This window comes from Clytia hemisphaerica, unplaced genomic scaffold, assembly GCF_902728285.1.
Source record: "Clytia hemisphaerica strain Z4C2 unplaced genomic scaffold, Clytia hemisphaerica genome assembly, whole genome shotgun sequence".
Classification (NCBI taxonomy): domain Eukaryota; kingdom Metazoa; phylum Cnidaria; class Hydrozoa; order Leptothecata; family Clytiidae; genus Clytia; species Clytia hemisphaerica.
The window spans coordinates 602,206-674,294 of NW_027103564.1; the positions used below are offsets into that span (position 1 = coordinate 602,206).

Here is a 72,089-nt window from a genome sequence, read left to right on the forward strand (position 1 = left end):
GAGTCAAGAAAATCTCCTCCTGTTCTCCATGTTTTGGGCCCGACTACTTGAATGAAGGGATAATCGATCAGTATCGGTATTTGAGCGAAACAGGGTGATCGGGTGAAGAATGATGGTATATCGATGTGTGAATAGCAAAATATGGACTAAAGAGGCCCCCCAGCGGACCCAAAATTCACGCCATTGCGCCATTTCTTTTCGATTTCGCCATCACGCCTGAAAAATTTGATTTTCACGATCACGCCAATTTTTTTCGATTTCATGCTAATATTTATTCTCTGGATAAATTCAGTTTTAGACCACGTTTAGACCCATTGGTATGGATAAAATGCTGTTAAAAACTTAATTTTTGCCCTCAAATAGTTGTGTGTTTGGTCGTCAATCAGTTTTTCGGCATTATTTTTCCTATCGGAAACACCCGAAAAATCTGGAAGGAATTTGACCTCTGTTTTTCTATTTTTCGTAATAAACAGGGGTCAAATTCCAGTTTTTTCGGGTGTTTCCGAAAGGAAAAATGACGTAGCTTTGACTTATGCATATCATTATGCATAGCATAATTGTTTGACAACTGGTGGGTCAAATCAAAGGACCCCGGTTTGAGGGCTGAGGTATATTTGTAAATTGATAAAGCCCACTATGGTTAGGCAACGGAGAAAATTTTTGAATTTTGAAGGGTTCAAAGTGCTATTTTAGGCCCCATTTCAATTCAATTTGAAAAATAATTTGTGTAAAAATAATGGAAATTTTTTTGGTAAAATCATGAGGGGCCATGCCCCGGGCCGGGCATTAAATGTGAATTAGCGTGAATAGTTTTCAAAAGGGGGACGAGGAGGTGCAACCATGGTTTTCGCCGACGGGAGAAAATTTCAATTTAGTATGGCTAAAATCGCCTTCATTTACTCTCTTTTTTCCAAAATATGGTTTAAACATCACAGGATTCCTTTGATCAATGTCAATCTGCTCAAAATGACACCTCGTAATAAACCTGTTGCTTCTTTCTGTTTAAGGCTTTGCTACAAATATATATTTTCCTGAAATAAGGGACCTGATGTCTTTGGTGCATCTAAAAATAAGCATCTAAGAAAGGGAGGAAAATGTTAGTCACGGAGGAAGCGCAACCATGCGCAGACGAGAGAAATTTCCAATTTTTGACCCTCTCATAGCATTTGAATTTATGTTGAAGACTAGCTACTGCTAAGACTAGCAACTGCTAAAGACAATTGGAAGCTACAATATAAATGACAGATGAATAAAACTGTTTGCACCGTTTCTTTTATGTTTTAAAATGAGATCTATAGGAAGCCCCACCATAGTTGGGGCCGACCAGGAAACTTTTGAAATTTAAACCCTCTAAATTGGCTAAAATGGACATAAAATTACTATTCAAGTAATAACGCCATCACGCCATCTTTTTCAAAATTTCACGCCATCACGCCAACTCACTAAAGTCCGTCCAGTTGAGGTAAAAATATACTTCCACCTTGCAAGTAAGGAGATCAGGGAAAATGTTCCATTTACCTTAGAATTCCCGTCCATGTTCACTTGTTTATTTCCAACATTTAGGGAAAACTAAAAACTTGCGGTCCTCTTTCTTCTCGGTATCAGTATTTAAATCGCCGATGAAAAAAGGTATAGTCTTCTGCTAGATTTTGATAACAGACTGTAAAAGAAAGCAATCTTCTTGTACTTTATTCCTAAGGAGATCTCCATGTACAGAAGCTTTTTGACTTAGGTAGTTTAAATGGTTCTAAAGATGATGTTGGTACACCGTAGGTTGACTAACTTTCTCATAGTACTCCGCATTACATACGTCATAATTATTTTGACTCAAATTTGTGCGACTCTCAATCGTAATCCCACAGTTCATTTGGAAAGGATTTGAAAACCGTGAAAGTTATCACCTTTCTTTTGATATTGTTTTTAACCTGATATAAGTTTTTAACCTGCATAATATTTTTAACCTATGTAAGATAATTGACTAAGGGACTTCTCGCTTGTCGGCCAACAACTCTGATAACCGTTATGCGAATGCATTCCACGCCCATTGCACCGTTAGCCGCGATTGTTTTGAATATTTTCCATCTTTAAAACCCTTACGTCAAAGAATGCTCGTTGACCATAACATTCGTCCAAAATGTGAGTGCACTGACATCCTTGCTTCCCTGCTTTTTTTTAGCTTGATTCGGGAGATCTTCATTGACGATTGGGAGCAAAATAAATTCTTTTCACACGTTAATGCAAACTTCGTCCAGCAGCTTCGCTGGGATGTCGCGAACCTCGTTGTGACGTAAAGTTACGGAGCTATCCTTCTTACACGAAAGGGCATGGGTAACATCGAATTTCGCTCCACACGATCAATGTGTCGGGATTCTATCTAGGGGCAAATCGTATCGAATCCGTATAGCGTCTCAGAACTCTTGTTTCGATAGTTCGTAACTTTGATCGAAGCAACGTCAGCCAGTTTGAAACCCCCTTTTTGGTTGAGAGTTTCTGCGTAGAATTTCTGCGTCGAAAAACATTTGTAAGGCTTTTTAGTGTCAAAAACCTAGAGGCAAAATATAACTCAACATAGAAAAACAGAATAAAAATCCCGGTTTTTGGTGAGATGATCGTTATATTAATATTATGCATACGTGTAAGGGTCCAAGAATTGCGGGTGTCTTACGGGTATCTGTCGCCCAGCTTTGACCCTCGGACCCTCAGCGGGGCTAGAATAAGGAGGAAAAGTAGTAAAATGTTGTGCTAAAAAGGCCTTTTTTTCATTGAGACTGATTTAACCAAATTTTGCACTGCTAATCCTGGCATCCATTTTGCCTAAATACCCCCCCCCCGGGCGCCGCAAATTTTTTTCCGTACATGGACAGGAGTATCATCGACGGTCGGGAGGATCTCAGCTTTGTTGTTTAGTTTTGTTGTTTGGAATTGCTTAGGTCAGGGTTGCTAGTAATGGCTTGTCACTATGCCGGGTGCATACTCCTACTCGGCACCTTGGGCCCCGCAGGGTTGCTAGTAACGGCTCGAATTTCAGTCAGGTTAAAAAAGGGGCAATTTTATAATAACATTACCCCCGTCTTTTTTGTTATTCTATAAGTATTTCCAAATTTTATGTTTTGGCTTGCGAGTGTGGCTCAACGGATAGCGCTGGGTTTCTGATCAGAAATTCTTTCATTTGGTGGGTTCGAACCCCGGTCGGGTCGACATTTCAAGGTTTAAGATAAGTTTAAGATACTCTCGTCCGTCGATGATACTCCCGACCGTCAAGATGAGATACTCTCGACCGTCGATGATACTCCCGACCGTAGATGAGATACTCCCGACCGTCGATGATACTCCCGTCCGCCATGTACAGAAAAAAATTTGCCCGGGCGCCATCATACTTACCCTAGTGAGCACCTCACTAAAGCCGAGATTTTTGATCTCGTTTCTTTTTAAGGCCGGTCGCGCAAGTGGAGACCGGCCATTAGAGATATATTTTACGTGGATAGCCCAGTAATCTAGGACTTTTAGGCACTCGGGTGAAACAATGCATGTCCCAAATATATTTTTCGTGACGCACACCGCTTCCCATTATTCATTAACTTTCATATATAGCTCAAAAGATTCGTATCAACGAGAGGATTTCGAAAAGTGCTGGGTCAAAAATTTACATCAAGCCAATCTCAAGATATTAGCCAAAAACTGATTTTGACGTTATAAAATAACTCGAAAAAACACGTCAAAAAGACAATTTAAATGACCTCATTATTGAACTAGCCATAGCTTTCACTAACTGCCACCCGCTAATTAATACAAATGCTTGTAAAAACTAATTAATGCTAATTAAGGCTTTTTAATGCTTTATAGCAAAAGTTTGGAAGTGATTTGGAATAGTTAGAATGATTCTTCTCAGCATTTTCTTTGAGATATCAATGAATAAGCTAACATAAATGAAACATTTTTTTTCTAAAAATATGAATTACTTTTTACAAAGAATAAAATACGAATCTTAAAACATTTATAGGAAAAGTGTCCAGGTAGAATCAATTACAGACAGTTACAGATTTGTTTTTTGTTTTTGTGTTTTTGTGTATACTAAACCAGACAAAAGACATGCAACTATATTTATTTCAACCAATTTGAAATAGGTATAAATGAAACATAGTAGAACCAAACAGCATAAGAAATGCTATGAGCCAGAAACATAACGAGCAGGAACCAAAAATTGATAGGTAATCAACGTACTTAGGAGTTTTTCCAACTGTTTAACAAAGGATATCGTGATCCAAAATTTTATAACATTAAATGGATTTACCAGTAATCTAGAAGCTATAACAGCGTTGTGTAAAGGATGGAAGATGATAGGACGTAACGTGGTAATAGTATCAGTAACGAGGCAATATTGATGAGCAGGAAGCAGGTATTAACAGGAAATAGCGTACATTCAGGATTTTTTCCAAGGGCATGATAAGGGATCTCACGGACAAAATTGTTTACATTAAAAAGATATGCCAGTTATCTTGCAGTTGTAACAGCAATATCGTGTAGAAGGATGGAAAATCATGACGTAACGTGGTAATAGTAGCAGTAACGAGGTAATATTGCGTTGTCAAGGTAAACGAATCCTCATTCATATAAAGCTTAAAGGGAAAATAAGAAACATGAAATTAGATGATATGGTGAGTGTACTGAAATTTCCTCAAAAATAGTTCACCAAAAGTTTCTTTCAATCTTTGATAATAATTTCCCAAATAGTGCCTGGTAAGTATCAACAAGAACACAGACCTGTGTTAAACATAAAAGATTAATAAAACCAAGTCTTATAAAAGTACAGAAAGAAAAAAATATTTATACTTACTGTCGAGAAGTAAAGTATACCATAACACAGGATTTTTAAGCATTCTTGTTGAGAGTAGAGTATGTTGAATGACGATTGTCGAATAAATTTAGTTACAGTGGAATTTCGTTGCCAATTCAACCACCAACAATAATCACTTTTGTCCATATTCAATCATTGTTCTACTATTATCATTTTAATCATTGTTCATTATTATTGGGGACAAACTGTTTGGATCGAAAAATGAATCAATCTCCTGAATGTCTAAGACAGGAGACAGATTGTAATTTGATTGTCAGCAAATTCACTGATTGGTATATGTATATATCTTGTTTAATCCGAAAGTCAAAAGTAAATACATACAAGTATTTTGACTACAGGAAGAGAGAGCTTGAATTTAAAAAAACTTCCAGAAACTTCTCCATTCCATTTCCTGCATGTTGACCAATCGGGCAAAATTTTACAAGCGGAATAGAATCTACTGTCGAACGCTGAGTAAAATGCCCGCGGCGCCTGCCAAAATAAAGATAAAGTTTTTAGGCTAGCAACTGCCGTCCCTGAAAAAAAACCGAACATTTACGGAAGAGACTAACTACGGGTAGGCTTGCGCGACAAAACAAAACAAAACAAAACAAAACAAAAAACGCAAAAATTCGAGATTCCAGTCCAATATCTATGCGTGAAACTATAAGTGCCTCCTCGTCGCTGCGCTCCTGCGGGGGCAAAAAAGGCGATAATTCCGATTAAATTACTACAATCAAAGCAAAATTTTGACTATGGAGATGTAAATTGAAAGTTCATGATGACGTCAGCATTTTTTGACGTATTTTAATTTTTCCCGACAACAAATGACGTCATTCAAATTTTCTGAAAAATGTTGAACAAATATTTCAGAATCATTAATTTACAACTCCAGTCAAAAATTGGTGTTGATTGCATTAAATAAAATTGAAGTTATCGCTGTTTTTCCACCCTCGACCCCATGGCTTATCTAACCCCCTTACGCTATTGATGATTCTGATGGACGCGTTGACGGGGGATATAAGTCGATAAGTCGATAAACGATTCCTCCAATTATACGGTACTGGCCTCTTTAAGTCGCAGAATCGTTTATCGGCCCTGGCTCGCGAGGGTGCTGTTTTTCAATAATGAAGTCATTTGAATCTTTACTTATGATATGACGTGTTTTTGCAATGTATTTTATAACGTCGAAATCAATTTTTGACCGCTATCTTGAGATTGGCTTAATGCAAATTTTTGACCCAGCACTTTTCTAAATCCGCTCGTTGATATGTTTCTTTTGAGCTATATATGAACGTTAAGGAATAATTGGAAGCGGTGCGCGTCACGCAAAATATATTTGGGACATGCCTTGTTTCACCCGGGCAGTCTTTCGATTGTTTTCACAGGGTTCACGGCCAGCCGGCTCGGCTATCTATGAAACGAACGAAATATTGGGACCCCTGGTTTTAGACGCCAAAGACGCCGACGCTGCTGACACCTGTGGTTTTATATGACCGTACACTATGAAGTTATGTAACCGACTGAATATACTATCTTTAAACATAATAGATACGTAACATAATAATACGCACCGTGTTAGCTATAATACAATAATATAAGAATATAAATATACGACACTCCCCACCACCGAATGAGTCTAAAAATACCAAAGAAATATAGTAACAAAACTACGTTTCTCATGTAAAATATATATACCGTAAAAACCGAAATATAAAGGACTGTATAATAAACTACTCAAAATTTTTAATTTCTTCTTTGGCGTTTTGTACGAATTTGACGCCTTGCAAGTCTATCTCTTGTTTCTCGTCTTTGGTACTTTCAATAATTACAAGTTTGTTTATGGGCCGACGCAAAGGGCCATTAATTGTCTTTACGACTGCTGCACGAATTTGATTGTCTTTACCACTAATAGTTTCTTCGACACGACCCATTTTCCAAGTATTTCTAGAGCCTGTGTCTTCGATCAAACAAACGTCACCAACTTTGATAGTGGTATCAATACCACGCTTGCTTTTAACATAGTCCCGTTCTCGCAAGCTGGTTATATATTCGACTTTCCATTGTTGCCAGAAGAAAGCCAAAATACGTTTCAAATTGTCACATGTTAATACGTCAGCGTTGTCGTTGCTGTCCGTATTTACGTTTGTTGTTTCGATCTTACGCCCGTAGATGAGATGGTTTGGCGTTAATGGTGGATCTCCAACTTCAGAATCGTAAACGTAAGTCAATGGTCTGTTGTTTAGAATGTTTTCGATTCTCTTCAATAACGTTAACAGTTCGTTATAAGTTAGTATCTCTTTACGTAGAGACTTCTTTAAGATGCGTTTTGTGGATTGGATCATCCTTTCAAACATACCACCCTGCCAGGGGGCGGCCTCGATGTTGTACGACCAACGAATCATTCTCGATTTTGCGAATTCTTTCGTTGCGTTTGACGTGAAGTTTGAGCCATTATCACTTACGACTTTGCTTGGAGCACCATAACGATTAAAGAAGCGCTCAAGCATTTGAATAAAGGCGTCTGAGCCATAATCTTCAGCAATGTCTAAATAAACAGCTCGTGTCGTGGAGCATGTGATCAACGCGATCCATGCTTTGTATGTAGATTCATCGGTACCAAACGTGTTTCGAATATGGACGGGACCAGCGTAGTCCACGCCAATATTTGTAAAAGCAAAGTTTTTATCAAGACGTTCTTTTGGAAGAATAGGGACATCAGGGTACCGACACTTTTGTCCTTCAAAGATTTTACAAAGTTGACATTTGTTAATAACAGTTCTTACGAGTGAACGTCCTTTTGGAATCCAGTACGATTGACGTAGGTGATTCAAAGTTTCTTTCGTCTTGTTGTGACCAACGCTAACGTGGCTGTCACGAACGACCAGTAGTGTGAACGGATGACGTCTTGGAAGTAGGATTGGATACTTTGTATCGAACGGAACAGGAGCGTTGCCAATACGACCATGACAACGAAGGATGCCGTTGGAATCTGTGAATACGTTGAGTGATTTCTTCGTTTGATCAAATTGTTTGTCATCAAAGTCTTCTTGTACGTCCTTGAGCAAAACAAGTTTTGCTTGGACCATATCATCAATTTCATTGTTATTATTAGTTTCAATAATTGTATTGGTTGACTGTTTTCTTCTTTCTTCTTTCTTCTTTTTAACTCTATCTCTTAACTTACGTATGAAGCCAATCACCATGGCCATCACACGAAGCAATTTTGTTAATGAACTAAATCTCTTATATTCGATTATTGCCTGTAAAGTCGGCTCATCGAATTGTGTGTTTAAACTAAAAACCCCTTCCGTTTCTTCTTGTTCCATGTCGCCCTTATACTCACGAACGACATGAAACTTTGTAATGGGGATCAAATCAATACTCTCATCACAAGTTAAACAAGTAATTTTCTCATCAATTGTCAAATCAGTAAATTGACAACTCCCAGAATAAAAGCTAACAGTGTTCTCAGTAAGTTTTTCAGTAAATTTATCACCAGGCTTCAAGTCAGGCCAGGAAGATTCTGGACCAGACAAGAAGGATGGACCATGGAACCATTTTTCGTTGTTCTTCAATTGTGAGAAGAGAAGTCCTCTCGAATTGTCATCAGATGGATTGTTCGAAGTGTCTACAAGTTTCCAAACTTTTATCGTATCATTTTCACGAATTTCATTAACGCGATTTTGTACAAATTGTTTGTAGAGTTTCTACACCCCTGTCTCAGTGACCCGGTGGCTTTTAAAATTTCACCGGGGATAAAAAATTTTCTTTGGAAATCCAGTGGGGATTTTTCAAAGACAGAAAATACCAGTGGGGACACAGAATTAGAATAAAAATTTCAGTGGGGATTTCGAAATTTTCTTTTTTTTCCAAGTTTGTTGAAGCAGTACAGTAAGTGAGATCTTTATGCAATTATATGGATATGCATAATGCATAATAACATTTTTCTTTCCTCCCACCCAGTCTTGATTGGGTCAATGAGAATCATTAAGTTGAATTACTTATATATTAAATATTTGTCTTTTGACTTATTAGTATTTTAGCAGGCTAAAAAGTGCCATAAAAATTACATTTTATTCAAAGTTTGAAGTTTTACAGATTTTCTATTTTGTCAAGTATTTTTCGCGAGCATAAACTTTTGCGAATGGCCCTTCCTAGAATTTTTAAAGACATTTACTTTCGCGAAAAGGGCCAAAATTCGCGAAAATCGCGAAAGTTTCTGCCCGCGAAAGTTTCTACGCCTAAAGTATGACGTAACGGCTACATAAGTGTCTAAGGAGGCGCCACCATGGTTGGGGCCGACGGGCCAGAAAATTTTTGAAAATAGGACCCTCTAGATTGGCTAAATATGGCCTCAAATTTCAAATTTTTGACAGTAAAAACGCAGTTTTTTGGTCGTAATATAGCAAGATTTCAGGGTCTTTTCAGAGTGGAAAAGGAAAATAATGGGTTTCCTAGTAGTTTAAAAATTTTTCATACTCAGGTCTAGAGTTCCTAAGCCAAGTTGCTTTTATGCCATTTTGAGGCCTGAACCATTTAGCACTGCGTTGCTAATAAAATTAAAAACCGTATAGCTAAAAAAGTTATGATAGAAAAAGAAAAGATCTCACAGTTTCTTTTAAAATCCATTCACTTTTTGAATAAATAGGTATCTCAACAATAATAATGTACACATTTTCTATTAAAAAACATGAAAATATCACAAGCCTCACAAAGGGAGAGAGCCATAAAAATATACAAAAGAGATGAACAAGAAAATTGTTAGAAATTTTGTGTATAATCTATTATATCAAAACCTCTGTGAGAGAAAAAAAAAGTTATGTTGAAGCTTTTTTGAGTCAAAGTTGTTCATTTGTTTTGAAAAATAAAAATCTATCATCAAGCTTTAATGAAGCTTATGGACATTTTTAAAAAAAATTAAATATGAAATAAAATGTAAAAACTAGAAAAACAGCAATATAATGCCTCTACATTCATTTCTCCTTATATCACTTTCATTTAAAATTCCAAGAGACACCAGCCAAAACATAAAATAATTCACAATAATTCCAAAAAAAATGAAAAACATTTCTGAGTCAAGCAAATGAATTCTTGGTACTTATTTTAGATCATAGCTTGGGTTTCTTTACTTTGTGTATATGCATGTCAGGATGATAGCGGAACAGGAATGTAATCCATCAAAAATGAATTTAATTTAAAACATATTCCCAAGTTAGTTCAAGAAATGTCGTTTGATGTTTGAGCTCTGAATTTGGGAAGAAGCACGTCAAACTATCAATATCATTGACCAATTGATAACAAAAATCACATTCATGGTCTTGAGAAGTCTGTTTACAATCTCTTTGATATCGGAACTATTTGACAGGCAGTTAGTCACACTAGGAAATTAAGCTTTCAGAAAAAACAACATCAGTCATCTACAGGATGTATTTTAACAACAAGGATGAGAGTTACCTGAATCAAGTTCAAGATCCCAAGACAATCAATTAAAACTTGAAAACTTAAAATGAGACAAAATGACAGATTGCGAACGTGCAGCAGCCAAAATATCAACCAACCAAATTTTGTCATTCAATTCCCGAGACAGCGCTTCGATTTTTAAGGCCTTGTTTATACGCTAAATTAAAAATAATTCCGCACATGTAAATGGGACATTGTTTGTGGTCCGGCAAAATTTCCGGGAAACAGCCTACCCGGCGGTGCGCGGATCTAGGTGGGTTCCGCCTCCCCCGTAGATCTTTTTCTTGGGAAGTTGATCTTCAAATTAGTTTTCAAGGTTGGCTTGGCTCAATTTTTTTCATCTATGGCTCAAATTTTAGGCAATTTCTCAAAGTGTTTGAAAATGTTAATTTCATTAAAAAGCGCCGGGTTATTTTTTCATGAATCCCTTTAAAAGTTTTGCGGCGCATTTTTTTGCTTGAGAGTCAAGTAAACGATATAGCACTTTCGCAGCATTAATCTTTGATATGCATTTTGGCGGGACGCTAGTGTGACTAACTGACAGGTGCACTATCATATGCAATCAATGGTCACTAGATAGCCCTATCATATGCTTCTGCTGCTGTTGTATTTTGCAGGCCATGGGTCATCATGCTGTATCATGATGGACAAAATAAAATCCTCCAAAAATTCCTCAAAACAAGATTCAAAGCAAATCATTCCCATAATTTTTGAGTTTCAATGACAATATCCATTCTCTCGCTTGTATAAATTTCGTCTTTTGACTGTTCTTTTTTCTTGAGGTAGAAATAAATCCAGACAAACATGTCCCTCTCAGGACTCAGCTTCTTGCAAAGTTTTCCAAGTTTGTTTTCTCTCTGTCTTCCTTTTCATCATAATCACAACAGTTTACAAAACATCAAACTGATACTGATAAAAATCCATTAAAGTATTCTCAGGGTCAACAGAAGTCTATTTTCAACCCATTTTAATCATCAAAACTCCATAAAACAGCATGAAGAGCACAAAGGTTTAAAATCACTGTAAACAGTTTTTCCCGTGTCTCACATTCTAGACAGGCCTGTTCATAACAAAAAATCGGGATTTTCTAGCCTAGCTGAGCGCGTACTACTTAGGTAAAGAAATCTGTCAGTTTGTTTCGCTTAGCTTGCGAGCGTGCAAAATATATGTTTAAAGGTATTTCAAAATCAAAACAAATATGGTAGACATGTTAAAAAAAATTGGCTGGCTGGATGAAGTTGCTTGACAATGAACAGTCAGTCTTAAAGATAAAGATTATCAGTTAAGAGTTAATCAAAGATAGAATAGCAGTTAGCAGTTTTTTAACATAAGTTTTCAAACTAAAGTTTTGTATAAATTCTGTTGATGTTTTTGAGTATAGGCGGGTAGCGGGGTTTTCTCAAAATCTTCAAGTTTCAGTGGGGACCAGCGGGGAAATAAAAATTTTGAAGTGCTACTTAGTGGGGATCTAGAAAAATTAAAAGTTTTCAGTGGGGATTCCCCGGAGGCAAATTTAGCCCGTTTTTTTCCCCGGGGACAAAATTTTGGACTTTTTTTTCAGCGGGTGGGGGTGCCCAGCGGGTCTGTGACACGGGGGTGTGTTTCTCATTTTTCAGCCAGCAATAAACAATGCTTGAATCAGTCCAAGCGTAACACGTATCAATAATAATTTTACTTTGTAGCTCGGAGGTAACTTGTTTCAATAATCGAGAAAGTAGTTGGGCCCCTAAAAGTTCGAGTTGGGGCATTGTCTTTTTCTTGAGTGGAGCAACTCTCGATTTGCTCGCGACGAGTGACGGTGTAGCAACGCCCGAATCGACAGTGGGCTTCAGGTAAACACAACAACCGTAGGCGTCTTGCGACGCGTCGCTAAAACCGTGAAGTTCATGCGACGTAACATTTCCATTGTTGGAATCATAAGCTCTATTAAAACGAATTTCACTACATTCTCTCAAATCAGTAATCAGTTCTTTCCAAATTTTCAACGAGTCGTCAGGAATGGGCTCATCCCATTGTAAGTTTTGTGTACAAAGTTTTTGAAATAACAGTTTAAATTTCACGACGAGTGGATTAATCAACCCCAATGGGTCAAAGATTGATGAAGCGAATTGTATAACGTTTCTTTTCGTAGGATTTTCGAAATTCACTTTACGTAGAATTTCACTCAAACTAATAACCAGCGAGTCATTAGTTTTATCCCAAGGAATACCGAGTACCTTGGTCAAATTGTGATCAATAGTTTCAAGATCACCCATGTAACAATTTTTAACTTTTGCTTCTAGATTTGCACAGTTCGATTGCAATTTTCGTAAGTTTAAGCTCGCAAGAGCAAAATGAGACTTACAGTTCTTGTAGAAGTCGAAGGCTTCTTGCATACTGTCGAAGCTCGTAGAAAGGTCGTCGACATGAAGCGAATTCAATACCGTGTTTCGAAACAGTTCATTTTCGTGTTTGTTGACGTGATGACGTAATGTTGCGTTGAGCAGGAACGGCGAGGATGTCACTCCAAAGAGGACACGACAGAAGCGATACGTCACGAGATCATTGTTGTAGAAATTGTCGAAATTGATGTCATTAATGTTCTTAATCCAAAGGAATCGTACGTAATCACGATCTTTCTCGTTGAGTCGAATTTGTAGAAAAGCTTTCTCCAAATCTGCGATGATACCAATCTTTTTGGCTCGAAATCGAAGTAACGTCCCGAAAAGTGACGAAGTAAGCGACGGGCCAGCGTGTAAGCAATCGTTCAAAGCGGGACCATCAACAGAGGAGCTGGCGTCGAACACCATGCGAATCTTGGTTGTCAGCCTGTCTAATCGTAGAACAGGTCGGTGTGGCATGTAGTACGTTTGTCCCTCGATAGACGTATCAGGAGCGACCTCAATGATACCTTGTTGTAGTTGATCTTTAATGATTGCATCGTAATCGTGTAACAATTGTTCGTTTGTCTTGAATTTCGTAAGCAGGCTGTTCATTCGACGCGTAGAGTTGTAAAGATTATCCTTTAGAATTTCATGTTTTTCAATGAATGGAAGCTGAACTTCATAACGAGCTTGTTCAAATTTGATTTTACTTTCAAATTGTTGTAAAACAACTTCCTTTGGGTTTTCAGTTCTACCCACCTCTTCAATTTCCCAAAACTTTCTTAAAGTTGAATCAACATCACATGTCTGACAGTTAAGCGTGTGTGCAGACAGAGTAACAGAAGCTTGGGTTGTTGAACAAACTGTGTCAGTAGTGAGTGGGCCTGAGAAAATATAGCCCAGCTTAGTATCCGTTCCAACTAGTCCCTTGGAACTACGAATAGTTTTATTCTTTACAAATTTCCAGAAGTTATCTGCACTGATAAGAAGATCAACCCGTAAAGACTTTTCACAAACAAGTCCTTTGTCAGCAACTTGTAAATTTTGGAATTCGGGCAGACTACTAACATCATAAACGAAATCATTTCGTATGGGATGACAAATTTCATTGCAACAAAGTTTAATTTCTTCTGGACCTTCATTGGTTTGAACTTTCACTTTAAAAACGTCAAGGGTTTTCGATTCGACGTGACCACCAAAAGTTTTAATACAAATGTTTTTTGTTTCATCGGAACTAAGTTTCAGTTGCTTAGCAGCAGTGGGGGAAATATACGACAGTTGTGAACCGAGATCAAATAAAATTCTCATTTCTTTGGAGACGTTCGGGCTTGAAATCGTTGCAGTAGCTGTTTGCAAGTATACTTGACAACTGTGTGTAGACAAACATGTAATGTTATCACTCTCATCGTTTTCTTTATTATGTGTGCTCTCTCCCTTTGAATCAGTTTTTGTGTCTCTCTCTTTCCCTTTATCCTCACTTTTAGTATCTCTCTCTTTCACTTTGTTATTATTATTATTTCTGTGATATCCACCATTTCTATCTCCTTTGTCCCTTTGTTTAAAACAGATCGACACGTGATGTCTTCCTTTACAAGAAAAACAATTGAAATTGGCTTTGCAATTGTTCGCACTGTGACCGCCCTTTAAACAAACAAAGCATCTTCTCTCAATTTGTAGAATTCTCTTTCTCTCATTTGCGTTTTTAATAAAAGAGCAATTTTGTTCTTTGTGTCCCGACCTATTACAAAATACACAATTTCTCGAAATGTTTTTGGACTCACTTCCTGTATAGAGCGAGGAAGCTGTTGATCTTTTATCGTTCTCTTTTGACGTCATAGTTAATGATACCTTTTCTCGTGCTTCTAATTCATTTTTGAATGACTTCAAAATATTTTCTAAATCAAATTCCTTTTCCCGTGAAAGAATAAGCTTCAGATCATTAGGAAACTTGTTGATCAACAGTGGGACTAGGAGGCCCCCCCAGCGGACCCTCAATTCACGCAATCACGCAATTTTTTTTCGAAATTCACGCATTCACGCAAATTTTCCTCGAGTTTCACGCAATAATCCGATTTTTCAGAAAATCGGGAAATTTTCGGGAAAAATCGGGGAAACATTGGAAAATCGGGAAAACAACCCATAATTGGTGGAAAAAAGGGAAAATTCACGTATTCACGCACAAAATAGCCCAGATTCACGCATTCACGCAATCAAAAAGTGGATTTTCACGTTCACGCAAGTTTTTTCGATTCACGCATTCACGCATTTTTTTTTCAATTTTCACGCATTCACGCAACCGAAAATGCCCATTCACGCATTCACGCAAACCGCTGGGGGGCCCCGACTAGCAATGGCCCATACTCATCATGCTTCATGCTCAAAGATTCCAAGTTTCTTATTTCTGTTTCTACAGAATCGTAAAGTTTTCTCAATTCTTTCACCTCAGAAATGTCACAAACAGATTCAAGCTCGATAATTCTGTTCATGTGAACAGTTTTCAAAATTTGAGAATTTCCAAACCTCTCTTTAAGAAGTTCAAGAGCTTTCTTGTAATTGTCTCCAGATAAGCGGAGGCCTTTTAAAAGACTTTCAGCCTCACCCGTTACAAATCCGATCAAATAATTCATCTTTTGAATCGGTGGAATACTATTGTTCTTATCAATAGCTTCAGTGAAGGACTCGATAAATGACTGGTATTCAGAGGGTTCACCAGAAAACTTTTTGATATTTAAGGTCGGCAATTTGACTTTCACACCCGTGCTTGAAGAAAATGAGGGATTCGATTGAGAGATGGGAGGAGAGCTTACAATTTGAGGTGCCACTGAATTTGCATAATGTCTAGCGATAAAACTGTTAATTGAGGTTAATTTAGTTTTAGTTTTTACCTCGTATTCCATACTTTGCTCAATTGCTTTGGTGTAGTCTTCATCTTCCTCACATTGATCAGCTAGATGTTGATCGATTTCCAAAACTCTTTCTCTAACTTCACACTCAAAGTTTCATTTATTGTTTTTAAATAATCCAAGCTATTTTGGTCAACTTCTTCCAGTGAAATGATCCTTTTTATTTCACCATTGAACAATTTGTCCATGTAGTTCATGAACCCTGCTCTCTGCCTTTTAACATTTTTATCTGCATCTGTAGACATTTTGATTTTTGATTTTTGTTTTATTTCTTATTTATTTTATATCTTATTTATTTGAATTACTAATCTTCACTCACACCACCAGCGAGCACAAGTTAAGGCGAGAGAAAACAGAGTCAAGAACCATACATACAGTCAATGAAATTCAATATTGATAATAATCCACAATCCAGGAACATCAAGTTCCAAATAAACAATTTAAATCAATAACAGGAACCAACAATCAAGTATCAAGTTCCAAATAAACAATATAATCAATCAAATTACTCAATTATATGAACTGTCCAAGTTCAAAACAACAATGTGTAATAAACCAACAATTTTGACCATATGAACATTCAAGTTCAAAATAAGTTCACCATACATAAGCTACCAAGCTATCAAAACATTGAACTTCACCCGAGTTCAAACAAGCTACCAAGCTTATAAAAAATCAAAACATTGAATGAACTTCACCTGAGTTCAAACAAATAAATTCTTCAGTGAAAACACGGTTTTCACAAAACTAATTAAAGAAAAACAAATACATAACTTCTCAAATTTCATGTATTTCTAACATCCGGTTCGATGTGGACCATGTGGTTTTATATGACCGTACACTATGAAGTTATGTAACCGACTGAATATACTATCTTTAAACATAATAGATACGTAACATAATAATACGCACCGTGTTAGCTATAATACAATAATATAAGAATATAAATATACGACAACACCTTTGACCACTTGGTCACCGCTCCTCATTTGCAAAGTGGAATAGACGTTAATTGGGTAGAAAAAACGCGGGTGACGTCTGTATAGGCTAATTAATACTTACCAAAAACAATCCAAAAATTCCCCCAATAATAATCGTCAAAATCGCGGCAAAATGGAAGTTGTCCCTGACCTAACACACCGGCCCCGCCGATGTGGTCCCGCTAGAGCTTCATGCTAAAACGGTATTTTACTGACTGTAAATTTTCAGTTTGAGTAATAAAATATTGAGTATTTCATTCATCTAAAGAAAATCACTAATTGAGAATATTTATTTTTAATATTAACGTTGCAAGTTAGTTTTACTAAAAATGATAAAGAGAAAGTATTAAAAAATTTTGTAAAAGTTACAGGTCAGTGTTTTAAATTCTGATTTGTTTACATGGTTTTCTTCGACTTTGCACATGGCCGGTGTAATGTACCTTCCCGCGTGTGGTGGTGTAAGTTGTCTGTTTATGTTAAAATTTTTGAATTTGATGGTAGGTAAGGATGTATATATAGAATTAATTTTGAGTACTTTAACCTCCCCTACTTCTTTGGCATGGGTGGGCTGCTAACGTCTGTCTGTCAGAAATGTTGTCTGGAATCCAATCGAACTTTGTCGAACTTTTAATAGATAGATAGATAGATATATTTACCATGATAAAATGCTATGGTGTAAAATGTACAGGTCTAGGATAGCTGGTAAAAATATGTACATGTTGTCTTTTTACTGATAAAATACTGACATACTAGCTCTATTTTAATAGACCTTTTTTCAAAGAGGCCACCCTGTTGAATAATTATGTAGTCCAGCAGAAAAACAATGATAAAACCATACATAATTATTACATTATGCATGATGCAGTAATTATGCATGGCTCTATCATTGATTTTATGGCCGGACTACATATACAGTGAGGCTGGAACTTCGATTTTTGAGGATTACGGTTTTACCAGTTTTTTAGCAATTTTTGCCTCGCTAGCGCCAGCCCAAATCTCGCAACCTCTTTACCTTTAAGGAAGATCGAAATTAGAGTTTTTCAGCGTTCCGAAAAAAACACATAGCAGAAATTTTTTCATCTTCACAGGATCGATTCTCAACAACAAAATACATCTTTTGGTCTTTGGGTTTGTTTCTGACGTTTTTTCTTCAAAGAATATCGATAACTTTCCTTTTCCCCTTGAGCGCGCGAGAAAAAAATGACTAGATCGTTTTCGTGCGGGCGAATAAAAATGAGGCGGCAATCTTGCACTGAGGGTGCTACTTAGTTTCCGCCCTATTTTGCGCCCACGATAGAATGGTACGAACACGGGGGTAGTCTAAATGATACAAATAGTATTATTTGAATATTATTAACTTATTTATTAAAGTATTTTTGAGCGCAAATTTAAATATACGGTTAAATAGAAAACAAATGATAACAGTTCTGTTTATTCCTCAAACCCCCCGGGAAAAGTTTTTTTGCTGACTTAGCTATTTTACAAATCTCGGAAAAGAACTCCCATAGGAATTCCGATACCTAACCCGATTGGTTAATTTCGGAACGGCTTCAAGAAAGTCATAATGGCAGATAATTTTAAAAGTTTCTGAGGGAATGTGTGTAATTTATCGACGTTGATGGCTTGTTGATTCTTTAAAGAAAAAAGATAACAGGTACCGTAGGTCGGGGAAACTTCGGAATGAAGGAAACTTCGGACTAAAATCTTTAACAAGTGATTACTTCGCGAGGATTTAACATTTTATCGTACTTTTTTCTTTCACAGTTCGGAAATAAACTACACTCGACGATACATATCAAGCGACGGAACGCCGAAAGAAGAACAAAGAAGAAATTGAAGAAAACCACGATATTTTACCATCTTCCATTGTAAAGAGATTTGTTGGATATCTAAGGCAGCGACCTCATAATTTTATTTACGTGATGAAAGGAGGATCCATTGAATGTCACGTTAAAAGTTATTTGGGCTAAAAATATGCATTTCTCACTCTTCAATAACTCATCAAAGTTGCTCCATGAATTCGCCGAGAAAGTCGCTGCGAAAATGGCTTTACCGTCAGCCGAGAAAGATCTTCTTTAAACGAATCCCAAGAGAAACATAAAGTGATTTCGAAGCAATTATAAGAACTTTGTTCTGACGTCACCAGACATTGATGATAAACGTGCAGATAATTTGGTGCTTTATTAGTATAAAGTAAGGTAAAGGGAAAACCCTATTTTTATTAGTCGATGATGGTGGATTTTCTTTATTAGAACATTAGAATATGTCAAACAATTCTCGGAAAATGCTTGCTCGTAAGTCACCATCTGATCCACATGATATGTTGGATGAAAATTCTAATGGGTCAAATATGAAATTATCGTAACTAATCAAAGACCCTGAAGACGCATTTGTCATGCTCTTTCCATGGTGGTGTGACAATAGTGCATGTCTACTGAAAATATTGTCTCGCCATACAGCCCTGTCTCAAAGATTGATTTTGCATTGTGGTATTCCGTAGAATCTCCTTCTTTCTTTTATGCCTTACTTTAGACTTATAAACTTTAGCGAGCAGAAACTTATGCACTTTTCGTGAATTTGGTCTTTTCGCGAAATTTGATGTCTTTGAAATTTCTCTTTCAGGCCATTCGCGAAAGTTTATACAGACGAAATATTTTTGACAAAATAGAAAATCTGTAAAAAGCTGTAATAAATATAAGATTCACATGGATTAGTCTAAGATTGACACGGATTCATTGCACTTTTAGCCTAATAAAGCCTCATAAGTCAAAAGACAAAGGTTGCAATCCAATTCATATTCAAGAAGTTTTTGTCCCTTTAATAAGCCATTCTTTGTGTAAAAAGTTTAAATTTAACGATTCGTGAAAGTTTGTCTTAAACGTTGCGCTCTTTCAGTCTCGCAAAACTTTGTGCTCGTTTGTACGCCTAAAGTGATCAGTGATTTCACCAGATCCAGGTGTCGAATTTCTCCAAAATAAGGATAATTTGTCTATTGTGGCTTTGATGAGAAAACTACTCCTAAGTTATTATCATTCAGCCCCTTAACGATAGCTAGTTGGTTAAACATTTTTATCATCTCGGTAGTCGAGACAGGGGTGTTTCCACTTAAACATTATATATTAAATGGCTGTGATGGAAATTTTTATCCCCTCTGTTGGAAAAAAATCCACCGGGGCTGCTGTAAGATAGGGGTGTCTTATTTAAAGTAGGGTAAGACGTAGTTTGAATCGCAGACCTCTACAAAACCCCAGGTAGTATAGTATATATAAGGAGCACGAATCCGTTAGTGGATGCCAGCAGCCTAGGTAAGACGAGGGGTAAGACATTTATATGCAGCGGTAATGAAACAGAATCAGATACAATATTTCTACCATTGAAGTTTTTTTACTTACTCGGTATTTAGCATTTATTTCTTTTCCTCTCTTTTTGATCTAATCTATGAAGCCTGCATCGACGAACTTGTGAACCGCCCGTAGTCCCACTGGTAACAAAATATTTAATTCGTATTTAATTCGCGATTTACAGTACGTGTTTTGTTCCAATTTTTTTCACTACTAAGACATAATTTATTATTTTTGACCATGATCTTGATCGCGCTAACTTCCTCGCATATCCGATCTATCTGGTCTATCGTTGTGCTGTCGCCGAACAATTATCTAAATCAAAATTGTAATCTACTACGTCTACAGTAACTTAAGTTATTTAAAACGATATTTTTAGCAAATATTAAATTTCACTTGACTTGTATAAAACACCTATTTGTCCACAGCGATGGTTTTTTGCTGATTTGATTCCGATTTCATAGAAACTAAAGTATATGTATTTTAGTACGCTACAGCCTGGATAAATACGGGAATCAAAACTAAACTCTCATATTGCGAAAAAAAAAACTTGAAAAAGTTTTTTCACAATGAACATTTTAACTCTCTCGCTTATATGTCTATAACACCTGTGTTTCACACAGCCCCGGTGGAATTTCAGGCAAATAACAACAGGGTTGAAATTTTCTATCGAAATTGGATTTGAATTCTATTGTTTTCTCATAAATTCTTTTGGGGTCGTTTGAAATGCTTTTTTTCAAGTTCCTAATGAGGTTGAAATTGAAAAAAGATGTTTCCACACCGGGTACGAAATCTCACGGCCCAATTTTTCAAGTGGAGCGGGAGTTGACACAGGGGTGTTTTAAAAAGACCGTTGTTATCTTTATTTGAAAGTCGGAAAGTTTATCGGCTTCCGAAAAAAAAACAATACTTAGAACTTAGCATCCGAAGGTCCCGCGAAAAATAAGAAAAATATCTAATGAAATATAACGATATGATAGTAACATAAGGAAACGAGACAGTCTAATTGAAAAAGTTCTTATAAAACGTGTTTGTTTCACCAACTCACTCTGAGGAAGACCCGCTCTCATCATGTGTTTAGCGTTCATAAAAAGTTACGTGCAAAAACTAATGATCGGTTGATGAGTTTTATTATTCACACTTCCATCGCACGCCCAGAAAATTAATGACCAATTTAAGCGCAATTCGTATCTTTATGTCGTTAATTTCTCGGCTCACACGAATTTGTCTCTTGGTATTTTTCAACAAATGGCACTTCAAATTCAATGTTTTTGTTTTGAAATAGCGCAGCATCCAGTCATGATGGTAGATCGTTGGAGTGACGGCAAATCATTACGAAGTTTAACATTTTACGAAGTTGACCTTTCTGAAATTCAGATCATGTTTCTTTCATGATGACTTGGCTGATTCACTTGGAACGTTTGTTTTCTGAAAGACAATAACACAAATGTTATGTACAGTTAGTTTGGTTGATCTATTTTTCATATTTCTCAAGAAATAAAGAACTAGCCGTATTGTATAAGGGTTGCGAAGCGATCCAGACTCCACCTCAATTCGCAAGTTGCTAGCAAAATAAGAGAACTCTAAAAATCCCTCTCATAAAGCCGCTTTAGATAGAGACAAGAAGGGTCGTACGAGCCTTAATGACCCAAACACACCACATAATCCACGGCGATACAACACCCACCGCGCGCCGCCTGCGCATACCCTTTTTTCCTTTTAGTTATTCTAGTGTAAATGGTGCCTTAATAAAATCGAACGATCGAACATTTTTATTCGAAATCATCAAAACATAAAACAAAAACAAAAACGTACAAAGATGACTTGTTGGTTCTTGGGCAGTTTTGATTTATTTCTTGACAAATTCGACAAATTTGATTACCTCTGAACTTCTTTATCATAGAATATCATCTTGGTTTTGCAAGGTAAGTTTCGTTCACTAAAAGAGCACTCCTCCCGCCCGCGTGACTTGCAAAAACCTCTCCTCATTGATTGACTTTATTTGATACTTGATACTTGCTGTTAAAAGTCAAGGGATAATGAAGATCCTTTCTGTCACCGTTCAAACTAATTTTTTTCCATTTAACAGCAAAATAAACATTTAAAACCGAAGAACCACTGCTTAGATTGCTTAGATGCGTGCCGCCCGCGCGGCAATACACGTGTTTCCTATTAGCGGATTCATGTAAAAAAAGTCACGAAAAACGTCGAGAAAGTCTCTGATTGGCTGAAATATTGCATACACAAGCATATTTTTCAAAATGTCCAGAGTATGAGGTAATCTTTGCATGCCTCCGCCAATCAAAAGTTTGTTTACTCGACGTTTTTTCGTGACTTTTGCATGAATCTGCTAATAGGAAATAGGTGTATTTGATCAACTTCAGATTAGTCCGTGTTTCGGCTTCCGGTAATTTTGTTGCTGTTCACTGCTAGGGTACACCATTTTAAAACTGCATTTTTCGCAGTCCTAGCTACCAAACCGAGAAAGTTTTCGTAGCTTCAAGCCAAACCATTCAAGGTCATTTGGATAAAATCATCGGTTTGAAGATGTGATTTATATAGCAAATTTTATGGCAAATTTTCGCTTGGGATAGAAGTTAAAGGTACGTGCACAATATAGCAAAACTGCTTCGCTCATAAATTCGCTTCGCAAAAAACTTGAAAATCTGTCCGAAGTTTCCCCGACCTACGGTATAGCTTTTTCTAATCCTGGAATATTGAGGTTCCAGCTACACTGATATATAATTATTCAACAGGACGTCCTCTTTGAAAAAAGGTCTGTTATACTATGAATAACAAGCCGTATATATATAAAAGTTGCGAAGCGATCCAGAGCCTCCTCGATTCGCAAGTTGCAAGCAAGAAATTTAAGACATACAAACACTGTATATTCAATGGCATTTGTGAAGTTTTACTTAATACATTCGCTGCAGTCTTTCCGAATATCCTATCATTCGCAAAAATTTTATAGTCCCTCTCTATAAAAATGACATCTGTAGATTCTCTCATTGATGAAAAATGAAGCTTCAACCGTTCTATTTTTCATTTTCTAGAATAAATAGCAAAAAGTTTAAAGAAACAACAATATAAGAAAAGTAAGATGAAAACACTACAGTAACACATTCAGGGCATTTTGAATTTAAAAAAATAAAAAACAAACTGTACCCTTATAATCATAAAGGTTGGTGAGTCCAGTCAAAACACAGATTTGATCTGTAGCGTCACGCTTCACCTTCACAAAAAATTTCATAATTAAAAAAAAAGTCATTTTGCATTATCATAATATACTAATAATGTTAAAAAAAGGAAAAAACTTTCAAAACAGGACAAAGCAATTTCATATTCATAATTTCCAACAGATTGCAAGGAGGGAGAACCCCCCCTCGCTAATTAAATTTTGAGATTTCTTCCAATCCCCCTGCACCCTGCTTATTCCAAACCCCCCGACTAACCGAGAGTATTAGACAAACGTGGAAGAAAATTTCCAAATTGACAGCTTTCCACATTTAAAACACAATTTTATAGGTATCAAGTTCAAAACAGAATTTATTTCCACATTTGTAAGGTATGCGAACAAAAAGGAGAAAAGAGACTGTTTTAATCTAACGTTTCCAGTCCATCTAAAAAGAACGACAAAATCTATTAAAAAGCACCAAAAAAAGAACAACAAACCCTAACTAATCAAAGAACAACATATTTTGCCATCCACAACCCCGACCGAAAGTGACTGTACCACCCCTACAGATTCATTCATCATTTTTTGTAACAGGAATTAACTACATGTGGTTTAAAAGAACGCAAAATTATGCATGCGAATAAGTCTCTATTTGGGTGAGCTGGAAAAATTAGATGAACTAACTCATAAGCAACAAAGGTTTTTCAAAGTTTTTATAGTTGACGACAAAAGGCATGTCAAAGAAGGTTCAAAAGTTCACGGCAAAAGTTAAGAAAATTTTCAAGTATGTTGACAATAAAACTTTTCCACATTCAAAAAATGCACAAAGAACATTTCAAAGTAAGTTCTGCAGAAGCTGGGTTCTGGGTTCACCTCGATTCAGCCGGTTTACCAGATGAGTTCATCTCGGTTCCATCCCCTGGTTCACCTTTTTCTAATTTACTTGCCAGTTAAGTCAATGTTGTAGAAGAAGAAGAACTCAGTGAAATCCAATTATCAATCAGTCCATTTTGCTCCAAGGTTGAGTTAAAAAACTAACCTAAGTCAGTGAAAGTTATAAAATTGTCTTGTTTTCGCAATCAAGAAATTGAATCTCTCAACCATCAAAATGGAAACAAATTTAGATTCCCTAGTAATGCATTTTCAAAATGAGTTTCAAGATTGAGGTTAGGAACTAGTTTTCTTGAAGTGTTTGATGCCTGATCATAGCAAAATATTTTTAGTGAGACAATCAAATATTCAGATATGTTGATAATTGTTTTACTTTTCGTAGCTATTGTGCGAGATGGACAATTTGCAGAATCATACAAGTCTTGAAGCAACTGTCCATGTGGGGCATTAACTAATCTTGAAACTTCATTTTTTATTGAATGATGGTTAAAACGATTAGGAAACTCAATATGACAGATAGTTTCATATGTAGTTTTCTCTGAAGCATTATAAAATGTTTGACATAATATACACTCTAAGCTAGATATGGTAAAAACAGATTCTTCTGGTGCAGAACTTAGATTTAAATCATAAATTTGGTACTGCAAATATATTACCAGACGATGTCAATCGAACGAATCGAACGCCGAATCAATTGAACGCAATCGAATGATTGAAATTCGATTGCCGAACGCAATCGAATGCCAATTCGAATATTACCGCGATTTTCTCAATTGATTCGATTGCGTTCGATTAGTGCCTGGATTCGATTGGTTCGATTGATTCGACTACGTTCGTTTGGCTTATGCATTCGACTGGTTCGACTAATTGATTCTGTTGATTAACGCTGATTCTCGTTCAACATTTGAAGAGTTAAACGAGATGATATGAATCATTTTAGCCTGGATTCTAGAAAATGCAGATCATGCAGGCCCACATGTTTACTGCAGGTTGTGTGTCAAAGCCCGTTCCTTGCGTTGATTTATCTATCGTATCGATACTTAACCTACTTAATAAGAGGCGCTCGAAATTGAAAGGAATTGAGGTAAATTGGAATCTAACTTAATCGACCACCCGTCGAACGCAGTCGAACGTAATCGAATATCAATCGAACGTAATCGAATATCAATCGAATCAATCGAATTTTACCCAGAATTTTACGTTCGATTGATATTCGATTGCGTTCGGCAATCGAATCGCAATCGTTCGATTGCGTTCGATTGCGTTCGATTGATTCGATTGGAATTTTCGTTCGATTCCGTTCGATTGACATCGTCTGGATATTAGACATTTTTGAGCATCAAACTGTTGAAAGTGACTGTGATCATAATCCGTCCCAAGACAAAAAGAAGGAATCAAATGGTATTTTTCAATCGGTGCATTTGACATAGCAATAAACGATTCCCTAATCATTAACTTTCCTGAGTTACCACAGTTAATGTCAAAATTATAAACAAAGTCACGAAAACTTTCGACAGAATATAATGCTTGAATAACAGAATTAAAAATTTTTGGCCATTTTGGCCCAAATTTTTTAGCCCCTAGTGGAAAAAGTCTTGATTGTCCTGACATTTTGACGAACACGATGGGAGAAATATAGAAATAGTGGATATTTAGGACTGTTCTGTTTTAGTCGGACGTCAAATTTTTTATTTAAAAAGTGTCGGTCTGTCAGTGTTTATATTTCTTTTAAATCAGATCAGATAGTTACAGACAGATAGACAGGATGCTGGGAAATTTAACTCTTGTGTCAAAAAAAATTTCTCTCAAGTGAAAAGAAAACTATGACTGTAAAAGGTGGAGTGCAATTTCCTTCCCACTGCTAAAAGTGAGGAAAAAGTCAACAAATATATACTTCCCTGTTGGTGCACAAAGTTATGTGTTGTGTTTTGTTGAATCCAAAATGTTATGGTGGATGAAACTGATTATATGATTTTTCCAAATGATAATCGCCACAGCAGAGCAATAAATTCACTAAACTGGTAGCTAGTTGGTAGAGTTTTCCAGAAGCTTCCAGGTCGATAAAATTCTTCCAGTAAATATTCTTCGAATAAAAAATTCACAAAATGGTTTCGATAAATAAAAATAAAAAGATCGAAACCATAATAACGAAAATATCAACCAATCAGTTGTCTGATAGTACGAAAATATCAACCAATCAGCTGTCTCATAGGTGAAGGAAGAGATACAAAATATACGGAAACGACGAAATGTCTCTTTTGGAAAAAAGCCCTAACTCGGACATTTTCGGTGTCGTAAAGATCAACTTTATTAACGAAACCATCTACCAAACCGAGATTGATACCTATATTTGAACGAGAAACACAACCTCGAACGAAATACTTATCTACATTTAACAGATGGGAACTAAATTTTCATTTTCCTTCTGCGCTTCCCTGGTATATAGAGTTTAAAGGTACGCACACACTATAGCAAAACTGCTTCGCTCATGTATATTCGCTTCGCAAAAATGTTTGATGAAAAGAAAAGCAATCTTTGTAGTCTTTGTATGTTTCTGTGAGTGAGTAAACGGAAGGGAAATACACAAAGAATAGTCTGGGGGACTAGTGTACCCGAAGTAACCTAAGGTTTAGTCTTCACAAGTGTGGGGGGCCTGGGGGGGCACTAAGGTAGCTGGAATTGTTAAGTACCTGTTCCTGCCTCTGACGAGGTGCGAGAGAAGAAGAGAAGGAGAGAGAAGAAGAAAAAAGGAAGAAAAAAAAGCTATGTTTTATTGTTCTGCAAGTTTAGGAAGAGATAACGATGAAGGTGGGATTTTAAAGTAGGTTTGGAAATCATTTTTAGATCATTGATTTTAAGTTTGGAATGAAGATCACTCCAATCCTTGGTAACTAATGTTGCTATACTAACAGTTACATCAAAATGCCTCGAAAATGTCAATATGAAAATTGCGTAATCAGAGAACGCACGTCTCGCTCATTATAAAAAGGCTGAGACAAACTTTCAATAATTGGATTGTAACATTGAGTTAAGTCTCTTTTGTTAAGTCACCAGGGGGTAAATAAAACAGACCTTGATACATTTATCGTTCGTTTCAACTTGAGGATTCGTTCAAAACTCAGCCTCCTAAATATTTGGGGTAGGTAAAATATGTACAAAGAAATTCATATACTTTTCCAACCCGGCGAATCTTTAAAAAAGAAGCGATTGTTGTCATCCGTCCATTTATATATTGTCAATATCCCCAATCAAAATGAGGAAAATCAAAGGTCCCAAAACACTACCTTGAGGGACTCCTGAAATGACCTGTTGTGATTCAGAAGTGACACCATTCACTAGCACTGATTGTTTTCTCTCTGTTAGGAAAGACTTTAGCCACTGTAATAATTTTCCATCTATTCCTAGTTTCTTTATTTTTCGTAGGACAATTGAATGGTCTACTTTGTCAAAAGCCTTTGAAAAATCTAGGTACACAACATCCGCATTAGCATCTTCGTCCAATATATTTAGTATTAGGTCATATTGCTCCAAAAGCTGACTAAAACATGAACGCCCGCTTCTGAATCCATGTTGGTTGGGATTGAACAGATTATTTTCATCCATGTGCTTTACAATATATATGTGCTCTAAGTACTTTTTCAAATATCTTGATGACATGGGATGTTAGGGCTACTGTCTATAATTTGATGCCAGTGATCTGCTACCTCCTTTGTAGATTGTGATTGTGCATCTTTTAAGTTCGTCTGGGACAATCCCTTTGTCCAAACTTTGTCTCCAGAGGATACAAGAGGAATAGAAAGTTCTTCTTTGCATTGTTTGAGAAAGATTGCAGGGAAACCATCAGGACCTGGTGCTGCAGTTTGGGACAGATCGTTGATTGCTTTTATTAAATCATCTTCTGTAACTTGTAGATCTGAAATGATATCTACGTTGACTTCATCATTTTCACTCTGCATTATATCGAATGGTTTTGGTGCACTGAAGACGGAAACATATTGTCTTGACAGAATTTCAGCCATTTCTTTGCTTCGTTGCGTTAATTCACCATTTGTGTTCAGCAGAGGGCCAATTGTTGAGCGGTGTAAGAAGGTCTTTAGCTGTTGATGGATTTCCATTACTCTTGTCATCAGGCTGTCTATATATTACAAGCATAGCCAAGTTTTCAGTCTTTGAGTAAACACAAAGGAGTTGTACACTTGGTGATTTATGGGAGTAGATTATTTAAGAGCCATTTTTTTTAAGAGTCTTCAGGGTGTGATACCTCATCCTCTTGGATTTTGATGAAATTTTGACCAAATGATCCATCACACAAGAAAATAAGACCCTGAAAATTTCACCTTGATATCTCAAGTAGTTTTGAAGATACAGCGTCTCAAAGATAGGCTACTAAGCGGAAATTGACCCCTAAAAATCATGAACTCTGGTGGGGAGCAGATTTTGAAAGCCAATGAATTTTTATTCAAGTACATTAGAAAGCTGATTTACAGTGGATTTCAAGAACTTTTTGTAGGGAATCAGAAAAAATCAAATTGAGTCTCCAAAATTTTCCCCAAAAATCTCTAGCACCTCCTGTAGAGGGCTTCAAACTTTGTGTAATCTGGGTTTAGAAGCACTTTTAGCTGTCTGCTGATGGTCCTTGGAGACTTTTTTGAAGCAAACTTTTGACCTGGAGTGGTTTACTGGTGGGTTTTGGCCACAAAAATAACATTTTCAGGATTTCTATTTTTGCGTAACCGTCAAAAATGGCCGAAAAAATTGCTATTTTGGCAGATCTGGAGCAAAATTCAAGATGGCGTATCTTTTTGAACCCCCTACAAATTTTTTTGAAACTTTCAGTAATGCTTCCTTAGTAGGTCTAGTTTATAACCTCAAAAAATCTCAGTGGGGCCTTGGAGTCTCTTAAAGATATGATCGATTGAAAATTTGCTTAACTTCGTTGTTTTTTCCCTCCTAAAATGCTAAATCAGGCCCACTTAAGGGCTCTAAAGGTAAATTCTTGTCAAAATATTGGTTGATCTTCTCTAGCCAACTAATCATTGGCATTAAGGGAACAACTGTAAAAAAATTCAGGTCATTTCCATTAACAGATGACATTTTATGACTGTTTCTTTATTTTTAAGTTTAGAATATGTAAAAAAATGGGACTGACATCTGGCCTTTCCTACCATTCCAGGGCCTATATTTTCAGGAAAAGCCTCAACCTTTCACAGTTTGGTAAATATTATTCCTAAATATAAGCAGGTTACTTCAACTAAATGGGTTTAACAGTACTTAATTCCTATTCAAAAACTTTTTAGACTCATTCAGAAATCCTACTTTGACAATAATTTGCGCTTTACCGCAAAATTTCTAAGTCCAAGTGTCGTGATTAACTTTAGACTGTCCAATATTTCTTGTCCAGAAGATTTAAACATCATTGTTTGCAGTATCTCATAAAATATCACCCTAGTAATGTTGCTTAGTTATTTAAGAATCAACAAGTAAGGCTGTCAGTGTACACAAATATAGAGATATTGGACAGTCTAAAGTTAATCACGACACTTGGACTTAGAAATTTTGCGGTAAAGCGCAAATTATTGTCAAAGTAGGATTTCTGAATGAGTCTAAAAAGTTTTTGAATAGGAATTAAGTACTGTTAAACCCATTTAGTTGAAGTAACCTGCTTATATTTAAGAATAATATTCACCAAACTGTGAAAGGTTGAGGCTTTTCCTGAAAATATAGGCCCTGGAATGGTAGGAAAGGCCAGATGTCAGTCCCATTTTTTTACATATTCTAAACTTAAAAATAAAGAAACAGTCATAAAATGTCATCTGTTAATGGAAATGACCTGAATTTTTTTACAGTTGTTCCCTTAATGCCAATGATTAGTTGGCTAGAGAAGATCAACCAATATTTTGACAAGAATTTACCTTTAGAGCCCTTAAGTGGGCCTGATTTAGCATTTTAGGAGGGAAAAAACAACGAAGTTAAGCAAATTTTCAATCGATCATATCTTTAAGAGACTCCAAGGCCCCACTGAGATTTTTTGAGGTTATAAACTAGACCTACTAAGGAAGCATTACTGAAAGTTTCAAAAAAATTTGTAGGGGGTTCAAAAAGATACGCCATCTTGAATTTTGCTCCAGATCTGCCAAAATAGCAATTTTTTCGGCCATTTTTGACGGTTACGCAAAAATAGAAATCCTGAAAATGTTATTTTTGTGGCCAAAACCCACCAGTAAACCACTCCAGGTCAAAAGTTTGCTTCAAAAAAGTCTCCAAGGACCATCAGCAGACAGCTAAAAGTGCTTCTAAACCCAGATTACACAAAGTTTGAAGCCCTCTACAGGAGATACTAAAGATTTTCGGGGAAAATTTTGGAGACTCAATTTGATTTTTTCTGATTCCCTACAAAAAGTTCTTGAAATCCACTGTAAATCAGCTTTTTAATGTACTTGAATAAAAATTCATTGGCTTTCAAAAACTGCTCCCCACCAGAGTTCATGATTTTTAGGGGTCAATTTTCGCTTAGTAGCCTATCTTTGAGACGCTGTATCTTCAAAGCTACTTGAGATATCAAGGTGAAATTTTCATGGTCTTATTTTCTTGTGTGATGGATCATTTGGTCAAAATTTCATCAAAATCTAAGAGGGTGAGGTATCACACTTTCTTTATTCTGAAGATTTTTAAAAAAAATGGCTCTTAACATGAAGCAGCTATATCATCTCTTATGTAGAAGCAGACTCCTTTAGTTGCTCTCCCTCTTGATTTTTTCTTGCGTGATGAATCACATTTGAACAAAGTATAACCTTCTACTTTTAGTTCTGCATCTTTATGGTTGTTGAGCCATGTTTCTGATAGGCCAACAAACAGTAAACTTTTATGACATATGTTATTTTCGATAAAAGGAACTTTGCTTGGAACAGTTTGCGGGCACAGTCATTGTACATTAAAAAAAGCAAAGTTGTTGATTATTGGGACTTTGGGACTAAATTGGATTGAAGTTTGCTTGGTGAGGAATTTGCCTGATCATCGGTACAGTTGGCATCGGAAACAGGGGTATTTGAGAGGTTTGCGTCTGCTGAAGGTGATGAAGATGATTCTCGATCGAGGTGATCTTTTTGTTCAGTGTCTCCATGATTTCTTCCTTCATCAGACGGACAATCTCTAAAAAATGATCAGGTTCAAAGGATTTGATCTCATCATCTTTTTCTGCCAATAGCTTGTTGTTGTTGTGAGTTACTGTGTTTTTAACCATAATGGGTTCTCTTCTGGTTCCCTTCACATGAACAGGCAGGATGTTGCGAAACATTCTCCTTTTCGTATTGAGTGGAAGCACATTTTGGGGTGGAAATCTTTACATTTTTTTCCAAGATTGCATTCTCTTTGTTTATTTGTGCCATGTTGAGTAAATTTTCGGCACATTTTTGGGTGAGCAAATTTGGATTCTTTTCCTTTGAATCCATACTTGCAATTGCCATTCTTGTAGAAACAACAAGTTCTATTACTGCTTCCAGAATCATCTTGTTGATTCTGGTTATTTGTTTCTCTTGTATTAATCTCTTTATCCTTAGCATCTTGAGTTGACAGCAGGACAACATCTTCAGTGTCTGTCTCTAAAAATTCTGTTGGTCTGTCTTGACTTGGGATAGATGGTGCAGCATCTTTAGTGACTTTTTTCTTTTTCCTTTTATTGTCACCGTCACTGTTTGTGTTAGGTTGACAAGCATGACAAATGTAGAACATTCCAGGCAGATTTAGAGGGTTATACAAGCTTTAGAAGAGTTCAGCGTCGGTGTCCTCATCAATATTGGTGTTGTTTGTGGGAATCGTAGCAAGATTTAACCAACATGGTTTGTGTACACCTTGACCACAAACGGCACATTCAAGGATCGGGAGCTCCATAAGACCAATTTTATATCTTCTGTTTCAGATGGAGCAATTATCCGTTAAGAGGTTTTGTATCTTGCAGATGATCAGATGTGACAATGATCTTTTGGTTTTTTCATTATATTTTGGAACTTTCAAGAAGTTTGCAATTTCTTTCAAGGTGTCAAGTTTTTCTTTGTACATATCATTTTCAATATCTAGTACACTTTTGCCATACTGATACTTCCGGAAACAGAATTTTACAGAATCCAAGGAAGCATAAAAACAAAAGTTCTGCTATTAGATCCTCAGTTTCCAATTCTTTGGTACATTTTTGGGACTGATCACCCTCAGGGGAATTATCACTTTGATCCATGATAAATGGAGTGCAGGAGAGTATAAAAGCAAAAGTAATTGAGAAATGTACTTCCTTTATTGTATTACAATGAAGAATCTTGTCACATGATGTTAGAGTATAGTTGTAAATAGTATTAGTCACTTAGCTGAATGGCTGCACTGTGGGATGAGTGCAGCCTGATGTTGAAGCGTCAGAGTTTATTCGATGTGGTGGTCTTCAGACTTTACATACAAACAAACAAGCCAAGGCAGGATTGATTGTTGTTGATATCCACCAGTTGTAGCTCGCCAAACATTTGATGTCGTATCGTATGTTATGTTACAACTTATTCACTAATTCTTAATCATCATATGCTTGTACTCTCTGTGTATTTACATTCGTTGTAATGTAATGTTGTTTGGGGAATTATGAAGTTCTCTGGAATTTCGATTGCATTTATTCAGGTTGATTTTTTATGACTTCTAACTGCTTCTAATGGTACTTTTTCTAACAAGTTCTTACTCTGTTCTCACACTTATGTCTTTTTTTTGCGTCTTTTTCCGTGATTACTTTTATTTATACTTTTAAAGACAGGTAAGAAGGCATATTGATGTAACTGACTAAAGGATCCATATCTTACTGTGGTTGTAGTTGGCGGTTCAAGTCTAAGTGATGATTGACTTTGGTTCTTGCTTCGGTGTGAGTCTAAGGAAATCAGAACAAAAGTAGTTAGGAGGTATGGTACTTTTGATAAAGTCAAATGCTAGAAGACAGTTTTTAACCTTAGAAGTTTTCTCAGGGGGAGGACTGCAGATTTAATAGAAAGAGGACGAGCCGATTCCCTTGGTGGCTTGAAATGCATAATCCGCAAAGCTTTGTTCCGAAGGACTTCGATTTTATCGAAAATGGCTTGAGTGATATATCCAATTGTTTGAAGACAATAACTTACATGAGAGTCAAAAAGTGCATAGTAGATAGAAATAAGGGTCCTGAGATCAACAAAGTGTCTTAGTTTAGATAGAAATCCCACTGTTCGGGAAAGTTTTGTAACTAGATCATGTACTTGAGGGTCCCAGGAAAGGTGCTCATCAAGTATTATTCCAAGATACTTAGCCTTATTTTTTGGGTGAATTTTCTGTTCACTGAGTCTAAAATTAAGATTTTTAGTAATTGCATTCCTGGATGATCTGAACAAGATCAATTCAGTTTTAGAAGTATTAAGGCTAATTTTATTTGCTCTCAACCAATGGACTAGAAGAGCAGGAATAAGGTTCACCTTTCTGTTGAGTCCTTTTATTAAATTATCACAGCAAATAAGACTTGTGTCATCTGCAAAGTGAATGGTCGTATAGTTTTCTAGTGTAGTGATGAGTGCAGATCATTTATATAGATAATGAACAAGAGAGGGCCTAGAACTGACCCCTGAGGGACACCATGCCTTATTGGTATGAATTTGGAATGAGAATTTCTTATCTCGATGCATTGAGATCTGTTAACAAGGTATGATTTGAGCACAGCAAGAGTAGGATTTCTAATACCATAGTGTTCTAGTTTATGGAGAAGAATTTCATGATCTACAGTGTCAAAGACTTTTTTAAGATCGATAAAAACTCCAGCAGCAAACTGTCCAGTGTTAAGGCTTTTCTCACAAGTTCTGTTAGAGCAATCACAGCATGGTTCGTGCTGTGACCTTTCCTAAAACCAAATTGTTTGTCAGTAACCGGGTATAATTATGATCAAAGAAGCGAACTAGTCTGTGATTTATAAGCTTTTCAAAAATTTTGACATTCTGGATAGATGCCATCACTAACACAGCTGTTGAAAATGTGAGCTAGGACAGTGCTTACTGTTGGAGCAATTAGTTAGGAAAGAGGTTGGAATACTATCAGGACCTGAAGCTTTACTGATGTCAAGTTCATTAATAAGTTTTAAGAACGCAGTAGGCGTAATTTTATTGAAGTAGAAGGAGTTGAGAGCCTGGTCGTTAAGAAGGTCAGTAAAGTTTTTGTTTGTCCTAGGAATTTGCTGTTTTGTTTTTTCTGCTATTGAGCCATAGAAGTCATTAAATACTTCAGCCATGTCTTTATCATTCGTAATTGAAGTCTGTTATGGAAAATTAGTTTAGGGAAAAGGTCAGTATTATTTAATACCAATTATTTCATTCACTGCCTTCCATTTTTGTTTCAAGTCATGTCTATTCTCAGAAAAGAAGGTTTTATAGTAGGAGTTTTTGCTTAATCTTAAGAGTTTGGAAAGCAGATTTCTGTGTTTTTTGAAGTTGTCATTATTATTATTAAAATGAATATTACAGGTTGTAGGCACTCAGTGGGCCTCTAAACCGATCTCAATTTACAAATTTCGTGTAACGAATTTCTTTGGATGGCTTTTCCATGCTTCTTTCAACTTTTCTTTGAAGCCTTTTATGGAAACAGCAGCTACCACCTCAGACGGCAATTTATTCCACGTAGGGATGGTTCTGTAGTAGAACGACTTTGTTTGCGGGCCGTGGAATCCATCACTTGCAAAGTTCGGCTGGAGTTCATCTTTGTGTTGTCAATTCGGACGTGGTCGATGGGTAGTTTTCTTTGGAATCGTAGCTTTATCGTAGAAGTGAAGATGCTTATAGACCTGCACCATATCACAAAAAGTTCTACGAAACTCTAATGTTGGTAATTGTAAGCTTCGTAGTCTATCCTCATAAGAGAGATTTTTGTAAAGTTTGACAAGCCTTGTCTCTGCACTCCTTCCAATAGGTTGACGTGTTTCCTTAGTTTCGGTGACCAGACTGATTGTGCATATTCAAGATGCGGTCGAAAGAAAGTACAGTACAAAGTAAGAAAAATCTGTGGGCTAAGGTTTTGGAAGCCACGGTTAATAACTCCAAGCATCGAATTGGTCTTGTTGACTTGCTTGGAGATATGTTCCTCGAAACTCAACTCTGCATCAATAACAACACCAAGATCTTTCTCTATGAAAACATGTTCCAGTTGATTTCCATTTAGAGTATATGGATGTGCATGTTTAATGTTTGTAAACTTTCCGATTGTAAGTACATGGCACTTGTCTGGATGGAACTGAAGCAACCAGTCTTTAGACCATTTCTCCAGCTCCTCAATATCTTTTTGTATGATAAGAGAGTCATCGATGGAGTCAACTTCTTTAAATATCTTTGTATCATCAGCAAAGAGTAGTATGGATGAGATGATTTTATCAGGAAGATCGTTGATATATAGAACAAAAAGTAGCGGCCCAAGTACACTACCCTGTGGTATTCCACTTACTACATCATTTGTTGTTGATTTTGACTGATTCACTTTTACCTGTTGTTTACGTCCGTTAAGGAATGCTCTTATCCAATCAAGTGTAGGTCCTTTGAGTCCATATCCCATTAGTTTTTTGCACAATCGACGGTGTGGCACGGTATCAAATGCCTTTGCAAAATCGAAATAGATACAATCTACCACTTTTCCTTCTGAGGTACTTTCACAGCATCTATCGATGAATGTTAGCAGTTGGGTAACTGTCGAGCGTTTGCTAATGAAACCATATTGTTTATTTGAAAGGAGTTCCAGGTCGTCAAGATGCTGTGTAATGTGCGCTCGTAGAATTGCTTCTATCAGCTTACAAACGATCGATGTCAAACTTACAGGTCGGTAGTTAACAGCCAAATTTTGTGCTCATTTGCTCTTATAAATTGGAGTTACATATGCTAATTTCCATGCTTCCGGTAGGACTCCCGTCGATAACGATTCAATCATTAAAAGTGCAAGGGGTTCTGCGATATAATCTACAAGTTCTTTTAACATTTTTGGATGCATTTCATCTGGACCAAACGATTTGTTGTCATCAAGTTTCAGTATAGATTTGTAAACAAGATCTTTTCTTATTGGTATTCTTTTGATGACGCGATCTGTACGGGACCGGAATTCCGGTAGTTCTCCTTCGGGTTCTTTTGTGAAGACACTACAGAATTGTTTCTGCAGGATGTCTGCTTTTTCATGGTCTTCATGTCTTAAAGATGAAATGTCATTTGGTGTTTCGGGCAGGGATGAAACCCCACTTGCAGATTTTAGTTTACTTACTAGGACATGTGACCAGAAGATCTTTGGTTTACTTTTCGACTTGTCGCAGATACCTTTTTCGTATGACCTTCGAGCTTGTGTTATCTTTTGGTTCACTCTGTTCCGTGATGTTACGTAGTTTGTACGGTTCCTAGCTTTTTCTTCCGGGTCTTTAGACTTTAACCAGAGCCTGTGAAGTTGTCGTTTTTGTTTTATCTCATTCTGGACCTCTTTTTTGATTGGTATAGCTCCCTTGAGTTTCCAGCTTTGATTATCAATATATTTTATTGGAATAAACTGGCTTCTCAGATCAAGAACTTTTCCTTTAAAGATTGTCCACATATCTGTTACTGATTTTCCTCTCAATTCGTTGATCAAATTTTTCGACCATTCTCCATCATTCAGGTGTTGTTTCATCTTTGTGTAGTCACCGGTTTCATAACTGTATCTTTTCGAATTGGGTTTGCGTTGAGTGTAGCAATCAAACGTAAACACCAATATGCTATGGTCGCTCTTCCCAAGGGGGCTCAGGTACTGAAGGTCGCTTACTTGATTTTGTTCATGAGTAAGTATTAAGTCTATCGTTGAAGGTTCGTCTGTTCCTCTGCATCGCGTTGGTTTATCAACAAGTTGATAGAAAAACGCGTCTCTGAGAGCGTCTAAAAACTTTTCTTCCTTACTTTCCTCAGAGTGTGACGTTGTCCAGTTATCCCAGTTTATGGTTGGATAGTTCATATCACCTAAGAGACATTTATGAGTGTATCTCTAGCGACCGTAGTACAGTGGTAGAGCATCCGGCTACGGTTCGCAAGGTTGTGGGTTCAACCCCCAGCCAGGTCATACCAAAGATTCCCAAAATGGTACTTGATGCCTCTCTGCTTGATGCTCAGCAATTAAGAGAAGGATCAAGGGTAAGTGGAGAAATCCAGGGAGAAAGAGTGGCGCCCTCCCCTACCTTCCGGTAGATAGCTATCGAAAGAGGAGCCTTCGGGTCGCCTCCGACTGCGGTCGCAGACTTACTTACTTATCTCTTCTCAGAAGCAATAGATTTGATCAGCTCGTTGAGTTAATATCGTTGTTTTCTTCTGAATGATTGTTGTTTGTTGGACTACGGTAAAGGCATCCAAAAACTAACACATCCCTGCCGCAAAGTCGAATTTCGATTATGCATGATTCATCAAATTCTGTCGCCGATTTTACACCAACTATTAGATGCTTGATCGAGTTGTGAGCTAATATAATGATCCCGCGTCCTTTTTTTGATGTTATATTTTCATGGTTCACCAGCTTATACTCTTCAAATTCGTATTCATGAGGTTCTCTCAGTGCACCAACCTTTGTCATGTTTTTTTTTTTTCAGATGAGAATCTTTGGCCTCCATAAATTTCTTATAAGTTGTTTTTGGTGGAAATAGATTTGAGAAGTCCTTTAGTGATCCAAGGATTTTTTGATATTTGGGTCCTTTTGCAGTTTTTATTGGAGCGTGAGTATCTATTGTTGAGTTAACTTTTGAGATAAAAGTGCATAGTTTTTCAGAGGGAGATTTTTCTTGTAGGGTAACAGACCAGTCTATAGAAAGAAAGTCCATGAGAAGTACAAAGTTTCTAAGGTCTCTTTTACTTGATTTAACTTGAGATGGTTTTGATCCCATCAGATAACTGACTCAATTTCATTATTTTTGTATAATATAAGGTTAAATCATCTCTCAGAGTTGAGTGGAATCCTTTAGAGATATAGAGTCTGACACCCCCACGGTTTGAAGTACAAAGTGCAACAGTCAAAGTGTTCATAATTATTTAAGATGGAGGAGCCCTTAGCTTTAATTTTGTCTTTAAACTAGTTTCAGTAATATCCATAAAGTTAAAATTGGTAGAACAGTTTTCAAGTTCTCCAAAGTGAAGTTTTAGAGAGGCAATGTTAAGATGGAGTACAGAAATACTAGCAAGGTTTAATTTTGTTGTGTCTATCATTTACTTCGTAGCTAAGTAAGGGCAATCTAGATTTGATGTATCATTCTGTTCAAGAGCCTCCTCTATATCTCTATATGATTGCACATTAATGTCATTATCAGGGTCCATTAAAAAATCACAGTTCTTACCTTGAAGAGTAAGTTTCAAGTTTTCATGTGTAATGTTACCAAAAAGTACCGTTTGGTTGAAGCATTTTTGACAAAACCACTGGTTCTCGTCAAACTGTAGTTGTTCGTAGTCTCCTGGAGATGTGTTGTTGCATTTTATGTATCCAGAGATTGCCTATATCACACCAAACTGCTTTATGAGTTTTGGCAACAGGGTTAGAGATAGATACCACAGGGGTTCTTGATATTGCGTTTTTGCTTAGATATTTTGGGCTTCCTAGGCATTTAAAAAAGAGGTTTTAAGAATAAAAAGAGAGTAGAAAGAGTGAGGAAAAAAAAAAGTATGTGTAATAAAAAACTAGAAAGCTACAAGTCGTCTGGACGAGGATGCAGGTACAAGCTACTAGAACAAGGGTAAAACCAAGTCACAGAGAGGAGGACAATTCTGGAAGCCAGATTCTCGAAAGAACACCACCCACTGGATGAAAATTTGTTGTCAAAATCAAACTTTGTTGTCCGAATAATGTTCGACTAAGTTTGGTTGTCAAACTTTAATTGAATACTCATAAATTCTTCAAAATATAAAGTTTCGATTAAGTTCTATTAAAGAAATCCATATCGTGAGTGGTCCTAAATCCGACAGCCCAGCCTAAATCTGATGGGGTCATTCAAAGATACAAACTAAAATGAAAACAAATCTTTCGCTGTGATGCAATGATTGAGGATACGGTTAACTGCTCTAACTTGGGACGATTGGTCGAATCATGGGACTGGTTGATATCTGGTCTGTATTTTCACTTACTGTTAAATCTTTTTGATAACAAATTTGTTTTGATATCTCCACCAAGTTTATCAATCAAACTTTCTATCATAAAATGTCACGATAGCTTTCACTGATAGCGCGCCCCTTATAACTTTTTGTTTTCATTCAAAATGATCGGTTTTTGGTTTTTGTAAATAAGGGCGGTGCATAACCTGCAATCACAAGGTTATGGAATGGGGTATAATGGTATCTTTTTGTCAAGTTCTTTTAAATTCCTAACCTAACACTTTGAACTTATGTTATGGCATGTGTACACAAAAAGTCAGTGTATTCATCAAAATGCTTATTTTGATGATTCCACAACTTTATGGGAAAATGAAAAATAAATTAGGTAGCCCTTGGTCTCACAAAATTTGGAGAAACTTAGTGGGGATGTGAAAATTCAGAGGCTATGAAGGCACATAAAAGAGTATACAGGGGGGGGGTCAGTACTAAGTTGGGGGGCCAGTGCTGGGTGGTGGTCTGATAAGGTGAGTAAAAAACAACTTAGTACACGAGTGGTGGTCCTAACTGAAAAAACATTTTTGCAACTTTGTATCAAGGGGCTAAATGGTGGTCTCTCTACCAAATATGAGGCATCAAGTTAGTATCTGGTACTCAAAATCCTGCAAAAAATGTTCTTTTCACTTTCTCTTGACTTCTCCAATTTGTAAGAAAATGGAAGCTAACTTTTTTTGTGTTGCCCTTTTTGCCCCTGATGAAAGTTGAAAGTTTCAGCAGGGCCAAAAGAGGTTTTAAAGGTTTTGTTTTTAAATAAGAGTGATATCGTTTGCTTCAAATTACCTTCAATTCAATAGTATACTTTATAAGTTCTTAGGATTTTCTTGGGATGGTTGTTACATTTTTACCTTTCGACAAAGAGGACAACCCCCCTTAAGTGCTAACCCCCCCTTAGGAAATTCATTTAAAATTTCATACCCCCCTTAGAAAATTAGTATAGATGAAACGATTGTACAAGAGTCATAATTCAAGGAAGATCCCCCTCATCTAAGAAGACCCCCCCCCTTAGGTAAGAAGACCCCCCTTAACTGGCAATCCCCCTTAGGAAAGTCATACTTTTAACACCCCCTTGCTTTTGGTTCATCAAAACCCAAGACCCCCCCTCTAAATGTAGGGGGTTGAAACTATGTTGGATGAGCAGTTTTAAAACTATTTTTAGCTTTTCTCCTACTCTTAGGTGCCAAAAAAAGTGGGGTTTGAATAAACGGGGGAAGGGGATTGGAAATATTTTTCAAATTAAATAAACGAGGGGACCTAATTACCGGGGGGGTTGGAAAACGGACCTTTAAAAACCCTAAAAAGGGTTAAAATAGACTAAATTTAGGCTTTTTATTTAGAGTAAAACAAGAAACTTTTCATTTGGTACAGTTTGGTAGCTGGGAATTTTTTCAGAAATTAATAAACAGGGGGTCCTAATAAGGTCTGGGGAGGTTGGAAAAAAATCGTACCAGAAAGTACCACTACTAAGAATTTAAAGGGTGGTATACTTATTTTGAGGGGGCAAATCAACTTAGTACAGGGTACTTAACGGTGGTGTGTCATTCCTCAATGGTGATATCAAGATTGGACCGGGTACTAAGGGGTGGTATACCTATTTTAAGGGCTAAATTCAACTTAGTACCAGGATACTAAGTGGTGGTGGTCTCAGATAAATTTCAAAAAACAAGAAAGTACAACTTTTCGGCACTGGTCCAGTACCACAACTTGGTACCCCCCTGGAGTATATGTTTTTTAATCAATTCTTTCATCCTACTTGTGTGGCAAAAAGATTTTTTATGATATTATAACTTATACTATAACAAAGTTCAGGCCTTTCTTGCTTCCCCTACCAAACTAAAGGTTCAGAAAGACTTTAATTTAAATTTAGAAAAGCATAAAATTATACTAGAAGACGTGTCATTTATTACATCAACAAGGTAATCCAAGAATGGCTATCTATAAATCAATTATCATCCATGATGACCACATTGGCGGTGATCCTTTTTTTATTTTGATCCTTTACAGTTTGAACTCACTGCATACTTTGCAATCTTTCCAATTATGCAGGGAAAAATTTGGATTGCATGCTGTCAAGAGCTTAAGTATTCTACCTCTCTTTTACCACCGTCCACATGTTTTTACTTGACATGCAAAAAAGCTCTCCTTAACTGAGACCTTAATCCTATAAAAGCAGCTGGTACAATCGAAAGACCATGATCTGAGCCTAGATTACTTAGTAAAAGACTGAATTTACTGTTTTATGCTCCAAAGCAACTCTTTGGGTTTTCAAAATGCCCCAAGACAGGGGGGGTGCTATTTGTAGCTTTAATAAGTAAGTGCACTTTTCCTGCATGGCATAACTTATATTTTTTGCACTTTTTTGGACACAAATAAGTTTCTTTTTCCAGGGAGATGCTTGATCAGTTGGAATTCATCATTCACAATTTTCTCACAGACGGAAGTATGAAGATTTGAGTGATGAAGAAACAGGTACAGGTCTTTGTATAATGTGTTTTGTTATAATATTGAGGTACCACTAAATTTTGACTCAGCCCAAGCTCTTCTCTTAATAGATTTAAAATTTACTTACAGTACAATGATTTCTATTACATCTAGCCTCGATATCCAGACTTTTTTGGACAGTCTAGTTGAAGTATTTTTATCTATGGTTTACGGTCTGATTTACCTAGATCCTCTGCATTCAAATCTGTGGATGTAAGTGATTGTTCGATGGCTGCAAGATATAACCTTAGGATGTTGAGGTTCTTCGACAAACAGTTTTCAATAAGATGATAGATATTAATCACTCTAAGACTGAAAATGGCTTTAGAGAATTAATTGAAACTAGCATCATCTTAAGTAATCATCCAAACCTGGTGGAACGACCGTAAAAGTGGAGGGGCTGAAGGCTAATATTAGTCAAATTTTGCTTGGAAATTGAGAAAAAAGTAGATTTCGATATTAAAGCATCCCCGCTTTCCCCCAAGCCTGTCCTCTGGAGCCAAATTTCAACCTATAATAGAGGTCACGTCCTGTTCAAGTTGCACATCTTATAACACAGCATTAAAGGGACATAACAGTACTTGCGAAAATTGTAAACAAACTGTATGCAGCGGATACAAAATCAAAACAAATGTCACATGTCAGAATATAAAAATCAAACCAAATATGGCTAATTTTGATTGTTCAATTGTTTATTACAAGTTTCTTTTGGACACGTGATTTTAATTGTTCTCTTTAATGACACGTGGTTCGCGCAATGTTTACATCTTACTACTTTATGTCCCTTTAAACTATAACCATTCAATGATATGATAAACAATAATGAGTAACATGTATCTCGTTTTAAATTTTTCGTCTTATAGGAAGAATATCAAAGTTGGTCAGTCAAAATTCACCAAGACGTCCAAAGTTTTAAAATTGATCGCAAGCAAAGAAAACAGCATGAAATTTCAAAAAATGGAAGCATGGTCACTAAAGAAAAAGTAAAGACAGGACTTCACATCTCATCAAGGTCTCAGATAGTTTCATATAAACTAAATGAAAATCATGATGTCCAAAATCTGATTGATAAAATGATTTTATTGAAGTTTATCAGCTGTTTTGTTCTCTATTTTAATCAGTTTGAATAAATAAACAACATACCTCCCACCACACAATTTTCATCTTCCCACCAAGTTTCCATTATTATTACTAAGCAAATTTTTAAATTCATTCAAGTGTTTCAAGGTATATAAGTATTCATTGATATTAACTTTAGATTCCAGCCTCCACAAACCAGTATTCACATCAATATCAACGTAACGAGAGGGAGCTTACTTTCCATCGGACCATTACAGCGTAGTCATATAGGATGCTTAATTATTGACTGGATGGCATAGCCCTTGGTAATGAAAATCATCATCATCATCATCATCCTTCGATCTAGGTCCGATGGAAAATACCCAGGTACGACAATTGAAATCACGGGCAAATGTTTTTATCTTTGTGTATCCTTACTATGTTTCTTTTAAAGGTTAAAAGCTTTTTTCTATTTTTCAGAAGATTACTAAACAAAGGTTTTCGTATCAGTGTACAGAATTATTGAACCATCAGTGGTAGTTTGTATTGACCCTAAAGAATATTTTGTTTCTGGTCCAGCTTGAAAATTGTCGTAACCTGGCCGAATTTTTTCTCTTTGAACTTTCCAAATGTTTTCAAAATTTCCCATTTTAACATTTTCTACACACACACACAAGTGATCTAAAACAATCTTTCCACATTTTTCATTTCGTACTCCTTCAATCCCAATTTCATGGGCTTTTCTTTTCAAATTTTAATTGAAATCTCATTTTTTTAATTATCGATATAAAAAATTTGATATATGATATCATGACAACACATGAAATTATGAGAATCTTTTTTGTGAGTATAAAAGGTTTTCCATTGTATTTTCCGATTAACTAAGGATAAGCTGATGTAGGAGTATTTGATTTTGTTAATACTTTTCATTTCATTTTTAGGACAAATTATCTCATTGTCTTCGATGAGGTTTACTGTATCAAAGCGATGATATCCCAATTAAAACAAACGTATGGTTTGACTGTAAAAACCGTCAAAAACAGCTTGAAAGAATTATGGTACAAGTCTCCCTTATATTTCATAATAACAGAAACAATTTCTAACTGTATGTTTGATCTCTAATAATTTCATCAATATCATCATATTCATCTTTATTGAACTACATGGGGTCTCCCAAGTTTACACACAACGTCATTTTCTTGGTTGTTAAACTTTTTGGAAGAAAATTCATATGCTGGGGAGTGACGTTTTTCTAGAAGATTTTATTTTCACTTATTGAGAATTGTCCATGGGAATGAAATTAATTTATTTTGATTTTATTTTTTTAGATGAGAAAATTGTTGTTTGTCCAGTTTCGCGCCTCAAAATCCATGAAATGTTTGCTGCAGAATCAGAAGAAGTTGAAGAAAGTGCTGTCTGAGGGTAAGGAATTAATTTTACGAAATTGCTTGCGCTGTAAGAAATTAAATTGATTACAATATTTTGGTCACACTTTTCTCATGAAATCGATCAGAATCAATCTGGATGAATTCTGCATAAAAGGGAACTATGTTAAGATTCATCGCATGTTTGAATGACCTTAAAGGTCTGAAACATTTAAATTGACTCGAAATCTTTTGTCTTTGGACTATTGGATGCAATCCTCTGTTAAAGTTGATAGGTGTATGAGAAATTTCACGATCGCAATGAATCTCGCTCAAAATTGATTTAAGGTTTGAAAGTCTTCTCAATGACAAAAGTGAATTTACTATTACAGAGCAACTAGTCTCGATTCCCCCTGATTTATTGATTCATTCAATTTGTTTTGATTACTATTTTTGCTTATTACCTATAGAGGTTCACCTTGCAGAAGATAATGTTCTCATTCATCCAATATTTCTTCAAACTGTCCAATCACGGAGCTCTGCTCTTCCTATCATCCATCAGTCACGAAACGTCATCAGTCATCAAATGAGAAAGTCCTCAGTAAGCTGGTACGTTTCCATGGATGTGTTATAGATCATGATGTCTCTAGCTCTTATAGTGTCCTGTTTCATTTCATTTAAATGAATCAAACGATTAGTCTTTTAGATACATCACCCCCGGCTCCCATATTACAGGTTGCACTGACCTGTTTAAAATTATATCATCAAAAGAACTATAAACTGCTCCTAAAAAAGTTGACAGCCTTTACATTTCGATAACAGTGATGCCTCTTTGGAAAGACGCTTTTGAATGAATGAATTTAAAAGTTTGGAAAAGGAAGATGAAAAATCAAAATATTTCTACTGGACAGAAAATCTTAATTTATATTCTTCTGAAACTTTAGATTTCCCTATATTCAAACTTTGCCTGTTTTTGAATTGTCGTCTAATTGTCGTCTTTGGACGACGCTGGGATGGAACTATCTAATTTGAAAGTTATCATTTTTTCAGTAATATCTCTTATCTTATTTCAGCTGTACAATATCTCCACGCAACTCTTGTGCAACAATTGGAGGGCTATTAGTCCAGCATCTACCTCAGTGAAATGCGCATGATGACTTAATAGCTTGAACATAAACAAATCTTGCAATTCTTTCATTGATCACTCCTTCCTATCCACTACTTAACTAGGTAGGATAATATATTTCCTTTAAAACTTCCTCTACTGGTTAAGAGCCAATCCTTAAGATCTAAAGCAATGTGATTGGTTCGAAATAGATTTTTTTTGAGAGAAGCCCGCGACATGATGTTGGGGGCACCATACTTTGAAGCGAACATAGATTGAGAGTAGTTTGCACCCCCTTTGAAAAAAAAAATTTTTAGGGCCTTTGCAAGGGGGAGGGGTACCAAAATCTGCCTAAAAAACTGGGGGATGGGAATGTAGCAGGGATAACATAAGAAAGGGGGTTGGAAAATTATGGTCACTTTAATCATATAAAAAGGGGGTTGGACATTATGGTCAATTTAATCATATAAAAAATGGTCACAGTCTGTTTGAAAGTAAAAATATGTACCTAAAAAAATATGTACCTAAAAAAATATGTACCTAAAAACCTGGGGGATGGGAATTTAGCAGGGATAATATAAGGGGGTTGGACATTACGGTCAATTTAATCAAAACCAAAAATTTAACCAAAACACAAAAGTATATCATGTTGATAGATTATTTTGTTTCATTTTGTGAAATCTTTGGCTTGTTACTGTATAAATTTTGTACTCTTTGATCACATTGATGGTGCATAGAGCGAGTTTCATCGAAACAAATTTTCTGTAAAACAGGGGGGATAAAATTTCATTACATAAGGGGGATGGGTATACGGGGGGGATAAAATATACCCAGGGGAATGAAATATACCCAGGGGGTTCATACCCCTCTGCAAACTATGTTAAGACACAGATCAATGACTTGTAGGCATCTGCGAAAGTCTACAGTTGAAGATTTTTAGAGGCACCCTGTGGGACAAGTGCTCTGTTGAACTTGTACTTGAATCATCCCTTGAATTGGAAAAAGCTCTTCCTCCACGATTCTCGGTCTTACATTGCTGTTATATGATCGTTTCCCTCCAGACCAGTATCTTCTTGAATCGTTGATTCAAGATGAAGATGGACCGTCAAACACGTCTTGGGACCTACACATAGGTCAGTACAGTTGCAGTCTTGCAGGTCCGTCATGTTTTGCCGTATGACCAGCAAGAGCGAATGTTCGGCATCGAACTACTTCGGATATCATCGGAAGTGATCAATAAACAAATGGATTCATCTGGTGGTCTTTCCTCGATTGTAGACAGCACGGAGCATCTTGGTGTAAAGATCGTCAAGATGTTTTGCTTTTGCGACCATGATTCAGCACCATAGAAGAGGATTGATTTATCACTGGCTTGAAAAATTTATGTGTTTGTTTGTTTTGAGATGGGCGCCTTCCATATTTTGAAGTCATTGACGCGTTCAATCTCAATACCGCCTGACGAGTACAACTACAGTTTCGTGTCAGTCCATGGATTCAGGTGATTCATTCTTCGGTGCGTTGAGAAATAGCCCTACATCTTGACAAGCTCTTTCAACCTTTAAAACAGACTTTGTGCTGTTATTATCGTTTCCTCAAGACGGGTTATGTCGTCGTATACGTGATATGCTTAGTCTAGATCTGGAAGACGTTCTGTTGGAATACGTTTTCTTCTACGACGTTTTAATGTCAGCAAGCTAGACGACTAATTCAGACATAGTAGAAATAAAGCAAAAAGTAATGGAGGGAACAATTTTAGTTAGAATAATTTAGTTTAAATACAAACTACATCCCGTAACAATAATCGTATTATCATACAACTCCTATACTACTGTATTACACGCATTATAAACGACTCCAGTCTAGTCACTTTGTAAATTAGAAGCGGTTCTTGAAAGGAGAATTCGGTTTCTTCCTCTGGTATCATCACATGAGCAGATGTATATTGTGGTGCATAATTTGGATGGTGTTTACAACTTGGGGAGGGATATCGTATATTTCGAGAATCAGAAACATTTTACTTCGGGCAATCGAGTCGAATGTTTTTCTGTCTATGAATGGTTTTTTCACCTTCTTTTCGTGATTTTTGAGTTCTTCAAGGATGCGACCAACAGCTAGAACATGGGCTTTCTTGTGTGAACCTGTTTCGGTTTGGTCAAAGTACTTTATTATGAACAGGTCGGACACCGATTGTACACTGGGATAACGAGATACCACGATAGTTACCAATCCCAATTTTTAGGTCAATTTCCAAAGAAAGTTTGGCTATAGAAATGGTATAATTTCCTTTCATCAATGGTAGTTTCCAGAATTCAGAGGGAAACCGTCTTCACCAGGGCCGTTTCGAAGAATACAATACTTTGGGACTAAAAAGTTAATTTTGTTGACCAAATCCCAGGCGTCTTTTGTGTTGGATGATGATCATGGAATTTCGAATGAATGTAGGATGTTGTTTATTCAATTGTCCTCACATTTATCGTACATGTTTTGCGCAGGTTGACTCGAGCAATTTCAATCTTTTTAGTTGCGAATATCAGGGTAATTTTCCGGGTAGCAGTAACGTCGTGATGATCAACTGAGTTTGATGGAGTGCTACTCGGTTTTCGGGAAAGTAACTTAACTTTTCTCCAGCTTTGGTGGAAATGGCGACGAAGGTTGAGTAGTATTTCTCAGTTTCAGGAAAATCATCAAACTGTTGTGAAATGGAGTTATCGATTCGACGGGCGAGATTCTCGTTTAAGTAGATTGATTGCCAAAATGAGTTCAATTATAGAAGATCTTTCGAATTCAGTGTGTGAATAGAGCAGTAAAAAATACAACTTTTCTAATTTTTCTTTTTTTTGAAAAAGTTCTACTAGGAATAAAAATAAAGGGATAATGATAATTGAATTCAACGGAGGAGATGGAGGTTGGCGTACGCTGAGTTTAACACTGGCAGTGACCATTCGATGATCACTACCGATTGGGTTAGGGCTGGCAGGCGTTCTGTTTCCCCAGCGCTTTTAATGCAAAGTGAGGTCGATTTGGGAAAGTGCTCCGTTTGGGGAACGATGCACCCAGAGCTTTGGACGAGGTTTCTGGAAGTTAGTGTTTCCTGTGATCAGATTGTGCTGATTGGTGAAGTCGAGGAGCAAATTTTCGTTCCTGTTTGTGAAGTCACTGTACGAAAAGCGAGCAGAGATTTTGGCATATCACCACCACTACGAAACATAGAGTGAGTGGGAAACTCTTCGATAGCTCGATTTCATTCTGTTAAACTTTCAGTCTTAAAATTGTCGATCTATATTTGACGAAGGTCATTGGCTTAGATCATCCCAATCCAGTTTTGGGTGACCGTGACCATGCAAGTAAAGTTTGAGAGATGCTTTGATGACACATTAATTCAAGAAGATCGGAGTTTCATTCCCCACCATTGCTTGACGAGACACCGAGTCTTTATGTAAATCCAATCTTTACAGTCATATCGACTTCTTACCCCTCTTCTCTGTTGTAAAGTTCCTTGGAGGAATGTGAATTGATAGAGTTTAACATCTTTGGTCAACATTAAATCTGGTGACAAAGACAGAACAGCTGTCTTCACTCATTGATTCGAGTTTATCTTTGCATGAATTCTCAACCATTGTTGATGATTTCCGTCTTCTTTGAAGGTTGGCTGGTGAGTTCTTTTAATGTCATTGTGGATGACTCTATCTGTCTCACGATTTTAACTAGACGACAGATTTGCGACCTCCCTCGATGTGTTTTCGTAAATGAAGGTTTGATGACTTACTGTTTTGGGAGTTATTGCAATGACAGGTTTTCTGTCATGGATATCGTTGATGATACTCCAATGAGTCAAGTTTAATTGTATTATACCGGGGGTGGAAAAAACTTCTCCGAATTACAAAAATCGACGTAGCCTCGTCAAATTATCGAAATGACTTGAAACTTTACTGGTTGTTTGTCGAACCTATTTTTAATGTTTCCTGGAAGTTTGGGAGCTTAACGACAAATTCCCGAAGACTTACATAAAAACACTCGAAAGTGCGAACACTATAAACACAGTTGTGTATTCGACGTTTCGTCGGTTTGTCTTTTATTAAGTTATCATAAAACACTTGTTTATAGAATTAACGTCAAAATCTTACAACACTAAAAGAAAATCTTAATATCAATTACAAAATTTCTTTGAACTACCGTAGATAAAATGCTTACAGTCCGAATTAACTGATATAAAAGACCAAATAAACTAAATGGTTACAAAAGTGAAAAATAAAAACGTTTATACAAAGTGCATTTTGATTGAGGAGTCGTTGCAAGCATTAATTAACTGCTTTAAGTCTTTCTGTGAATTCTTTCATTGCCTTTCTGATTTCTGATTTCATTTCACTGATTTGATCTTTCGAATCATTTCATCTTCCAGAGTAAAGTGCTTGTTGAGTCGTTCTTCGTTCTTCTATCTTGACTCCAAAAAATAGTCCAGTGAATTTGCATGTGGTGATTTCGTAGGCCATTAATCTTTCTTGACATAACGGCGTGGAATGGTTTCTTCAAGAAAGTTTTGAACTAATCTACTGCTATGAGACGTGGCTTCGTCATGCATGAAAATCATTGCGAGGGTACGTCTTTCGGATAACTGGATAAAGTTCCTTTTCCAAGTGATCACGATACCATAATATTTTTATTGACGAAGATTTGTTTGTTTACACCATGCCATGTGAAACTAGCGGATACCATTACTTTTAAGGATTGACGATGAGACGTCTGAATGCGAAAGAGATTCTTGCGTCCTGATTTATCTATGTCGCTTTTATCTGAAATTTTGTTAAGCTCGCGAATTCGCTGATGGTAGATTTTGGGTGTTTTCTTCTTATAGGACATGAGTTTGACTGTCGGTTCATGAATTTAAAGTTTTGCTGTGACAACTTTTAATTTGAAGTTGATGTTGATTTGATTTCGGATGAGATCTTGCTTAATCTTCTCTTCAATGCTTATGTTCTCGATCATCGAATGGTTATTGCTTTGTTGCACTTGCAAACGACAATATTGGTTGCTATCTAAGACAACCACTGATTGATAGCTGGAATGAGTTGTTTGTGGTGAGATGGTGTTGAATTGGCCAAAATGGCCAACATGTTGTTTGTGAACATCAGCCAAATGAAGGGCGTCCCTCAATAATGCCAAGACTTCCTTCCATCAGCACTAGTCAAGACTGATTCGAAGATTGATAGGCTGTTCTTCTTACTTCTTCTTTAGCTCGTGTTCGCATATGCCAACATTGAGTGGTTAGGGCGAAGGCTAACCATATTCTTCTTTTTCTTTTTCTTGAAGACCTCTTTGTAGAACTCGTCTGCATCAAGCACGTGATTTTCGAGTGTTTTCATTGGTCGGTCTTTCTTCTTGTTAGCGTTGTCGTTGAAAAGCAGTCTTTTGACGATGCTGGTGTTCTTTTGTCTTGCAATATGGCCAAGATAGTTTTGTTGCTGTCGTTTGACGTATTGAAGGATGTCTTCAGTCTTGCAGGCGGGTAAAACATCTTCACTTGACATGACCAAGCGGAAATTTTGTTCATTGTTGTCATCGATTCTTCTTTCAAAACCGCCTCTCACCATCTTACGAAGCATATTGATGTAGGTGGATCGGATTCGATGTTGTTGTTGTTGAGTGATATTCCACGTTTGACAGGAATAATGTCAACCGACTGCGCACCATTGTTTTTGGGAGATATGCCCTAGTTTTCAGGAATATCTTTCGGTTGCGTATTTTTTTTTGGTTGTACTTGTTTTGAGCAACTACAATTCTTTAAGGTCAATCTCTGCATCTCATGTTGAAGCTTGATTGAAGTATATGTCGTCTCCAAGATATCTGAACATGGACAAAAATACTCACGAATTTTTCGATGACTTGATTACTAAGCGTGACGATAGGTCGGAGATACTCATCTTGGTTTTGGGACTTGAAATTTATTATCATCGTTTTGGTTTTCTTGGCGTTTATTTGGAGATGAAAACGAACAAATTTTTCATTGAGGATTTTCTGTCCTGTAATAAATACTTTCGAATGCTATTTCTAAGTCGTCAGCGTAACCAGCCCAGTGAACAGTATGTTCACCGTAATAGCCTTTGGCTCTTTCATCTCTTGTTGTAGCGGTGACACGAATTCTGTACTTCAGTTTAAGAAATTTAACCTTGTTCTCTCCACAGTTTTGCATAAACACACGCATGACATAATCCATGTACAGGTTGTATAGTGGTGGGGATTGTGCCCCCCCCCCTGGCAAACGCCAAGTAGATGCTCGTAAACATCATCTGGAGATAGTGCTAATGATGTTGTGCTAATGATGTTGTTCTTTTATGATACAATGATTCAAGTAGATTTATTAGGGTAGGCTCGACTTGCTCGGGAAATCTCAGGTAGATGGATTCGAAGAGCCAATTTTCGCACAACGTGGTCGAACGCGGAGCTCAAATCAACGAATAGGAGATAGCAGAGTGGCTTTTGTGTTTTGTCTGAGATTAGTCTTTTTTTCACATATATGCCGTCTGCGGTTCCTCTACCCCGTCTAAATCCTTGCTGCTGGTCGAGCTGCTGTTTGTCATACTAATCATATTAATCTATTAAGTCTATTTAGGATTATTGTCACTATAATTTTACAAAGACTCGATCCTACTTGCAAAACTCTGTACGATGCCGGGTCTTTTGCACTTTCTTTAGCTGCTCCTTTTCATAAGGCTTTGAATGGCCCCAAGGTATAGATTTCGTCGTCCATATTTGAAAAAGGGGTGATTCGAGCTCTGATAGTAGCGCGTTTGTTGGACTGCATACTTGAAGAATTCTGCAGGCAGATAGTTTGAGGATTTACCATTCTTTAAGGATTTGAGGGTAGATACAATTTCGTTCTTTTTTGGAGGGTCAAAATTGATCGAACTCGCAGGTAATTTGTTGCGATACAGCAATATAATTTGGTATATCAATCAGTTCAATAGGTTTCATTTCATTATATACCTTGCCAGTGAAATGTTCTTCGAAATATGTTTTCAATTCCTCTGGGTCACACTCGGATTTTTGTCTCATAGATTTGAATGTTGAACCGTCGGACTTTTGAAGCTTCTTCTTGCATTTTAAGATTTCTCAATTGGCGGAAACGTTTTTTAATTCTCTTGGAGAGCTTTTTGTATGACTGTCCATTATCATGTCGTATCGGATCGGTCACAGAGCAGACAATTCAGTTCTTCATCGTTTTTCCAGAGTTCTTTTTCGATGGTCACTGGCTGGTCGCTAGCAAGCTAGACGACTAATTATACATAGTAAAAACAAAGCAAAAAGTAATGGAGGGAACAATTTTAGTCGTCTAGAAACCTTTGTGCACTAACTCCAAACAAAGGAAAAGTGTCAATATTACAATTATAATTTTTTCCCGCTCAAAGAAAATTCTTAAAAAAACAATGGTGTGTGGATTTGTGTTTTTCATTTGAGTTGCTGGTTGTTGCTTGATAAATTGTTTTCTCCCTACGCAAGTTTCTGCGTAGCTAGCCGGGGATTCTATAAGGCTGAAACACCGGATTCTTCCACTCGTTTATACAAAACTTACATACATAAATCATCCACTTGAAAGTGATGACATGACCATGTCTTTCCATCTGACCCTGTCTGTGCGCCAAACGAACCATCTCACCTTTGTCAAGTCCCGTGTCTTGTTCTAAGACTTTGAGTAGTGTCTTGTGTGGACGACCTCTCTTCTTTGTTAAGAATGTTGGCTGCCAAAGGAGAAGTTTAGATGCCGGCTCTTTTCCTCTGATGACGTGACCTGCTAACTGCAATCTTCTTTTCTGGATAAGACTACTCAATCGGTGCAGCTTGCCGTACAACACTTTGTTAGTAATGTAGACATTAGACTGGATGTTTTTGACTTTTCTCAGCATTCTCGTATACGCTCCGTCTAGTTTCTTTGTCAGAGTAGACGTTAGTGACCATGATTCACAGGAGTATAGAGTTTGTGTAAGCTCCAAGGTATTTGAAATCGTCAACCTTTTCCAGGGCAATACCATTAACAGATTGGATGCCATCGTTTGCTGTAGGGTTGATGTGCATATATTTGGTTTTCTTAGCGTTGAGAAAGAGACCGATAGATTGAGTTGATATCTCTAGCTTGTGTAGGAGGTTTTCAGCTTCGATTACTGTTTCATTTATAAGAGATATCGTCTGCAAAGTCAAGATCTGCTAATTTCTCGGTATGATGTCGTCTACTTCTGCGTTTTTCAATAGTGACTCCATCTTCAGAAGTAATGGCTGTCCTCAGAGCATAATCGAGCACAACAATAAAGAGGTAAGGTGCTAATGGATCACCTTGAAGCACACCAGTTACAACATCAAAGAATTCAGTTTCTCCTTCAGATGTCATTACATTGGCTCTGTTATTGGTATACATAATCTGGATTGCATTAACATGCTTATCTGGAATGCCGTAGGCTAGGAGGATTTTGAACATTGACTCTCTGTTAATACTATCAAACGCCTCTTTAAAGCCGATGAATGTTAATACAGCTTCAACGTTATGGTTGTTGACTTCTTCTACAAGGCGCCGAAGGGCAAGAACTTGTGATGATGTCGATCGGGACGGACGAAAACCATTTTGATTGAAACGAAGCTTTTGATCAATCTCAGGGCGAATTCTGTTTAATATTAGTCTGTTGTAAAGTTTGGCAGCAACTTGAGTTAGACTAATACCGCGATAGTTGTCAACTTTGGTTAAATCACCCTTTTTGGGCACAGGTACAATACACGATAGGCCCCATTCATCTGGGCGCTCACCGTTTAAGGTTGCATTGCAGAAGTGTAGAAGAACAGTACTGAGAGAATCCAGTTTCCAGAATTCCAGAGGTAAACCATCAACTCCAGCAGCTTTTCCGTTTTTCATCTGTTTAAGTGCCTTGTTGACTTCGTCAAGAGTAAAATCATCAATATTGATTTCCTCGTTCAATTAGAAAACTGGATCAATTTCAACATTGGCCTCACCCTTTACGTTTTCGGGAATATTATTTAGAAGGGTTTCAAAATGATCTTTCCATGACTTTTTTGGGTCGTCACTTTTGATAGAGACAGATGCTGCTTTTTTCTTCCCGCTTAACTCCTTGACAATTTTCCAAGCATTTTCTTAAACCATCAGTAGATTCTGATTTGTTTGCCTGGTTGAGTATATGAGTTATCCTTCTTTCTTCTTCTCTGACATAAACGTTTTTCAGATTGGTCAGGTTCCTCTGAAGGTCGGTAATTTTGGACTGTAAGACCTGTCTGCGTGCGTTTGTTATTGATATGGGTTCACTGTCGTTGGTCTTTTTCTTGACTGGTAGGTGGTTCGTATAAGCAGCCATACCAATTTCTGAGAAGTGCTTATAATCTTTTGTGGTACATTCAGTCCATTTGGTTTGAATTTCATTTTCAACAGCTGTGGCAATGGCGGGATTTTCTAGTATATTCCAGATTTCTTCTTGGTAGAGTGAAGGCTCAATTTGCATTTGCTAACGACAATGCAATGGTCTGGTCCAGCGAGATCGGATGAACTTAATCCCGTAATAATAATCGTATTATCATATAGCGTCTATACTACTGTATTACACGCATTGTAAACGACTCCAGTCTACCTCGTTTACAGCTTCCTCAACAGTTTTTAAAAGATTCTGTGAAAACACATTTATGTCTTCATCGAACGGACGATTTGCTTCAAGCTTCCGATTCAAATTCTCAACACAATGTTTTTCTATATGTTTTAATATAACTATAGGTATTGGTAGAGACTTAACATGACGTTTCGGTTCGTTTGGTGTTTTGTTGTATCTTCTTCGAGCAATTCTGGTTGTGGGAGTACATAGGGTTGCTTTGATAAGTCGGTGGTCTGTGTGAAATGGAATTCGGGAGTAGAAATGTCATTTTTTGTTCGTTTTCGGAGGCATTGAAGGTAAAGAGTAAGAAGGATTTAATATTACTTTCTCGCTCGCAATTTCAAATCTATTGATAGTTGTACCGCGCTATCTCGAACGAAATACGTTTCGGAAACTCTTGGCATCCAGTCAGAGGTTGGGTGAGCATTAATGTCTATTGTCAATATATTGTACAATATCGCATGAGCGATAGGTGATGTGGATGATTGATGTAATCAACTCCAATTGCTCGGACTCGGTTACCGCAAGCCCCAATGTTTCCCATCTTGAAAATGATATTAGGTTCAAAAACTTCGACGGTCTTGTTTCAACCCTTAAAGTGTCTTTGAGATCGAGGTGTGAGGTTATTGTGTGATATAGGTTTGATCGTCTCCTAGGGATTTTCTACGCTCTATAGTTTAGTTACACTGTATTACTTTAGGCTGAATTTATTTAATTGAAATTTTAGGAGAATTTCAGGGTTACCTGGTTCTCAGATACCCAGGTGGTAGTTAGATTTCAGTAGTTAATGTTAAAAATCAATATTTATTTAATAGTAAAAGCATTTCGGCTACGTCATCGTCAGTACAAACATTTTTTAAATAAAACTATGGCGAATAGATTGAACAGTCGTTAATGTGTTTGGCTGGAAAGTTGGCAAGATCGTCATAATTTATTATATCGTAGGCTGGGTTCTTTATTATATTATCAAGTAGACTATGCCAAGCGGTTGCTTGGGTGGCGTGGTAAACGGTAAGCTCTTTGCCACTACCTCTCACAACGCTCAGTGCTTTGGTCGCGTGATGCAGGGACAATTTTTTTCTGTAAATACTTCATTTCTAATGGTACTAGCTTTTATTGGCAAGTAAGAATATCAATAGAGCTACCGGTGGGTATAAAGTCGTTTGATTAATTTAGGTTTTATCATATTTAGGATTTATCAAATATAACTGTTTACTTGTAAAGTTATTTCCTTTCTTATATTGTTATATAGTCTGTCTGCAACCACTGCCTTGTTTTGGGGGTTACTTCTGTTGGGACTAAATTTTCCCCAAAACTGATTATGGGTTAGTCAAATATGTGACCGCTGAACGAAATTAATTGAAAAATGTCTTACTCTATTCTTCTCTTCTCTACTTCCCTCCAACCAGCTGAACGAATTTGGAAATTAAGCAGAATGTTTGTATTTTAGAAAAAGTTTTTCTGAAAGTCAATTAGGGTTAGTGAAGATTTCCCAAAAGTTATTTGGTTCTGAATTACAATTTTCTCTTCAAAGTGAGAGGCTTTTAACATTGCTACAATTTTGTCGCGTACGGGACAAATTTTTAGCTGTAAAACCCGTGGAAAAAAATTGAAAACAGGAAAACAGCCTATAAAGTGTGGTGAAACTATTTCTTAAAACCTGACAAAATACAAAAACACCAAAAGAAGTTAAATTTTTGAAAGAAAAAAATGTTGAGAATTTGTTGAGCCTTTCGGAACAATTTCATGCAAATCACCCGATTGTTGCGAGTGAGTTTTAGGTGGGTGAGTTGACGTTAACATAGATTGGTTCATTGTTTGGTTTCACATGAGATCGTTATGTGCTAAGGGTTGATATCAAGGATTATGTCAAGAAAATATACAACTTTAAGTTCGTTTCGGTGATAATCTTCAACTTTTCCTTAACCCTGTTAACCCCAAGCTTTTTTGGTTTTTATAGCTCTACTAACACGCTCGATTATTTTTAATCTAGAAGATCTATGGCCATGTTACCCATTTGTATTTTCCATGAAGATTTTATGTTAAAATCTATGCTGAAGAGGAGTAAAATTTTGCAAATTTTAATGACGTCATAAATGATGATTTAAAAAAAAATTTTTTTCTTTGAATTCATATTGTCAATCAAAATTTGAAAACGATTGGCTAATTAGAAGTTATCAGCACTTTGAAATGTTGAGTTTTAAGCGATTTTAGCTGGGTTATGTCATGTTTCACAATAAAGTCATAAAACCTGATCTAGACGACCTATGAACCTAAAAATTTACACAAGTACTCTTAATAAGATTTTATCATAATCTAATAATATTTTGAAACTTCGGGCCTTTCTTCAGAGTGGGTTGGTGTCTTTGTAACCAAACGAGCGATTCTCGGGGTGTGAAAAGGGTATTCATTCCGCTCATGTACCCATTTTGCAGTGTTCACAGTTTTACCTAGCCTGTTAGACGAAAACGGCTTTTTTATCGCCATTTAAAACAAAGAAAAAATTGGTTTGTGGGAAGGCACTGACTAGGTTTTACCGTCTCAATGAAGTATTAAAAAGAAACTTTTGCTCTCCACCGTTTAAGGATTAACAAAAATTTAGCAAAATCTTGAAAATATTCTTGTCGAGTTCATTTTCTGTCTGAGATGAAAAACTTTGCTTTGATACACCACACTAGGATACTTACGCTGTTCTCGATATTCGATAAGATTCATATTCCGAATGATACACGTTTTTTTTTTTTTAAGAAAAACACTTTTAAGAAACATGAGGCTCAGGATGCCTAAAAACTAAGAAACATCTAAGAAACATGCTGAGGCTGAGAATGAGAAAATAGCATTTTTTAATTCGTTTTTTTTAAGAACCTTCCAATCAAGGTTCCAGAAATATACATACATAACAGTTAGAAACACTTGAGAAAGTCAGAAAATCAATATAGAAGATAGGAAAGTATTGTATTATCGATATGCGTCCTTTAAGCTTGATAAAATTTAGAAACATGTAAGAAACATTTAAGGCTCAAAAGGCCGATTTCTTAAGAAACATTGAGGCTGCTTGGTAAAACTAGTTTCTTAAAAAAAAAAAAACGTGTACATTAAAGGAAGAAATTTTGGCGGGAAGAAAATTTGGCGGATTTGGTCAAAATCCGCCAAATTAAGTTCCCACCGAATTTAATTTTTTCCGTCATCCGGGTAAGTTTTATGTATAGCTTAGAAGATTAGTTTAATATTTTAATGTTCGGATTTTTTTCTTTCACTTGAACCAAAATATCTGCTTCATAATAAACTTTTCGTTTATTGGTGCTAAATAGCCCTCTTGAGAAAGGTCAACTTATGCAAACACTTTAAATCAAAATTTGAGTTAAATTGAAGGGATATTAAATGTAAGGTAACTTCCATGACAATTTTTATCCAAAGAGGAAGGTTAATGTCTCCTTACAGAGGATGCCCGGTACTGTATTGAGCGGTCTAATAGTCGCTTTGTCTTGTACTCATTCTAGTTTATACTGCCTGTTAGCTTGCGAGACACTGTTCCATGTGGACTTTTTACGTGTGTCCTTTTTTCGCGAATCAAAGATCTGAAATTTTCGCGTTGATTACTTACACATACATACATAATTCATGCACTTGAAAATGACGACATTGGTCCTATCTCTCCACTTGTTCCTGTCGTTTACCGAACGAATTATTTCATCCTTTGTGAGCGCAGTGTCTGGTTCGATGACCTTATTGAGTGTTTTCTGAAGTCGACCTTTTTTCATCGTCAAGTGGGACGGGATCCCTAAGAATCAATTTCGTAGCGGGTTAATACCCTCTGATGGCATTATGACCGGTAAGTTGCAGTCTCCTCTTTTGAATTAAGCTGCTTTCTTTTGGATAAAGCTGCTTACTTTTGGATGTGTCCCATAAAAAACCTTGTTTGACACGTGATTATCGGTGGGTAGGCTCTGAATAGTTTCTTCGTAAGGACAGTCGTGATTGACCAAGATTCACACGATGAAGGAGGATAGATGCCACTGGTTTCAGATTCATACTAAATCTCCAGACTTTATCAAGTGAATTTAACTCAGATTAGGCTTCCTTGAGAAAGTCTTGTATGAATGTCGTGACTATACAAACAGGCGTCATGGCCATTGCTGTGTTCTTTTTGTGCAAGATTTCAATGGCGTTGACAATTTTCTCCGAAATCCCATAGGCAAGAAGAATCTTGTACATAGTCTTGCTATCAATACTATTATCTCCATTGGTTGACAGAGATTATCAAAGCTCAAAACCTCAATTCAAACGACTTGAACTTGCCAAGATCTTTCTTAATTCAAGCGCCTCAATCCTTGGAATCGTGAATCACAAAATTGTTCACCTTGTTAGGTACAATGAAAACGACGATAACCTACCTGGATGCGTAATAATACCGAGTTTATGTATGTGTGTTTTTCAGCGACGGAGACGGTAAGGTTCTAATTTGACTAGATCCTGACCAGCTGAGGACGACGGTAAATCAGCACTTTTACCGTCCTCGATTTTGCGGGGCGGAATTGCGGATTTTCCAAATCGCTTCAGTCACTCTACCGTCCTCAAAAGTGCAAATACATAAACTCGGTAATAACCCGATCGGCCTGGAGGAATACCCAAATTGCGGCTAATGGTGGAGTACAATCGTGGACAAAAGATTGTAGACAAATGAAATTTCAGTGAAAAATGATGAGAAATAGAGCAAAATGACTCTTCAACGTGTCTGAAAGGGGAGGGAAGCTAAGAAAAACACTTTTGAAGTCGTTGCATTGCTTTTGAATTGTTTTTGAGGGGACCACAAGCAAAAAATCAGCGTTTTGATACTGGTGTAAGCCAGTTAGTAAAGCCCTTGTGGATTGCCCTTGTGGCTAGACTGCAGTGGGTGACTTTGAAAGACTTTGGATGGGTTTGGATAGCACCCAGAACCTCTTGGGAACTTGTTTTTGATCGATATTGAAGTATTTTGCAAATATTGCAGAAGTCTACAAACCTTTTGTCCATGATTGTAGGTCTACTCGTAACCAAAGCTGCTGAGAGTTACTTTCCATTGTAAAATATGTGAACAAACGAATACTCATAACAACGTTCAGCGGCAACCCCATAACCACAGTCATCGTTAACAATACACCACAAGCTGGTACCCACCATGCCTTTGACCACTACGACGAGCTGACAGACACTATCAATAGTGTGCCAAAGCATGATATTTTACTGGCGCTTGGTGACTTTAACGGACACATCGTTAAAGATTACGGCATGATTACTTACCATGAAAAAACCAACAATAACCAACAATAACGGTCAACGGTCAACTGCCACTCAATCTTTCCCAGGAATGTCAAACGCAGATTACTTACTGTCAAATCTCCTTTTGTTAACGTGTACGATTTAGGAAAGGTCTCATCAGTACGGTTACCGTTTCGGGTCTCACTTTGCAGAACTAGAGAAGGAATTCCAAAAGGCCCTCGATGCTCCAAACCTCAAACGGGAGCCCATCAAGTCCTGAGGCTTTTTTTCCAGACTTCATCTGTTTGATAGCCTTCTTGATCTCGTCTATTGTAAAATCCACAGACGATATTTTTGTGCAAACAGGAAATATTGATTGTCGCTATTGTTATCAAAATTGACAGATAGATATGGTTGACTACGATACATATGGTAGAAGTTTCTTAAAATAATCTTTTCAGCTTTTCTTTGGGTCATCACTTTTGATTGAGACTGATACTGCTTTTTTCTTTCCTCCTTTTTCCTTGATAAGTTTCTGAGCATTTTTCAGGTTGTTTGTAGCATCCGACTTGTTTGCTTGGTTAAGAATTCGAGTTGGATGGTACACACGCTGAAGATTCAGTCGATTTCTTTGGAGATCGTCATCTTTAATTGATGAGCTTGTGAAATGGTTAGGGGTTCGAACTCTTTGTCGCTTGTTTTGACAAGAATGTGTTTCTTGCAGGAAGACATACTAACAACGAGAAAGGTGTAATAGTCTCATTCTATTTCATTTGAACTTCATTGGAAATTGTAGACGATATTATCTGGTCTCTTAATGTAGCCCAGTTAATATTCTTGGTAAAGATTTTTTTAGTAGTGCGCAGGTTCAATTTACATTCACAAACTACGATGAAATGATCGGAACCGACAGGGTTAAATGATGAGTGAACTTGGTAGTCATGTAGAGTGTTTCTCCAACGGTTACCTTACGGTAGAGAATGTAGTCAATCTTGGAAAGTTGATTCAGAGGAGATCGCCAGACTTTTTCTCCGTTTCTAAAGCATATATTTGAATCAAGTAAATTAAATTCATGAAATCTTGTAAGTGAGAGCGATTCCTGTTGTCAGCTGAATAATAGGAAAATACACCTTTCAGTTGGGCATTGAAGTCACCACAGACAAGTAAGAATGAATGATTTAAAATGGATGTAATGTGATTAGGGAGGGATTCAAAAAGTTCCTCGACTTCGGCTTCTGTTTGAGCAGACGATTGTGGTTTTAGAGTTATAGGGTTTCCTATGAAGGTGACTGATACGAAACGATCAGAAATTTCATCGATTGGCAATATTATGACCTCCTTGCAGACGCTGTAAAATGTGTATATAGGAACCAAAGACATGAGAAACGGTTGGTGGGTCGGTATCAAAATGCATTATTGGATGAAAAGCACAGACCGAGACGTTGTGCTTGAAGGACTTGTTTGAATTCTTTTCTCGTGGCTGTCGAGTTTAGGGTACGGAAATTTAGTTTAACAATCATACTGTACATGTTTTTTTACAAGCATTGTATTTACAAGCATATATAGGCTTGGATATGGCAAAAAGATTAAGCATATGGTATGTACAATTTGGCTGTTTTTTTGGCTGGGATTTTACGGATTTTTAGAATTCCCCTAAATTTCTGCTTATGATATAAGCATCCTCCAAGCATTATCAGCCCTGACAATCTCTCGAATCTCACTCCGAATCAGTTTTTGGATTTTTGTATGCTTATATAAAAAAACAAAACATTTAGGGATGTTAACCAAATGGTTCTTTTCCCTTTCTTCTGTTATAAGCAGTTATAAGTATGAATCCCTCTATTCGGGTTTAGGATAGATGCTTCATCACGATTCTCAAAGACACTATCAGACTCGAATGTATGACTAAACATTTCAAGGCCTTCAAAATTGGTACTGTTTTGAGACATAATTCATGATTTCTTATACGTAAACATAATAACAGTGAGTGGCTGATTTCTGTCGTTGCCTTGTCCTACTCTGTAAACAGAAGCTATGCACAAGAACAATGAACAATGCCAGAGAGTCGGTACGTTGACACCTGCCATTGACACTACGACTGCCACCAAGAGAAGTTGCTTGGTTTGGTGTGTGTTGTCCTTCACTATCAGACCTCCACTAGACTGGATGCGTTATGATTCTGATTCTTCACCCTAGGCTTGTCGGAAGACATGATAATGCTTGGCCTCCATTAGGCCAGCAACTACCAACCCTCATATAAGCTTTAGCTCTCAGAAAGAATCACCCCTGGCTCCCTAAGCGCGGTGGATTTGATTCAAACTAAAAGTTACGACACCAGAAAGCTGAAATTTATTTTTATTCAGGTTCCTCTAGATCCACTCCTTCAGGATGTGGCTCCCAAAGTACAGGTAGAACTGACCTGTACAGAAAACTTTCTGATTGACCGCTAACATAACCCGGGTCGGGAAGTTTTGGCTACTGAAGGGCAAACTGCGCGAACTTTAGATAGTTATACGGCAATTGAATTAGGACTTCATAATATGCTTTAAAGCTCAAAGTTTTGGCTTTAACTATCAATCTTTATTTTATTTTAGGATGATTCAAATTCAATGAGCGGCACAACCCAAAGCAGTCTAGCTGTCATGCGTGAATTTTGTAGCACTTTTTCTTCCTCTATCTTGAAATGAACTCTGACAGGTAAGTTTATGAATCGGCTATCAGTCAAATTCCCCCTATATGTTTTATGCGTTTTCACTTTAATACCTCTAGAAGTGAAAGAAATGATGATATGATATGAAAGAGCCGAAAATATATCATACACTCGTGTGTAAAGGACAGGTCGAAGCAGTGAATTTAAAGCAAGAGGGGCTATAGAGGAATCTTCTATCTTCCCAAGCTAGAAAAACTAAATCCTTAAGATCTGCACTGCCTTTAGAATGATGGATTTACTCTATCGCTTTGTTTGTTTTCACCTGGCATTTTTTTCGAAATCTAACCGATGCACATTTTTTCAATCCGGCGTTCGTGTGAAAACCAAGCTGGTCACGCGTTTAAGATGAAAAATAAGTGGCTTCATCTCCAATCCTCAATTTCATCCCTAGCCCTTCGGGCTTTAAACTCAATGGATCCGTAAGCAAAAGCATGAAATTAATAGCGGATGTAAAATCTTTCAAAAATTTCGAAAATGAAGATGTCAAGAATGAAAATCTTTTCTACTTGGAACAAAAATTTTGAATTTATGCTTTTTTTCTGAAACTTGAAACTTAGCTGATTTCAGAGACCTGGTAGGAGGGGTGGGGGTAAAAATTCTGAAACTCGATGGGATTGACCATTTCCATATTTCTTATGGCTGAGGACTTCAATTCTTTTGTTTTCGAGTCAGAAAATTTAGTGGGAATGGGAAAATAGCTAATGGGATAACTAGTACATATTTTGCAGTGAGGATTGGTTCATTTGATTATTCTCAGTGGGGACAAAAATTGAAAGTTTCGCGTAATTTAATTTTGCGCTTAAGAGGTTTTTTTCCCCCCAAAAAAAACACCAATTCTACCTATAGGTGATTTTTAAATCATGAGAATATTCTTGTTTCGCGGAATTTAATTTCGCGGATTTGTCAAAAAACCGCGAAATTAAATTCCGCGAAGATTTTCCTCTTAAAAAAATGGGCGAGGACAATTAAAATGTTTTAATGAAGGAAAGAGAGTGAAAAATAATGCTATTACTGCAGAAATAAGCCAGAACATGAGATATCAATGAAAATCTAGCTCGTTGTTTATCCAGTTTTTAAATTTATGGCTAAATGAAACGGTGGTTACATGTAATTCTAGTTTCATTGGATTCTATCGCACAGTCTCATTCAATTAGTTAATTTATTTATTAATTTCGCTTAGCGAAAGTATTACGATAGCCTTTCTGCGGCGGCGGCGGTGTCATCGGAAAAAAAATTAGAAAACGAAAGTACTCGATACGGTGGATGAACTCACTAAATTTAATTTGTTTTTTTTTACCTTTCCTTGGTCACACTCACCATGCATAAATATTGTGGTCGTTTCAAAAGGAAAAATAATAAATATAAAACGTACAATTTTGAAACAATTCAAATATCATTAAGATTATTTGCTCATCTTCATTGTACTTAAACAAACAATTCATTCTTTTATTATTTTTCTTATGAATGTTCTACTTGACATGCGTAAATGAGAAACAGAGAGTGGTTATTATGCGTTTAGAATAAAAAGGATTTGGTTGTTACGCGTAGTCAAATGATATGGACAATATACCTTTCGGATATTAGTTCCTACAGAGTAAACAAAGGATGGCATAAAATGCGGGAACATTTTATTTATCATATAGGCATCATCTACCTTATAAGAATCTGATCAATAACTCTTGAAACACGGTGATATACCTTTCGGTAATTAGTTCTTACAAAGTCTAAACAAGGGACAGTGCACAATACACGCTTTTTCTTTTATAAGAATGGTGTTTTTTTATTTCATCATGGATATTCTTAACTTTTTGGCGAAAATCATCCAAAAATATTCTTATGGTATTCTTAGGTTAAGATCGAAATTGGCAATCTACAGGTTAAAATGCATTAAACATGGCATTCTTAGGCTCAGTTGCTAAATTCTATGATGGTCATATTCTTACCATTTTCTTAATTTTTTGGGCATTTTCATCATGGACATTCTTATAAAGTGTATTCTTATAAAAAAAAAAGCGTGTATGGGAATGTTTATTTTTCTTATAAGCATTTACTTTATAAGAATCTAATCAATAACTCTTGATAGACAGCCATATACCTTTCGGTAATTAGTTTTTACAAAGTAAACAAGGGATGACGCACAATTTGAGCACATTTATTTTTCTTAAAATCATTTACTTTATAAGAATCTAATCAATAACTCTTGATAGACAGCCATATACCTTTCGGTAATTAGTTTTTACAAACTAAACAAGGGACGGCGCACAATTTGAGCATATTTACTTTTCTTATAAGCATTTACTTTATAAGAATCTAATCAATAACTCTTGAAACACGGTGATATACCCTTCGGTAATTAGTTTTTACAAAGTAAACAAGGGATGACACACAATTTGAGCACATTTATTTTTCTTATAAGCATATACTTTATAAAAATCAAATCAATAACTTTTGATAGCTGGGGATATACTTTTAGGTAATTAGTTCTTACAAAGTAGACAGGGGACTACTGGTTGTAGCAGTTTTAATATTGCTCAGCCTCGCTTATTCATCATAAAAAATGACCGTGTCCGCATCATTTCTCATGACTCGACCTAAACCTTTTTTCTAATCCACCTCGTAATTTTCTTAACAGCTTTTTCAAAGCCAGCATTTTAGCATACTTTTTGCAAATATTTAGCGAAATTTTCGACTTCAAGTCGTCTTGTTGTGAATGATAGGAGAATCCAAATCGGCCTGTCCATGAGTTCCATATTCTGTTTGTTGAGATATAAAAGACGTTTCTCTCCTTGTTTTTCAGAATACGAAAATTTGGCGTGAAAAATCCCAATGATCATGGATTTATCTGTTGGTGGATAAGTATTTTAATGATGGAATTGTTTTTGCGTAGCTGAGGGACCGTTGGTGTGAACGCTTGCTTGATGTTTGTCAAAATTGGACGTGTCTTGATGAACCAATTCAATCCAATGATATGATAAAGATGGTAATGGATGGATCATGGATCATCTGGAAGTGATTTCTTTGGTTGGATGTAGCAGTATTTAAATCAGTGTATTCATTGATCTCAAAGATGGCCTCTTCAAGCCCCGTCATCAACCGTGGCCCATGTTGCTTGGTCAATGTTTTAAATCATATCGTTCATTTGGAGAGAGTTTAATTAAGAAATTAAATTGTCTCGATATCAATTTCAATGATATTTCTTATTAAATTTTACCAAATATTTCTAAGGGCTTTTCTCCTACTAACCAACCATTTCGATAAGGTGGACTTTTATATTTCAAAATGAATTAGTTAGACATTTTCCACTACTAAATAACCGATGATTTGTGTCGTTTTAAAAACAATTTCAATTTTTAGCGAGCCTACCTTTTCAACTCAGTTGGATTTTATTGTGGTTCTGGCCCGGGGGGGGGGGTACTTAGGCTAAAATAGATGCTGGGTATGTGCGGACGGTAAGTGTCGGGTTTTTCACCTTTCAAAGTCTCTCTAAGGGTTACAAAAATCAGGAAATTTCAAAGTAGTCTCTCTAAGGGTGGGAAAAATCACGATTTTTAGAAAAAAATTTTGATTTTGAGAGAAAAAATTAAAAAAAAGTCTCACTAAGGGTAGGAAATTTTTGAAAATCAGAGAAAATTTTTCGAAAAAGTCTCTCTAAGGGTCACTTTTTCACTAAAATTTGGTCTCTCTAAGGGTCGGTTTTCGGAGGTCCCGTCCGCACATACCCCTCATTCACCAACCCTAGTACCCCCCCCGGGGGTTCTGGTTTGTCACATACTAGTTCGAACAATTTTTTGTGTGCAATGTGATTTTGAAGGAATTCGCTTTAATCATTCATTACAAATAGTGTTTTGCCCAGTGTAAATAATTTTTTGTGGCCTGGAAGGAGCTTTTACTGAAATCTAGCGTTTCACTGCCACAATTTCTTTTTTTGTCAGAATTGTTTTTTACCGAGCGTCTCACAACTAATGAGAGTTGCAAAGGCTCATTCCATTTTATATCCATACATGTTTATATTCTTTCCATGTTTTCAACGAAAAGTTTTGGAATTTCCAGGGGGTTGAACATTATTCTGAAATTTCCAAGCGCAAAAAGATTGACTTCAGTTTGCCCATCCTTACTTTGCGGTATAAAAGTTTTTCAAGGACACTAAAACCTTCTTTCAGATATTTGCGAATTGTGTCGTTTTTCCAGTAGATAACACAATGGGTTTTTCAAAAAAAAATTGGAAATTGGGGGTGGAGGATTATAACAATTTTTGGACATCTACCCTCCGGACATTGTGACTTTCTTTTGCCCCTCCGGACAAGCATCAGTTGACCCCCTCAACATTCTAAATACCCCTCAAACAGAGCAAGTTTACCTCCGGACAAGGCAATTTTTGTAGATTTTTCACTAACCCCGGCGGACACTATATCCTACGAACATTTTGTGGAAGAGCCCAATCTTATAAACCTTTTTGGCTTGAAAAAGGCCATCAACTCACCCCATGTATGGATATAAAATGAAACAGGCCAATGTTTTTTTCTTTGATATTTTTCTCATTTTCTCGGTCTGGAAAAGCCCTTCCATAAGGAGTAAAGAAATCAAGCAATCTTTATTTTTTGCTCACAAGGCACTCTATCCTATCTGCCAAGGAGAGGTGAAAGAGCATCTCTGATTACGAAGCTATATTGATACTAGTGACATTCTAGATGGACTGGGTACAAGGGAAGGGAAATGATAGAAGTGTCACTTGCCATTTTCTCGATGGCTAATACTTGAATATTTTTGCAGACTATTATTTTTTAGCTTTTGTTTTTGCTTTTCATCTAGTAGCCATTTAGACCTCAAATTTCTGTTTTGACCAAATACTCTTGACAGGCAAAACTCGAAAAATTATTTTCTTCGAAATTCTTTATATGGATTTCCTGGCCAAAAAAAGTTTTTGGGGTGGAAGTTTTGTCTGTTAAGGGAGTGCAACAAACGTTACTTAGCTGAATAGTTCGGACGGTATTTTGGGAATTTTCTTTCGTGAATCTTCCTCCGAAATCTTAAGGTTCAGAAACTTTAAGAAAGGGTCTGTTTCTGATGTTTTTGTGATGGGACCGGGGCGAGGATGTACATATTGAATACAAATCCATTGGATAGAATTTTTCACCAACGTTTGAACTTTCTCTGTGACCATTTACTTTATGCACAGGTGTTTATTTCCTTCATCAAACTTCATTATCGCTAAAAAATTTTTACCTAAAAGTTGGCTCTCCCCATTATCGCGAAAAAGGCGTTCCCTCTATCCTAACGGCCTGATAGGTTGTACAGAGCACTTTGCGTGGTCATTTAAGCGCTTAATCACGAATTTTACCTAATGCCTTCACGTCTTTATGTCCCAGTTGATTGCTTCCCCTTCAAATTTAAACATAATTTGCTCCCCGGCAAACCCCTCTATTTTCTGGAAATGTTATCAATTCAAGGTCAATGAAGCTAAAATATCAACAAATTACCCTATTCGCATAACCCACATTTTTGCCCATTGTTTAAGAAGTTGACGGATTTACTGTTTCATCCGGAGAGTTTTACGTCCGAAACGGAGGAAGCTACTACGTAGAAAGCTAAGACCTGGGGGTAATCCAGGGAGTGTTTTTTTTCATTTTTCCAAGGGGTAAAAAAATATTCTAAATTTCTCACTTTAAGGATATAATTTTTCCAGGAAATCTTTGCTAATTTTGCCATATTCCAAGGGGTATCCACACATTTCCAAGAGTTTTATTTTGACTTGCAAAGGTTCGTCCACCACTCTGTCTGTATGGTTATTTAACGGAACAGTCCAATACTCTCATAATTGAATATTTTTGAAATTTGAAAGATGGCTTCATCGACGCCAGATGAACCTCAAAACGATGTTTCTGTTAGCAGAAAAAATCACCGAAAAACACCAAAACTTAAACTGGTCTTTTATTTATTCTTAAAAAAAACCCGGACTATGTAGAAAAATATCCCATTTTCGAAGCCCTTTGTAATACATAACAACCTTCCATGTGATTAACGCTTAAAACCGCTGCTCTGTACAACTACAGTGAACTCTCGCTAATTCGAACTTCTATTCATGATATGCACCAATGCAATGGGTTCGTGATGGTAATGTCAGAAGACATTGCAATGGTGCATATCATAAATTAATGAATATGCACCATTGAATGTAGCCTATACTAGACATCACGGCTTTGTATTTGCGCAGTAACGTCTATTGGGCTCTTCCAGAAAAAAACCATTCATGGGGGGTGGAGGATATATTGTCCAGGGGTATTGAAAAAACCCTGAAAACTGCCATGTCCATGGGGTGAATATGATGTCCAGGGGTAAATATTTGTGCCCAGGGGGTCAATTTGATGCTTGTCCAGGGGTGAAACACGTGTCCAGGGGTTGAAAAATCGAAATGTCCAGGGGTAGATCAAAACACTTGAAAGGCTTCTATTTTTCAAAAATCGTCAAAGTAGAACTCTCTATGAAACGAGGTGAAAAATTTTAGTGAGGTGCTCGCTACATTGAATGGATCCTTTTAAGTAATTCTCAGTCCCCGTTGTGGGGAAAAACTTTCGCAGAATGTTCTCTTTTTTCCAATTTATCTACGATTTGAGCAAATTACATGCCCCGTTTGAGTTCGAATTAGCGAGAGTCAATTCTACCACTTGATTGCTTACTGCTTTGCGCTGTGTTAAAACTGGGTGGTGCTCTCAATCCTTCGTCAGGGCATGCAATTTATATTGGAAATATTAAAAGGGAAAAAGCTATTTGAAAACACGCAATTCACGATATTCACAACGCAATGTTTTCTGCAGAGATAGCCCAATTAGGAAGGTTTTCAAATTTTCCTCAATTGGTAAAAACCGGGTTAATTCCCTATAAAACATTACGTAATGAATATCATGAATAGTAGTTTCATCGCAAGAAATTCAACAGTATTTAAGCAATTTTGACACCTCATTCGCACAGACTCGCTCGGAACCCTTCCCACTGGGAAAATTGGCCAAAATATTGTCTCCAGTGGAAATTTTTACTTCAATTTTTGTCCCCGCTGAAAATAATCGGATAAATAAATCCCCACTGCAAAATATTATGCTATTTTTCCCATTTCCTAGACTAGAAAACAACGAAATTCAAATCGCCATCCATCAAAAACACGGGAATATCAACCCCCATCGAGTTTTGGTCCATTATTGTTACCCCCACTGGGTGATAAGATCGCACTGGGTCTGTGAGAAGGGGTGTATTTTGACTCCTTAAAAACAGCATTTTTAAACGGTAGAAAGATTTGTGACTGAAATAAAATTAGATGATTTTTTTATTTAGAAGGGAAATTGCTTATTTTCTTAAATGGCTGTGAAAACGGCATCGATGTTTACCTCAAAAAAATGATCTAGAGTGGTTTTTGCGTCCAAAATACAATCCGTGTATATTTATTCCAAAAGCCGATCCCACCATTCAAAAATTTATGCTGTTTAATTGATTTGCAAAAAATTGCTTTTATGCCTCTTAAATGTGGGAAAGGGATAAATTTTATCAGGAAAAAAGGAAAATGAAAATGATGTTGAAAAACACATTTCATACCCCCACCAAATTTTATATCCCCGCGAAATGTTATCCCAAAAGTACGCTTTCTGAAACTTATTTAAACTGCACAAACGCTCAATCAAATCGCACCCTAAAACTTCGGAAAAACCTTTTGAACGATTTTGGATTTTGTAGTTGATGAAGGAAATAAATTTCTGTGAAGTTACAGTAAATGGTCACGTGATAGAATCAGTACTGCTGTCTCTTCCAACATTTCATAAGATAAGTTGAATAAGAGAAAGTTCGAATCTTGGTGAAAATTCCAAACAATGGGTTTGTAAGTCAAATTGTGCCGTGTGCCTGGCCCCGCTATCTCTGAGACGAAATCATCAAAAAACGATCCTTTTATCTAAAAGTCTTTGAATCGGAAGATTTCGGAGGTTGGAGGTCAATGAATTTCTTGAAATACTTGACCAAGCTATTCGGCAATATATGCGATTCATGACGTCATTTTTAGAAAAATAATGTTAAAAGTCCTCAGGTTTTTAGTCTTTTTTTCGCTGTCAAAATGACGTCATCGATCTCATGAAAAGTAAAGTTTGTTGTGCTAATTTGCTCAAAAATGAAATATTGAAAGTTAAACGGCTACAGTGATGAAAAGTAAAGACAAGGGTGTAAAAATAATGACTCGCAAAATTTATATATTCAACTATTAGTTCATCGGGAAAATGGCGGTGGCATTTCTGCTTTTCCTTTTTTTTGTCTCAGTCTGAGAATGTTCACTAGTGATCGAAACGCTTCGTTTTTGACGAGTTCGAGTAGCCTCTCAGGGCGGATAGAATAGAGTGCCTTTATATTTTTTTTCGTTTTTTTTTTGTAATTTTTTGTCAGTTTTCTCAGAAAATATAGCAACATGTCTTGCATTTTATTGCAAATTTCTTGTCTGTGAGGTATTGATTTTCGCGAATTCTTTTGTGAAGTTACGTAGTCGATGCCGCGAACTGTTTTGTGAAGTTACGTATGCGTGAGAGTTTACTCATTGCGATACCAGGAATTCGTTTCTAGATCAATCACTTCGCTGTATTGACATTAGGCATGCGCAACGAGAAGCCGGTGCATTTTTCACCTTCCTCTTATTTACGACTCGCGGTTTCGCTACAATTTCTTCTGATAAGTCCGGCCGACGAACTTGATCGATCAATCTGGTTCATTTCTTCACACGGCTTAGAGTGTTCCGATGAATTCTTTTTGTACGTTGGTGTTTGAATCCACGAGTAGATTCGTACCCACAACCTTGAGATTAGAAATCAGACTCTCTTACCACTAGACCACGCTCTCTGTCATGTATAGAGTTAATGACTTAACCAAAGCTTTAATACTTTGGTTACGAAACGTCGCAAGATGCCTCTTCGAAATTTGTGATACAAATGCGGCGCACTATTCATCTTCGAATTGTTTCATGATTTTTTCGACATTGTTCTGGTCAGGCCACCAACTAGCTTTATTTCATCGCACAGCTTGAGAGAGTCCGAATCTTCCTACTCATATCTACCAAATTTGTCGGGCTATGATGATTTAGTGGATTCGAACACACAAATATTTGATTGAAAGTCGGGCGTCTTAACCACTCGACCATGCTCTCTGACAAGTAGATAATTCTTCAAGCTGTGCATTTCTTCTTTCTGGAAAGGGATAAGAATGATGTGTCAGGTGTCACAAATTACAAAAATACCACGCAGTAAAGTAGTGGATATCAAAATTGACTTCCGACCAGGAGTACAGGGCTTTATTCCTTCTCGTGACCCATGTATGATATGATTGACAAAGCCCTCAAAGCTTAAGGGACCCTAACCGGGGCCTATTACGTTAGATGG

The 72,089-nt window shown here is 36.7% G+C and overlaps 1 protein-coding gene and 3 long non-coding RNA genes across 6 annotated transcripts; 2 read left to right on the forward strand and 2 right to left on the reverse strand.

The window, feature by feature from the left end:
* Nucleotides 1–3,879: 3,879 nt before the first annotated feature.
* LOC136800909 (uncharacterized) lies at nucleotides 3,880–5,535 on the reverse strand. The gene is made up of 2 exons (XR_010845768.1): nucleotides 4,835–5,535; nucleotides 3,880–4,616 (listed from the first exon to the last, which is right to left on the reverse strand). It is a non-coding gene; the product is annotated as an uncharacterized lncRNA (long non-coding RNA).
* Nucleotides 5,536–6,567: 1,032 nt separating this feature from the next.
* LOC136800885 (uncharacterized) lies at nucleotides 6,568–8,163 on the reverse strand. Its single transcript, XM_067057495.1, has one exon. The coding sequence runs from the start codon at nucleotides 8,161–8,163 to the stop codon at nucleotides 6,568–6,570; it is 1,596 nt and encodes a 531-aa protein (XP_066913596.1).
* Nucleotides 8,164–17,892: 9,729 nt separating this feature from the next.
* On the forward strand, nucleotides 17,893–45,229 carry LOC136800910 (uncharacterized). 3 transcript variants are annotated; one of them, XR_010845771.1, is made up of 8 exons: nucleotides 17,893–18,197; nucleotides 41,487–41,568; nucleotides 42,444–42,592; nucleotides 42,839–43,026; nucleotides 43,581–43,697; nucleotides 43,968–44,061; nucleotides 44,474–44,612; nucleotides 45,077–45,229. It is a non-coding gene; the product is annotated as an uncharacterized lncRNA (long non-coding RNA). The 3 variants fall into 3 exon arrangements; XR_010845769.1 differs by lacking the exon at nucleotides 17,893–18,197 and adding an exon at nucleotides 40,389–41,072; XR_010845770.1 differs by lacking the exon at nucleotides 17,893–18,197 and adding an exon at nucleotides 40,389–41,015.
* Nucleotides 45,230–62,524: 17,295 nt separating this feature from the next.
* On the forward strand, nucleotides 62,525–65,873 carry LOC136800911 (uncharacterized). The gene is made up of 2 exons (XR_010845772.1): nucleotides 62,525–62,678; nucleotides 65,489–65,873. It is a non-coding gene; the product is annotated as an uncharacterized lncRNA (long non-coding RNA).
* Nucleotides 65,874–72,089: the final 6,216 nt, after the last annotated feature.

Excerpts from the sequence above, each read along its gene's own strand:
- LOC136800885 (XM_067057495.1), bottom strand. The coding sequence starts at position 8,163 with ATGGAACAAGAAGAAACGGAAGGGGTTTTTAGTTTAAACACACAATTC.